This window comes from Miniopterus natalensis, chromosome 15 (genome assembly GCF_054644295.1).
Source record: "Miniopterus natalensis isolate mMinNat1 chromosome 15, mMinNat1.hap1, whole genome shotgun sequence".
In the NCBI taxonomy this organism is placed as follows: domain Eukaryota; kingdom Metazoa; phylum Chordata; class Mammalia; order Chiroptera; family Miniopteridae; genus Miniopterus; species Miniopterus natalensis.
Window position 1 is genome coordinate 36,887,278 of NC_142095.1, and position 60,948 is coordinate 36,948,225.

A 60,948-nucleotide genomic window follows, 5' to 3' on the forward strand; every position below is an offset into this window, starting at 1 on the left:
AACCCCGTGAGGCCACTCCGTCTGGGGAAGGCAAATGCAACTGAGTTTATTTATTTATTTGAATTTTTATAAGAGTTTATTTGAGCCAAACTGAAAACACACACTAGGAAGCAAGTTACCAAATGCTCCACCAAATCCAACTGAGTTTAGAGGGCTGCTGTTGTTTTCACAGGACTGTAAGCTCCTGGCAGTGGCATGTAGCCTGTGTGATGTATTGGACCTTCATGGTCAGTAAGCAAAGGGCAGATCAATGAGAAGAGAATTCTGAGACGAGTTCTGCAGATGGCTTTCAGCAGGACTTACTCAGATTCTGGGGCCCTGGGGCCCATGAGAGGGAGGCAAGGTTGGGGAAAGGGAACCTGGAGATGGGAGATAACTTACCAGCTTCTCAACTTTGCTGGGAGGCAGCTCATCCAGGTACACATGGCTCTCTCCTCCTTCCTTTCTCATGTCTTGCTTTTTTAAAAATCACAGCTTTGTTGAGACATAAGTAACAAACCATTTTAAAGCTTACAATTCATTGATTTTTGGCCTATTCATAGAATTGTGCAGCCATCACCATGATCTAATTTTACCCATTCTTTGTGTTCCCCTCTCCCCAGATCTAGGCCATCTCTAATCTCCTTTCTGTCTCTATGGATTTGCCTATTCTGGAAATGGAATCATATAATATGTGGTCTTTGTGACCGGCTTTTCACTTAGCATAATATTTTCAAGGGTCATCCATGCTGTAGCGTGTATCAGTCCTGTTGACCTTTAACAGCCAGACAGATATTTCTCCAGCACAATGTATTTATTTGGGAAAAACAAAGAATTGCAATTTAGGACATGTGGTCCAACGGTGGCCAGTGCAAAAGTCCAGAGAAACAAAGGAGAGACCTGCTCTTTTATGGAGTCGGGAAGAGCCGTTGTAAAGGAAGAGAAGCCATTGGAGGAAACTGGAAATTTGAAGTGTAGTGACTTTTCATTGGCTGAGCGATTGCTGGCGAAGGGGAGTCTTTTATTCCTCCTGCTGAGTTAGTAATGTATTATCACTTCGTGGAAGTTGCAAGGTACCTCTCTTTTTGTTGGCTCCAGGAGTGTGCGTGAGAATTCTCTCTTCTAGCCTCTAGATCTATTTTTTTTTTCTTGTTTGTGATTTTTTTTTTCCAGATTCTGTTTTATTTATTTATTTACTTTTATTTTTTTAAATCCTCACTCGAGGATATTTTTTTTCCATTGGTTTTCAGAGAGAGGGGAAGAGGGAGAGAAAGAGAAAGAGAAAGAGAAAGAGGGAGAGAAACATCAATGTGACAGAGACACGTGGATTGGTTGCCTCCCACACATGCCCCGACTGGGAGGCAGGATCGGACCATCTGTCTTTCTCATTTTCACCATCATAGTAGGTGTCTCATGGTGGTTTTGTCATTTACTTCTTAGAAAAAACAAACAAACATTGGATAAGTAACACATATTCCTTGTAGAAAATTTGGAAATGCAACAAAAACACTGTGATGGTCTGTCTCATTCAGATAGGCTAAAGTCTCCAGTTATTCAATGAAACACGAACCTAGGTGTTGCTGTGAAGATACCTTGTAGATGTGCTTAAAGCCCGTAATCAAATTTTAAGTGAAGGAGAATATTTTAGATATCCTGGGTGGACTGATTCAGTTGGTTAAAGGGCTGAAGAAGAAAAGTGATTTCAGCCCTGGTCGGATGGCTCATTTGGTTGAAGTGTATGGACACCAAAGCTTGCGTGTTTGAGTCCCAGTCAGGACACATACCTAGGCTGTGGGTTTGTGGGTTCCATCCCTGGTCAGGGCGCGTATGGGAGGCATCCAAGATGGATGTTTCTCTCTCCCTCTTCCCCTTCCTCCTTAAAAATCATTGAAAGCATCCTCAAGTGAGGATTAAAAGACGAGTGATTTAGCAGTGGCAGCTGCTGGCTTATGCCAAGAGCCCAGCCTGCCCTTCCTGACCGCCTGCCCTGCAGGTTTGTGACTTGGCAATTCCTTGCAACAAATCTAATATAGACCTATGAGTTCTGCTTGTCTGGCTGGACCCTGGCTAATACACACGCAAAGAAGAAAACTTTAACCCCCCATAACCCCGCCATTCAGAGAGCACCATGGACGACATTTTGGTATTTCCTTTCAGTCATTTTTCTCCCTTTCTATCCATGAACATAAATATCTTAAATAAGGTCACGGACCCTCTGCATGGCTTGCTTTTTTTACATCGCTGTGCATCTTAAATCCTTTCCCACAGAGCCTATGTGCTTTTCTCCCCGGGGTGATTATTGGTGCAGAGGGAGGTTAATCACTGTTCCCCTTTGGCCGGACATTTGCATTGCTTCTGCATTTATCTTGGAATAAGCAATACTTGTGCTTGCACCCCAGCCAGCACTGTGCTTCCCAGAGAGAGGGCTTTTTTCCAGTCGACACTGTATGCCCTTGGCCAATCCCAGGTCCAGACTTGGTGGTTGACCCTCCAAGTGACCCCAGAAGGCCTGGAGCTGGATAGCTTTGGTATTCCTGAAAGGTGAGCACTAGCACTTAGCCCAGCCCAGCCCTGCCAGGCCTGCTTTCCCTGTGCGTAAAGAAAAGGTGCCTAGTCATTGTAGCTTGCAACTTGAGTCGTGGAGCCTGGGCACCTCCCTGGGCGGGGAGCAGGGTGCCGCCTCAACAGCCCGTCAGCTCCTTCCCAGGGGCGCTGTGCCAGGCTCGGCTGGGGCAGTGCTGTTGACAGTCAGGGCATTTTTAGGGCGGTTGGGCCCCACCTTGCATGGTCTGCAGGATGGAGTGGGGAGAGATCTTCACCCTTGTACCTTTCTCTTGCAGTGCCTGGGTTTCCCTGAGCAAGCCAGGGTGGTGGAAGTGGCTGCTTTGTTCCTGTGGGTAGTGAAGATGCACTTGTTTGTTTTATTGTGGGGAGATGAGGTGGGTTTTCGACGAGCTGAAGGGAATGGTTCCTGAGGGGGACAATCTTGTTAAGATTCTTGGTTCTGAGGAGGTCACAGGTCACAGGCTGGCAAGAGCTGTGTGTCCAAAAGAATTGCCCGCTGAGGCTGCAGATCAGGGAAGGCTCCAAGGAGGAGGTGAAAACGGACAGCAAGTTTTGAAATAACAGGATTCCCTGCAACAAAACTATACCTCACAGCCTGACATGGGTGAGGGGGACTGAGACAGTAAACCCATTTCAAATTTTAAAACACTGAATTGGAAAGCAGCCACCCCTATAGGGAGGGAAAGATTGCTGGGTTTACACCCACCTACTGTCCTGGGCCTCAGTTTCCCTGCTTGGCCAGCGGCCTGGCAGGGTGCCTCTGAGTCTCCCTTACCCTCCTCTGGCCCAGGGCTGAGAAAGCCCTCTGAGAGCCACACCTGCGAGGGGTAATTGGGAATAATGGCGATTGGCGAAGCAATCCCTGAACCAGTCAGTTGCCCTGTCACAGGGAGCAATGCTGCTGTCATTTCAAAACGCTCTTCACAGTTCTCCAGGGACCTAAAAGCTCCCTCCGTGTTCCGCAAGCCCAGAGGGAGGTGGCCTGAACAAGTCCAGTTTGACTCTTGCCTCTGCTGTGCTCTATCCGGGTGAACTTGGACTGCCTTTGGCAAATTACTCAATCGTCAGTTCCCTCATCTGAACGAGGTAACAGTGTGTCTCCCAGCTGGTCGTGACTGAAATTCACTCTATTCCACGAGTAGTGACACTCGCCTCTGCTACGTACCACACTGGGGCTACAAAGGGGCTCAAGCAGTGCCAGATCCCAACGGAGTCAGTCTAATGGGAGGGACCTGTGCGTGCGTAGGCGTGCGTGGGTGTACGTGTGATCAGGTGTGGTGTCAAGCACATTGTCTGGGACAGAACAGCTGCCACCCCCAGCCCCAAGATTCAGATGAATACTAACCAATAGCGACCGCATGTGTCTCCTTCTACCTTCCAGCCTCCTTGCTCTGCCCTCTCCCTGAGGCTGGGTGATCAGAGGGGCTGAGCCTCCAGCCATCGCACGGAGCCATCATTAAGGACTCCAAAGTCCTCGGGAGTATTAATTAATAACCTCGCCGCCTTGGGCTGGAGTGCAAACAGCTCTTCGGTCTCCTTTTGGGAGGGGGCCCAGCTGAGTCAGGGCAATGAGTGCTGAGAGCTGGGGCTGTGGGCCACGGAGGGGTGGGGGAAGCTGACTCCCAGGTGCCTTAAGCCCTGGACAGGCCCTTTGTGGGACAGCAGTCATCTTTTGCGTATGGTAGGGAAAAGTGTCAGTGAAAGGGTTTCTCTACTGGGGCATTTTGAGAATTTCTGTAGTTGTGCCAAGTGTTTATTTAATATGGAGCATTTCATTATAAATTACTTTTAAATTTCTTCTTTATATTACACTTAGGGTGTTATTTTAGAATTGTGTGTGTAGGCATAGGTCTCATTCTCTATGAATTCCAGGTCAGTAAAGGTGGAATTACAAAATATTTGTTTAAAAAGGGGACGAGGTGCCTGCTGGGGTGGAGGCCCCTGGGGCAGACAACATGGTAAAGGGGGACCATTGCCTGCACACCATTGCTAGAGTCTCCTTTCCCATCTGGAGGGCCTGGCTGGGGAAGGGGTGGGGGTCAAACAGAAGTCAGGGAACCTCTCAGTGCCAGCAGGATGGGGAAGGATGTCAGCCAATTCTATTAGCTCTGTTCGGGGGAAAGAACCCTGCCTGGGAGAGGCCTAGGAGGGGCAACATCTGGGGGCAGGGATACATCAGAGATAGAAACAACAAACTGGGGCTTGGGTAGCAAAATGTGCTTTATATTTGCTTCACAAGCCAGGACACCATTGCCAACATTCCGATAGAGTCCATAGAAAATGGGGGGTGGTTTACTGAGGGTGCCTCCAGGAGCTTTGCAGGACTCGGGTAGCACCTGACCCCTTTCTGGAGTAACAGGGACCTGGTAAGAAAATAGTCCCTGTGGACTGTGGCTGCTTTCCTGGCTCCAAATCCTGGGGCTCCTTCCAGACTGATGGACTGACATCAATCTAAACACAGCCAATCTAACCACCCTGTCTTCTCAGGGTGATAGGAGGTTGGTGTTGTGTGTGCTGGGGTCCCTATGTGGTCCTTTCCCTCCCCGTCAGGGGCGTGGAGGGGTTTAATGAGAATGCATACAGAGCGTGCGGCACATGACAAATGTCAGTTACGATTATGACTCACTTCCAACTTAAACTCACCTGAAAGAAATGCTTGTCGAGCATGATATGACTGTCACAATGACTTGTATTACCTCCTTTCAAGCCATTCTACTTCTGCTGCTTAAATCGCATACTAGTCATCCTTACTTTTGGCTAAGCTACCTGGAGCACCTGAAGAGATGTGGGTAAGCTCCCTGGGGGCCGGGAGCCCCGCCCTCCTGCCAGCGTTTGGGCAGCACAGGTTCCCCACGGTTGTGTGCGTGCGACAGCTGTCTTCCCGCCTAACTCCATTTAGCAAACTCCGGAGAGGTTAGAATCTTGACTTGATCTCCGCTCTTTGGAAACCTGTTAGGCCTGTTCACCCTGCACATAGCTGTCTGAAAGGTGGAAATGTAGCTGAGCTTTGGGGGTTGAGTGAGCATTTTTTCCTGCACTTCCCCTCTGGCTTCCAAGGACCTGGCTTCATCTAAAGGTGGGCTTCCCTCAGAGACCACCCAGAGACCGTTTCCAGCTTCTCATTCAATAGGGGAGGTAGGCTGGCTCCTGAGAGTTCTCGAAACCAAACACTTGCCCAGAAGCCTCAATACTCTTACTCAGTCTCCTTACTTAGAGATCAGATTTTTAGCAACATTTAATCTATGAACCAGGATCCATAAAGTGAGTGAAAGCGGCATTAGGAAGTACCCAGAAACCCAAACCCCCATCCTCTACGGCTTATTCTGTATCCGCAGACCTTTGTTGTTCACAAAATTCCAACAAACTAGTTACCTGGTTTTCTAGGCCATGGCAGAAGGAAAGCAGCAGGTGAGCAGACCATTCTAACTTTTAATGAATAGTGGTAATGAGTGGACTAAGAAATTATGAAAAGCACTCTCAAATAATTCATCATGGAGGCAACGGAGTCAAGCAAGGAATTCTATACCAAGCTCTCTGGTCTGCCTGGCTTCAGGTCCTGGCCCCCACTGGCTTAATAAGCAGCCTTTGGCACATTCCTCAGTCACTCTAGCTTCAATTTCTTTCTCCCTAAAATGGGGTATCGTGCAGATCAAGAAAATGAGACAGCAATCCTTACGTGTTGAACGAGCATGCAACACTCATGATGACTGGTGTGTGTGTGCAAAAAAAGTTATAAGGCAAGAGTTAGCATCTGCTCTGCTGTAAGAAAGCAGGCAGGTATAGTAAACATTTTAGGGAGAGTTTTCTTGGAAACATGAAAATGTTAATAATTATTAGGGAGATATATGATTAACCCTTTTTTTAATCCTCACCTGAGGATATGTTTATTGATTTAGAGAGAGAGAAACATTGATGTGAGAAACGTTGATTGGTTGCTCCCTTATGCACCCGGACTGGGGATCAAACCCGCAACCTAGGTATGTGCCCTGACGAAAGTCAAACCCGACATCTTTTGGTGCACAGGGCGGACGCTCCAACCGAGCCACCTTAACCCATTTTTTTCTTTAGACTTTTCTGTTTCCCACAATGATCCTTTCACTTTCCTCACCCCCTTCCCTTCCTTATCTTCTGGAGCACAACGACAGCTCGATCCCTATGAATGGAGTGAATCTGGGAAATGACCCAGGTGGTAATGTCCATTAGAAACTGAGTTTTTGGCTGTGATTAGACCTGTGCCCTCCACCTGGGGAAACTGTAGAGGAAGAGATGAGATTACAGGCAGACAAGGGTTTTGTCAGTTTTTTCCTCTCACCCCATCCCATCTCACCAGTATCAGGCTCTGGCAAAGCGGAACAACTCATTCAAAAGATTCTATTTCTATAAATTAAATAAAAACACAATTAAAATTTATTAGGTGCTAAAACTTGGTTTTGAACTTTTATTAAAAAAATATATTTGCAAACATATAAAATTTAGGATGAAAAATGCTCATTTGAAAACATGTAATAACTTAATATTTGCAAACATACACAGATGGTATAAAATTCATACCATTAACAATGTTAATGATGCAGTATTGCGCTCATGGAACAAAAATCTCACTGTAATTCCAGAGCTCCTCCTCCCCATGCTTCAGGGAGCTGAACCTCTGGGACACTGAAAGTCATGAGAGCCACGTGGCCAAAGCGGTAACAGATCGACAATAAAAAACCATTTAGAACATATTTTAAAAACACGTTTAAGGAGTCACACAGATAAAAGGGAAACACAATTCTGCATCTTCCCCGCTCGAAGTGAACGAACGATATTGCATCTTAGCATTTAATGAAGATACCAAGTCAAATACAAAATGAAGTGAAACATTGCACATGTCTCTCCTGCTGAAAAACAGGCTCCTTGAGGCCCAGCACACTCAGGGACACGTTCTCAAGCATGGCTTGTAGAAGCCCAGTGTTAGTTGCTTTCCTTGGTGCAGATCTTAACATTTTAGACACCCGAAAACACAGGGCACAGGGTACTTTGAATACAAGCAAAGAAAACCAAAGACAGATAAGAGAGAAACACATGCTCAGCAGCAAATGTGCAGTGAGAATGCAGGACACATGTCCCTGTGGTTTCCCATCTTCACTCACACGGACTGGGCCCACTTGTGCCTGTGCCACCTCTCATGTCTCTGTGTCTCTGCATTTGCCCAGAGTTACAGTATGATGGCTGATTTTGTTTTTTTAAGCAGTTAGGCACCTTCAATTTCATGTTGCATTATTAGTAATACAATGGCAGTTATGGCCTCTACTAGCAAAATGAGAAAATTTCAAACTACATTCTTTGGGGAGGAGAGTAATAAAGCTGCATTGTTTAAAAATATTTACCTAGTAAAGGATTTGATGGGGTTTATAATTTTTACACGAAAACATAGGCAGAAAAAGAACAAATTCTTGACATGCAAAATTGGGTCAGACATATCCTATACTAAGCCCGTGTGTCATCTGGCAGAGAGGACCCAGGTCAACTTAGGCTCCTAACAAAACACTACTCTGTGATGGCGACCCAAAAGCCGCAGAGGGAAAGCTTCGGACATTCACACGCAGACAGCACGAAGTGCTTCTCCTGACACTGACAGTCATTTGAAAACTTAGGATTCAAAGTCACACCTTACAAATCTCAGGAGAGATGCACAGTGAGGAGGAGCTTCTGCCTTAAAGGAACAAGGTCATTGGGGAGGTACGGGAGTTCAAAGATATTACAACTACAACAGAAGAAGAGCAGTACCACCCCCCACGTTGGGGGTGGGCGCGCAGACAGACAGGGTGGCCTAAATGCAGATCACCTGGAGTCCTGCAAAACCTACCAAGAAGCATCTGTTTTGGTGTCCTTATGATTCAACTAAGGTTCCAGAAAAGACACGGGAGCAATGTAAACACGCAACCCAAGCTAGCATGAGGTTCTGGACGGGGAGCCTGAAAGGGAAGTAAGGCAACGGCACCGTGACTTCCGGGCCAGGGTCATCCAGCTGCAACTATCCAGGCTTGGCCTGACTTTTCTGGGAACTCATTCTGGCCTAAACTTCCGGGTAATCATGATGGTGAAGTTCTGGCTTCTGAACTTTAAATAAATGCTTTGAATATATAAATCTGGGAGTTGAAACAGGCATAACCTTTTCAAGTCTCCACGACTTGGGCACTTAAAAGTTTACTTTCACATTAAGGAAACCTTATCACAGATTCTCTTTACCATCTATCATATTTATTCCCTTGGATTAAAGGGCGAAAATTAACAGATCTGATTACAGACCCTCTTAGGATATTCTCTCTTAACTCTCCTAGAATATTATATATACTCAAATCACCACATCAATTCAAATGTCTATTATAACAAGAATCCCTTGATTCTTGTTTAGCAAAGTCCACTGAGACTACTCCTGGGTGTGACCAAACCTACTGGTGGAACTGTTTTCTGAGAACAGTCACGTGGCGCCTTGGACACCGTCTCCTAGTGTCAGTAACTCTGTACCTTACTGTAACTTTCCCTGTGATACACGAACAATTCATTTTTGGTTGCTGAATTTACACAATGCCTTTGAAAACAAACTATTCCTAATTGAGTATGAGAACTTATAAGGTTTCCTGACTTCTGCACAATTCACAAATAACTAGGTAGACCCAACAGAAGACACTAAATTGAGAAGCAGAAAAGTTGCCCAGGAAGAAAGTTTAGATTAACAAAGCCAATCAAACAAAGCATTCTTTATGCTAAAAAACTAAGACCAAACTAAGACAAGTATGTAATTCACAGGTAATTTTCTAAAAATCTCAGCTAGGAAAAAAACACCTATGACCTTATGATTGAGTTACCATTAAAGCTTAAACGCCTGTTCCCGAGGAACCAGCACACTTGTTAGCATTATTCACAGCTAACCCTTATGCTAGCTGGTTGAGCCACTTGGGTTTTTACCCAATCATTAAATAGTGCTCAGAAAAGTAAGCAGTGCATCTTAATTGGTTAAATACTACAAAATGACCTGTATCATAGAAACGAGGACACTTTCATTCAAAGAATATCTTAAAATTACTATTGCTGAAATAAATCAAAATCTACATTAAAATATTACTAATCACCATTACATGCCATAAAAGAATAAATATAAATCATGGCAGATTAATAGCAGCATAACAAAGCATCTTTACATATTTTCACACTTTGGGCTGCAGAAGCACTCGCAGCCTAGGAATACATTGGTAAAGTTCTGAATTTCAGTTTGTTTGAACTCCATCTACTACAATAAAGTAAGGGCAATGTGAATAACAGCTCCCTTATCTGCATAGCTTCACGATTATTCTCAGTAGACTCGAGGAATGGAACCAGAATGGCTTTGTCAGATTGGTCCACTGGTCCTTTGTCAAAGTGTTAAGGAAAACAATCAACAATGACTTCTGTGTTTACACAGAAAAGGAAATAAGGCTATGCTTCACACACAAACGCAACATTTCCAAAACCACTGGAGAGTTTAACGTAAAGTGGAGATTTCTGGTAGAATTTGAGCCTCACTCGCCCAGCCTTTGCTTCAGAAGTGTGACCTGCCTGCTCCTACAACACCGCAGGGCCCAACGGCACCCTGGGAGCCTGCTACATGTCAGCACTGAGGACCTTAAAACACAACTTTCAGAACTTTATAAAGGCCCAACGGGGCACTCATATAAAATATACTTCACTTGAACAAATCAGTCCTCACTTGCCAATTTAAACTCTGATCCTTACAACATGAAGCGATGATGCAGAGCTAACGTCTGCTCTGTTCAGAACTGGACTCTCAGCCTAATGCTCAAGTTTCTGGGGGAAAGAGGAGGGAAGGAGTACGGGCTGGGTTAACTCTGACTGCTGCAAGGCTGGTGACACTGCTCCTAAGACCTTGAAAGTGAAAGCAGCTGACAATCAGACTCCTTATTTCACACGTGCTCACAGCTGATGAAAACACCCACACAACTTACACAATGGTCACTTTTTTTTTTTTTTGTCAAAACAAAGGTCTGCTGGTGATGCTTCACAGTGAAACCTCCATTATCACTGAGAACGTCACTTGGAAAACATTCTTAAGGAGTGAGTCTCTTTCTCATAGGCTCAATTTCAGGATTCTCAAAACTCAATGTTCTGTTCAGAAGTTCCCATGATGAGGCCTATTTGTTTCTGAGGTTGACATTCTGTCTTCAGGCTGGTTTCTGCTCCAGTCATAGGTTGTGGTTGTCTTTGTTCTTGGTCAGAACCTGCAAGTAGACTTCATGAAGTGTAGTGAGGAAGCTGGAGTCATTCTGGAAGAGATGTAATGTCACAGTTAACTCATCAGAACTCACGTCCTATTTTTTTTAAGGATGTTTTTATTGATTTTTAGAGAAAGAGGAAGGGAGAGGGAGAGAAACATGGATGTGAGAGAGGAAAAAATCGTCTGCCTCCTGCACGCCCCCTCCTAGGGATCGAGCTGGCAACCTGGGCATGTGCCCTGACCGGGAATTGCATCGGCAACCTCGTGGTGTGTGTGGTATGAGGTTCAGCCAACTGAGCAACAACAGCCAGGGCAGAACTCACATCCTTGATAACAGCTTAGAAAAAAGCTATATAAATGATTTTTGTAATTAGCCAAAGAATCGCACCACCCAGAAAACCACCATGAATTTACTTTATGACCTAATTTCTAATAACTTGTAATTTTTTTAAAATTAAAGAATGAAAATTCAAAGACTACAACTGATGCCCTACATACCTTTATTAGGTGTATTAATGTCTCCTGGAGCTGAGACTTGCTGAGAATAATGGAAAGCTTTCTCTGACTTTCTGATGTTCCGACAGTTAGAGGAGAAGGGGAGCTTGCCTTCCTCTCCAGGTCTGCTGCCCTTGTCACTGTCTGCTGGAAAACACTCGGGGACAGCAGCACCGAAGACACTGCAGTGGTTGTTGTAGTAACCAGTGGGGGGCCTGCAACCTGCAGGGAACAATGGTCATTTTGTATCAAAGCACAGAAGCCAGCAGCCAGGCCCAAAGTAGGAAACACCTGATAACCTGATATGCAGAAGGAGGCTGGAGCAGAGTCCAGCGCTATCTGGAGTTCAGATAAGCATTTGGCAGAAGCGTTCGAGCATTTACGTCTGGTTAGGAAGCCTGTCAGCTATGGGATGAAGAGCCACTTACGGGGTAAGAATTTGTAGAGTTGCTATGGGAAGCAGAGTGTGGTCACCACAGAAGGGGAACATGATGACCAACCAGCACAGCATGCACAGTGAGAACCACCCTATGATAAATTAAAATGTACTGTTTTCATGTGGGGGGCAGGGCAATGACTGAAGAGGGCAGGAGGGAGTGCTCTTGGGTGATGGAAATGTTAAATATTGTTGACTGGGTGGGGTTATTCAAGGGAGATACGTTTAGCAAAACTCATAAAAATCTGCATTTTAGTACATGTAAATTTTACTTCAATAAGAGAATAAAAAAGTCCAGTTATACAAGCATTTGTTTCTTTTGCAGTGTTCAATATATTTACTATACAACTGCTGGTATCAAAGATAGAATTTTGTAAAAATAAAACTAACATCTACCTCCTTCCCCCATTTAGATGTGCTTCTAGGCTAGTAATGGCTAACCATTTGACCACACTAAACCAGGAATAGTCAGTGTTTTTAATAATTCTCACATGTGATACAAGTAACAAGAGATCTACATTCCTCTTTCTCCTGTCACCCTCCTCATGTACAAAAATTTTGAGGGTATGGTTTTGGTGTCTGAGCCCTTTAGCTTGTTTTTTTTTTTTTTTTGGTGCAACACCCAGCTGAGAGCTCCCACCGATCACCATGTAGTAGGATGAGCCACAGAAAAGACCAGCTGACAAGACCAGTCAGAAGCTGGCTTCAGTTTAAAGTCTGAGACTTGAGAAGAGGTGCAAAGGCTGAAAGGCAAACAGAAATGTAAAAGGAGGCTAGGACAGCACTGTGGCAGGTAGTGACACTGCCCTCTGCTAACTGGGACATCACAGCTCTTCCAGGGCAAAGAGTATCTCCTACTCAGAGAACCAGGCTGACGCACTCCCAGCAGTCCCCCATTCGCAGACTGCATGTCCACCGGTGGCCAACCCTGCCCTCATACACACAGGCAAGACATCCATACAGGGATGACCCGAGGTCTACAGAGGTCATGGCAATGAACTGCCTCAGGGAGCAGGGCCTAGGAGGGGGCATCTACAACGGGTCTAGGCTTGAAAACTATAACTTTGCACTCAATTACAGTGTTCTATTTCACACCCAGCAGAACTTAAAAAATAATATGTTCTTTAGAAAATGGGAGTCCTTACTGGGATGGCACTGGATAACACCTTTGGCTGGGCAAAGACTTCAGGATCCTGGTTTTGCTGCATAGACTGCAATGTTTAAAAAAGAAAGAGGAACAGATGTAGCACGTTTCAATTACGATTTCCTAGTTACTGGGGAAAATGCAGGTTAGCAACAGGAAACATCAGCAATAGTTCAGACATTAACTAGCTCCTAGATTCCTGAGGGAAGAGGCTGACAGGAACTTGTGACAATACAACTGATGATGCAAGAGGATGAGAGCTTCGGGACAGACCCTGACCCCCTCCAGTTCCCCTGGGAGGTGTGTGAAAGCCCTTAATGTGTCTGAGGAAAAAGCTGAAATCTGAGACTCTTGTAAGAGCCCAAGCCCATTGTTGCTATCGAGTCTGCAGAGATGCAAGGTCCTGGCAGTAGACCCCTTGATAAGGTGATTTAAACTCTGGACAGGTGGCCTAAACAGCCTTCACCCAGAGTCACACTTACACCTGCTAAACTGTCCTCATTCACTGCGACAGGAAGAACCTGCTATAGAGCAAATTCACTGGAACCCAACGAAGCCCCAGGTCCTGTCATGTAATTCAATACTGCCATGTAAATGAAACTGTACACATACATTGGCTGCCCTTGAAAGGAGGTGTTCAGGTTGATGGGTGCATCTCCAGAGCACCAGGAAGGGTGGCAGTAGATGCATTCTAGGGCATAAGACCTAACTGTTAAATAGGACACTCTCTCTCCTTTGTACTGCAGAGAACCTCAACAGAACTGGCCCAAAGTCACACTTTAATAATGTAACCAAGATACTAAATTTCCTTTCAAAAGAATGAAACAAAATTTCCCATTAACTAAGAAATAATACACAATTATTATGATGGGCTCTTCTACACAATATTATTTAGTAAAATAAGATTGGGAGTTATTATTAAAGGGCATGAGACTAAAATCTTGAAAAGTAACCAATACACATTACAGTAGAAGGTTCTACCCTTTTTCATTTCTGTAATCTTACAACTCACCAACCTCATAAAAGTTATTTAGTTTCCAACTCCCCCAGTACTCACTGGGTGCCTTGTCTTGTGCCAGGCACACTAGGGTGCCATAAGAGCATCCCAGATTTGGAGGTGTGAGGTGATATAAAGCTTCCTAGTGAAACTGATCTTCAGCTGAGAGCTGAACACCCCTCCCCCACCACCATGAAGTCCCACTAATCATACTTTTAAACAAATCCACTTGTCCACATTCCTACATTCAGGCCCCCACCGGCTCAAACCTGGGTGACCGTCACAGCCTCCTCCCTGATGAGTCACCCTACCTGTCTTCTCCTTTCCCAGCATGCCTTCTTCCTCAAAGCCCTTGAAACATTCTGCAGGGCTCTGAGGACAAGCCTCTAACTCCGTAACACAATCGACAGCCTTGCTCACTAACCAATACCCACGCCCCCAAGTTTTTTTCTACAGTAGATCCAGTCACACTACAACTGAGGTCAGCAAATACCTTCACATCTCCAGGCCTGTGCACAGGCTAGTCTCCTTGCCTCAAACACTTTTCACACCTCTCAGAAAAGTTTGGCTAATTTTTACTGAGCCTTCAGATCTCAGCTGAACATGTTTCAATAGGAAGTTTTGACCTCATACTTCCAAACCCGGGATGCTCTTATGCACCCTAGTGTGCACGGTACAAGGTAGACACTGAGACTGAGGGAACTGGGAATTGAACAGAGCTTGGGATAAGTTGGATCTGAGTGGTCCCCAAGTCTGGAACTATCATGCAAAACAAAAACCCCTAAAATGCATACCGGTACGAAAAATGCAAATACTGTTTCTTAGCTTTTATCAGTTGAAATAATTTTGAGAAGCAGAACAAGTTAAAACACCATTCACCAATTACTTGGTCGTTCATCACAGGGCTTCTGACCCCCTCCCCCCTTCCTTTCTTCTAGCCCCTGACATCCTCAACAGTTGTCTCTTTAAATGACTGTCTCATGTCAGTCAAAATCACGGTCTTTCCAGTTTCATTCCACTCAGTCATGGCACCCACTCTTCTGCCAGTACCTGAAGGGGAGCAAGCACCATGTTGCTCAGGGAGGTGGAGGCTCTCACTGCTGCTGTCTTAGGGGGAGGCTCTATGAAGCTCTCAGGTGTGGCCAGCTGGCCAGCTGCTGGAGAAAAGCTCGGTGCCACTGCACCCTTCCCAAGTGACTGTGTCTGTATTTGGTCATGCTGTGGGGTCAACCTGAGTTTCTGGAGAAGATCAACGCTTGGGAGGGTTGTACAGGCGGTATTTGTCACGCTCAGTGGGGCCCTGAAGGGGCTCTGGCTGGCAGTTAGACTGGCATGGCTCAGCTCAGGGACTGGCTGACTCAGGAGTGGAGACCTCTGTCTAGGCGTGGTCTTCACCGCCTGCATTATGGTGGTGTTTCGGGGTAAGGCAGGGGGAATCTGTGCAGTAGGAGCTTCTGCTGGTAGAGTGGGACTGAGCCCAGGGCACAATGGGATCGTGTAGTTTGGGACCTGCTTTTCATTGGACTGTGAGATGGAGGCAGGAGTGATTAGCACCGGGGTGGTGACTTCAGGTTGGACTGAGTGGTGGGCAGCAGGATGGACACCCGGGTTTTCTGACTGAGGGGCCCCTCCCGGCTGCTCAAAGGAAAATGGTAGGAATGAGCTGAGTTCTCTCTGAGCAGCATCTCCTGACAGCTTCTCCACTTCTTCTGAATCCAGGCCCACAACTGTTGGCTGTTCCTTTGGCAGAGAGGTTCCAAATAATTCTTCTACCGTCAGGTGTTTGTGTCCAGATGGCGCAGGCTGAAAAACAAATCAAACCACCCAATGAAAGACACCTCCTACAAACCGGTGCAACTAAACTTCATCAACCAAAACCAGTTTGCAGAGGCAAGGGTGGGCGGGCTCTGAAAATAAGAAAATGGACCAAGCTGAAGATGTACTAGCGATTGAGGCCAAAATGCGTCTTGGGCAGAAATCTACATTAGTGGCTCTGGCTGGGTAGCTCAGCTGGTTAGAGTGTCATCCCGATATGCCAAGGTTGCAGGTTTGATCCTGGGTCAGGGCAACAAATCGATGTCTCTCAAAAAAAAAAAATTAAAATTAAAATTTTAGAGACTCCAGATAACTGTCAGAATTCACTTTTTCTGGGCAAATGACTGATATCAGGGGAATGGACAATTACCTTATCACAAAGTTAATCATGCCTATTGCCCCATGTCAGTAACACATGTAGGGAAATAACACTCAGGAGGACAGAGGGACCAAATGCTGATCATGTAATCCTACCTTTATTTTCACTGTTCTTGATACAAAGCTAGGCATTGCACCTTGAGGACTGGGTCTCAAATACCAGAAAATAAATGTAACCATTTAAACAAAATAGCAGGCCATTTCTCATCCTACTCCCAAATCACAGAATCTTTAAGAAAAGCCAAAGCCTTCAAGCCTGAAAAATGTTAAATTTACATATGTATGACTGACCTGGCTTACTGACACCGCCGCATGGATTTAAAGAATTATTCATGCTTTCCACTACTGAGCATCTTGCACCTCCACACAGTGTTGCCTATTCTTTTAACCTTTATTTTCTGAGTACTCACAGGGTACCAGGTCCTGCTCTGACCTGGGCCCAAGGGACACAGCAAGGAGTAACAAAAAGTCCTGCTCTGACAGAGCTTATGTTCTAGTGGGAGACAAACCTAAGTACTTTGAAAACACAAAGCAGCCTCAACCTATGGTTTTATTTCTGAAGTGTGTGGACTACTTAGTTGTTTAGCCATGTTTATATGCAAAAATAATTAGCTGAAACACGATTTTCAGGGCCTCAGTAAGTCTATAAAGGCCCTTAGGTACATTGCATGTGAAATATAATCATGATAGGTCTATGATATGATCATATTTCTACAAAAAAAAATGAACTCAGTTTCTCCCAGGCAAATGTTTGTTTCATCCATTTGACAAATAATGACTGAGTTGGCCAGGTGCCAGGGGCACTGCAGTGATGGGTGGGTGCGGGAAGAGAGGGGGGAGGGAGCTTACTGGCTGCAGGCTCTAAGGGGAGAGGGTTGGGGTCCCCTCTGTCACGGAGAGACAAGAGGAGGAGGAGGCGGCCAGTGCTGAGGGCAGTTTACACGAGGGACAGCAAGTGAAGGGAGTGGTGGCGAGGACAGCATCGGCTGCTGGGTGAGGGGCAGAGCGGGTCTGGGGATGACGGCAGTGAAGCAACTGTTGTTGAGGAAGGGCTGAAGCCTCCCCCAGTGGTAAGACCATCATTTCATACCAAACAATCTCACCTTAGCAAATGTTCAATAAAGAGTATTCTATTAATATTTAAAAGCTAACATATCAGTCATTGCAACATATTAATGTGACAAGAGGTTTAAGTGAAGGAATCCTCCAATGGCAAGTTTAGGCCCCACTACTAACGTGCAGTGAGGCCAGTAAGACTAGCTTATCGCCGCGCTTCCTAGTACCTTAAGGAATCCTCCCGATTCAGATTCCACTTCAAATGTGAGGCAGCACTGACATCTACTTGTAACCTGGATGTGAAAACATGCACAAGATTTTATATGGTTTAATTTCCTCACATTTTTACTTCTGAAAAAACTGTAGAACTTATGGTCTGGAATCAAAGATATCTAGGTTTAATTCCCAGCTTTTAAGTAGGAAAATTATATCATCTTTCTATTTAGTTCCCTCACCTGAAAAATGGGGGCGACTGTAATAAACACCTCATAGAGCCATTGTAAAAATTAAGTTCTCAGTATAATGTCTGGGGCCCAACAAGCATCCAGTAAATGGAGTTGGCTATCATCATCATGTGAATATCATGCAGTCTTAATATCAATCATTAGTCTGTGTTGGGATATGTTTTAAGGAACATCAAATAATATGTTGGGATATTAAAAATTCATCAAATCCTCTGGAATATCATACCCCCATAATGCAAAATAACAACAATACCACCTGAAGGATATCAAGACTGTGCTATTATTATGAGACACCCTGTCATTCCCGATGCAAGGAGTAAAGACACAGCTGTTTGTCTAAAACTCACTGGTAACGTTTCAAATTCATTTAATTTAACTCACAATAAATAACTCTCACATGGGGCAGAGGTTCCATCTCCCAAGTTGACCACTGTGATTGATTCCCTTTGGGATCCCTGGCATCATAAATGTCTATTGATGAGCAGAGATAATCTCTCCCACTCCAGTTTCTAAGAATTATGATAAAATATACATAACAAAAGTTACCATTTTAACCACATTTAAGTGAAGATTCAGTGGCGTTCAGTACATTCACAATGTTGTATGACTACTACCATCTATTTCTAGAACCTTTTCATCTACCCAAACAGAAACTCTGTACCCATTAAATAATAACTCCCAATTTTTCTCCTCCCCCCACCACCCCGCCTACAGCCCTTAATAACCTCAACTCTACTGTTTCTATGAATTTGCGCACTCTAGGTACCTCATACAGTATGTCCTTTTATGACTAGCTTATTTCACTTAGCATGGTTTCAAGGTTCATCCATGTTGTAGTACGGGTCAGGATTTCATTTCTTTTTAAGGTTGAATAATATTCCTCTGTCTGCATACACCACATCTCGTTGACTGACACTTGAGTTATTTCTACCTTTGGCTACAGTGAAAAATGCTGCTATGAACATTAGTGTAAAAGTACCAGTTTTACCTTGTTTTCAATTCTTTTGAGTATATGCCCAGCAACAGAATTGCTGGATCATTCTACACATAACTTTTTGAATAAATGCCAAATGGTTTTCCATAGCTGCTGTACAATGCAAGAGGGTTTGAACTTCTCCATATTCTTGCCAATACTTGTTGGCCATTGTATATCTTATTAGGAGAAATGTTTATTCAAGTCCTTTGCTCATTTTTGAGTTGGGTTAATTCCTTTTTATACACACTATGTTTAAAACAAAATGATCAAGATGCTTGGCAAAAAAAGTGCTGGTAAACTACACTGATTTTTATTCATTAATGAAAATTATGTAGGTCTTCACCACTACATTCTGTTATATGTATATACAAATTTATATATATAATGGAGAGAAACCAACATTTAGATATAACTACTTTGAAAAACACAGACTATATTGGGGCTATTTTGCAGAAACTTAAGTCTTTCCCAGTGAAGAATACTATTTTTATGTTATAAAAGGAACAAATAGGACATGGAGAAGCCTCACCATGAAATATACCTTAGGCTTCAAGAATGTCAAGATCCAGGAAGCAATTTTTACCTGCCTAGTAGAATACCAATCAACTTTTGAACAACTAAAATAACCTGCACTTACATTTGGAATATTTCTACACTTACACTTAAAAATAGGTATTTCTAATGGTTTAAAATCTACTTTGTATTAAAAAATGAAATTATATGGTAGAACCTTGAACCTGGACTGCAAAATAAAGTTTCCAGATTTCTCAGTGCTGCCTCACTACAACTTCTGCCAGGCCAAACGCAGATTCTAACACTTTCTCTGGAGCAGGGTGTGTGGTAAAGCATTAGGGTTTCAGAGGTACCTCCCATAAGCAGCACTAAATGAAGTTGTGATGGCAAAAGAGTTATCATAGGCAGCAAACTCACTCTATGGGAGGCCCTGGGCTGCACACTGCAGGTGCATCACTCTGTTACAGTGAGGGCAGCACTAATATTATTGCCATTTTATAGATGATGCCCAAGGACAACAACACAACCAGACCAGTCTAGTTCTAACATAGTCCACATTCTTAACATTACACTACCACATAATTAAGCAGACTATAGGATACCCAATCAACTGAATGTGGCATTAACCTCTGGAAAACAGAGGTGCAGCTAAAGCTTGAATAACTAAGAGGTGGATAGAGGTCATAATGCACCAACTTTTGGAAATCTGTAACTGGCGAGGCAGTCACAGAGGCTGAACTGAGTGAGCAGAGCGCACGTCTCCACACGAGCTCCCACCAGCTCTACAGTGCCTGCGCCAGAGAGGACTGTGTGACAAAAAACTCAGCTACATCCCTCTAGCAGCTGAGCTTATTCATTCATGGAGTCATCTTCCATCATCCATAGAAAGGTGAAATTCTACTCTTCCCTCATGTCTGACTACGCCTCAGGTCTGGATTCTGAGTTTTATAATGCCTCACTAAAATCGAGTGTTAGTTAGTCTGAACATTCCCCTGGGGAGATGGAATTCAGTGAACAACAGTGTATATGGTGCGTAACAAAATTCTAACATACTGTATGACGCTTTACACTGTTCCTTCCTCACTCCACAGCTCTGACGGTTTAGAGAATTCCCTATTTGTCTGGCTCTGTTGTATCCATGTTGGATTCTTACCTGGTGAGTAAACTGAGGACACAAGAATGATGCATTATTCTTAATTATAAAAATAAAACAAAACCAACTAGGGAAACAGTCCCAAGGGAATTCATAATAAATGAATTATGAGCAAATGGAATTTAATACTATAAAGGCTTGAGAGCGTTATCTGCTCCTAAGCACTAGATGGCAGTGTTACTAAAGAAATGTATTATCTCTGCAGGGGCTGATTATAGACGTTAGCTAATTTTAGTGAATCACATGGTTTCTGACAATATTCAGAACTCAGTATTTTACAAAATGTTGTCACTTTGGCCTATAAAATGGAATTTTAAATGAATGTGAGAAAAGGTGGAATAGCAGCATCAGCACTGTTCGCATTAGAGGGTACAATTCTTGAGAGCCCACCCCTGAATTCCGCATGTCCACAGATCCGTCACTGGTGCCTCTGTTATAGGGCTGAGCACCTATGGCTTGTCACACTCATCTTTCGATGAACAGTGCTTTATGGACCTTTAGGAATTTTTGGGGTTCCAGTTCTTCATTTGGGTCTCACAGTAACTGGTAGACAATGCAAGAATCCTTAACCCAAGATTCAGAAAGGAAAGGGAAGCAACTGGCCCAATGAACACTCATGGCTGATAAACCAGACCAAAAGAATAATGGACCCTGCTCCTTCTTTCCCTCCCTCTCTCAACATATGTTTTCAAAAAATTAAATTTTACATAGCACCACTTTTAATATATATTTTTGACCTTCAGGATCCTAAATACAAATACAGTAAAAAGGGAGCATAGAAATGTAATATACAAAATCTAGTTTAAATGATCATTTAAATACCTAAAAACAATATGGAGACATTGCTGATGGGAATGTAATATGGTAGAGACTCTCTGGCAAACCACATGGCAGTTAATTAAACTAAAGCATGCCATTACCAAGTGACCCAATATCTGCACTCCTGGGCATTTTCCTCAAAGAAACAGAAAGACGAAATCCTGCCATTTTTGACAACATGGATGGGCCTTGAGAATATTATGCTAAGTGAAATAAGTCAGTCAGAAAAAGCTAAGAATCGTATGATTTCACTCATATGTGGGATATAAAACTGAAACTCACCGATACAGACAACAGTATGGCGGCTACCAGAGGGAAGAGGTAAAGGGTAAAGGAGGGCCAAATACATGTTGATGGAAGAGCATCTAACTTTAGGTGGTGGGCACGCAATGTAAGATACAGATCATGTATCATAAAAATGCACATTTGAAACCTATATGACCTCATTAACCAATTTAGCCCCAATAAATTTTAAAAAAATTTATGTACAAAAACCTACACATAAATACTCATAGAAACTTTATTCATAACAGCCCCAAACGTCCTTTAATGGGTAAACTGTATGATACCATTTATATAACATTCCTAAAATGACAACATTATAGGACTGGAGACAGATTAGTGGCTGTTAGGGATAAGAGGAGGGGGGAAGGCAGAAAGGGTATGACAGGGAAGTTAGTGTGATAATAAAAGGGCAACACAAAGGATGCTTCTGGTGATGGATACACAAAGCTATACCAGAGATAAAATTAGAACTAAATACGTACACGCTACACACATAAATGAATGCAATTCAAACTGAGGAAATATGAACTGGACGGTAGATTGTGTCAATGACTTAGTTATGACATTGTGCTATACTCTGCAAGCTGTTATCAATGGGGACATGGGTAAAGGCTACATGGAATCTTTCTGTATTCTTATGACTGCATGTGAATCTAAAATTACCTCAAAATAAAAAGTTTAATTAAAAAACTATGGGTTTTATTTGGTATCTGCTGATTTATCAAGCCATCAGTTAAAAAGAAGGCTCAGTCAGCAAATATTTACAATGTTAGATGCTAAATAAGAACAGATGCTGAACAAGGCAGAATAAACCGCCTGCCCCATGGAGCTTAGGTTTTGGTGGGGAGGAGACACAATGAATAAATACGAAAACCACAACCATGTTAGTGCGGTATTCTTAGGGGGAAAATAAATAGCACAGCAGGACAAGGGTAGGGAAGAACTGTTATTTAAAATAGAGAGGTCAGAGAAGGCCTCACCTATACAGAGGACACTTGAGACCTGAAGGAAGAAAGGGGGCAAGCCATACACAGGAGGAAAGTATCCCAGGCCAAGGGAACAAGGACAAAGGCCTGTCCCGAGACAGGAGCAAGTCTGGCACATTTGCGGAAAGGCAGGAGAGCCAGCGAGGCTGGGGCCAAGTGAGCAAGGCAGAGAGATGAGACCAGGGTACCGGGCCAGATCAAGTAGGGCCCTGTGGGCCACCGCCACAACCTTGGCTTTTGAGTGAGATGGGATACCGCTGGAGAGTTTTAAGCAGAGGAATGACATGATCTAACTTGTTTTGTCAGGATTGCTCTGGCAGCTGGGTTAAGAATAGGTAAGGGAGTGACAAGGGCAAAAGCTGGAAACCAGACAGAGGCTACTACAAAATCCAGATGAAAGACAGTTACATGAACCAGGGGAAATGACATGAGTGGATACCACTACGTTACCCCCATACGTACCTTGACAGATAACTTGTACTGCATTAAAACCCTGACAAAATGTTACTCTGTGTTTTGTTATCTTGGACAAAGCTAGGGCTTTAGCTATACAAACCTTATCTTGTGGCCCGGATGGCGTCTCTTCTAGAGTCTCGGTGCTTCCCAGATTGGAGAGCTGAGTACTTGGCTGTAGCCCAGGGCTAGAGATATTTGAGTCACCCATTTGATTCTTAAATTAAAAGGAAAAGTATATCAAGTGAAAAAGTTTGCTATTATTTGGCTCATACAATAGCAATTGAGATGATCAGAATTGCTATTTTAAAAAACAAGCAAAAAAAAAATCTAAATGTTTTGCTTTGGATCCTCATATAACTTATACAATAAAATTTCTAGCAAGTTGAGCACTTCATTTTAGACCATAATGTTAGTAATGATTGTTATTTTTATAACCCTTTTAAGAAAAACCAATGGTACTGCTTTATTACATATTCTTTTCCATTAAAAAATTTCCCGCCAATTTTATTGAGAACTGACATACATCCTGTGTAAGTTTAAGGCGTACAGCATGATGGCCTGATTTACATGTACTGTGAAATGACTACCACAACAGGCTCAGCTAACATCCATCTTCTCATATAGGTACAATAAAAAGAAAAGAAGAAAAAGGTCTTTTTTTGTTTTATTTTTAATATATGGTAAAATTAAGCTTCTTGGGGTATACAGTTCTATCTGTGTATCTATCACCATAATCAGGATACAAAATAGCTCTATCACCCCAAAAACTCCCTTGTGCTGTCCCACTGTAGTCATGCCCTTCCTGCACTCTTAGAAACCAGTGATGTTCTCTGTCACTCTAGTTTTGTCTTTCTGAGAATGTTGTGAAAAACGGAATGCTGGCTTTTCTCTTAGTAGAACGCCCCTGAAGATTCGTGCAGGCTGCTGTGCGGTGGTAATGCTCACTCCTTTCGCTGCTGAGCTGTATTCCACTGTGTGACAGCACTGCAGTCTGCTTACCCAGTTTTGGGTGATTATGAATGCAGTTTCTACGAACATTCACAGGTTTTTTGTGTAGACAAAAACTTCATTTCTCTAGAGTAAACACATAGGAGTGGTACCTGGATCACACAGTAAATATATCTTTCCTCTAAATTTTTATACTTTTATGTTATATATTTAGATCTACAATCCATTTTGAGTTGATTTTTGTTAGAGGTGTTACATTTAGGTTAGAGGTCTTTTTTTTTTTTTTTTTTTTTTTAGGTTTCCACACATCACAATTACAGATGACAAAAGTCGTAAAATGTTATAAAATTCCTGTTAACTTGTATATAACACTAAAAGTGAAATATTTTTGTTCTTAAAGAGAAGCCTAAAAGAAGAGATGGAGATGAAATTACAAATCTTTAGAAACTTAAGTTCTATTTGGGTTATCTGATCCTGCATCTGGTGAGCATTATCTAGGTCAAAACGAACACCAAAAACACAGTTCAGAACACTCACAATAGAAAAAAGCCTTAAACTTCACAGTCCAGAGACAGATTAATTTTTCCTGATACCATACTATATGTACTTAGCACAGGCGTAGATACTCGAATGTTAAATGAATGAGTGATATGCATTTTTCTATTCAAATGCCTTTACCCTTACATTATTTCAGAACACCATTTATGCAGTGTTACCCATTTATTTATTTTTAAATTTTTATATTTTAATTTTATAGTTAACATAAATATTATATTAATTCAGTGTTACCCATTTAAACAGAGGTGAAGTAGTCTGAAAGCCTATGAAATATCTTCTAACACATTTCTTTGTGCAACATCACCTTCAACCTGTATCAATACACTATGCAAAATGTGTGGAATTGAACTACATTGGAGAAAACATAAACTCAAAACACTGTTCATAACAAGTTCTTAAAACAGTGGTATAAAATATTCTGGAACATTTTTGGAACTGGAAGTTTTTACATAAAAATCCTAGCCTGTCATTTTCAGAGAGAAGCTGGATAATTTGGCAGCAACTGCCTGGAGGTGAGCTCCAACTGACTCTGTGACATAATGACAGGCTCCTGATGTCAGATCCACCCCAGTCCATGCAGGCACTATTGGTGGCCTACTTGGTTTTGAGGACATTTGAGTCTGCATTACTAGAAACTCAACATGAGCTAGGAGATGGGCTGAATTTAAAAAGGTCTCCAGAACTTCAAATATTTTCTTGTAGGTGTGCATGGCCATTCTTAGAAGGTTTATTCTGAGTCTTTTGTTAATAACAGTTTCCAGTGTTTGTAAGGACTGGGGGAAATGGATAATCACAAACTTTCTGGAGGGAAATTTCACAAAATTTGATAAAAATCTTTAAAATGTCAAAATCCTTTGATCTACCAATTCCATCTCAAGTAACTTATCTTGAAATAAAATGCTGTACATGAATACTTAGCTACAAGGATATATTCTGAATTCTTAATAATCAGAAAAATCTAGGGTGTTGCTCATAAGGCAGAGAGAGAGAGAGAGAGAGGTCTACTGGTTGCTACTGGCTGCCTCCCAAACGTGCCCCAATGGGGGGGGGGTGGCGGCACTGGGAGTGAACATGCAAGCCAGGTACATGCCCTTCACCAGAATGGAACTGAGACCCTTCACTGTGCTGGCCGAAGCTCTAACTACTGAGCCACACCAGTCATGGCCACACAATGTTTTTTTAAAAACATGTCTTTAGTGATTTCAGAGAGAGGAGATAGAAACATCAATGATGAGAGTCATTGATTGGTTCCCTCCTCCATGCCCCCTACTCTGGATCGAGTCCACAATCAGGGCATATGTCCTGACTGGAAATCCAACAGAGATCTCTTGAACATAGGTCAATGCTCAATCACTGAGCCATGCTGGCTGGGCCACAACTCTTTTTTTAAAAAAAGTTTTCATTCTACCAAGTGAAATCTCACAGGGACTCCCTATGTAGTTACTGTCATAAAAATATATTGTTCTTTAGGGGGGGGAAAAACAGGTTACAAAAGTTAATAAGCTAGTGTACACAAATAAACCACACACATTGGGACATATTTATATATATTTCTGGAAGGATACATATCGGCATTGGCCCTGATTATTTCTAGGTGGTGGAATTATAATTTTTTCTTTTATTACAATTTTTAAATATCACAGTTTCTATAATCCATATGTACGGTTTACATAAAAAGAAAAATAATGGTGCTCCTATTTTTTTAAGAACAAAAAAGTCTGGGTTTAAAAGAAAATTTGCAGTTAAATTAAAACAAAATAAACAAATAAACAACCTCTGCCAAAAACCAGGATTACAAATCCAGGCTAGGAGCAACTCAGAATGGACCACTGTAAAGGACCATGGTTTCAGCTATCTTTCTTTACATTAAAAATAGAAAACTTGGGAAGAAAATGTTTATTATAAAGAGTTCTTATGTTCAAACATTCTCTATTATAAATACCTCACTAAAAGTCTGGAATTTCATTCACTGTGTTATATACACTGGACAGAGGAGATTTAGAACTGGGATTAAATCCCATCACTGAGGCCTGGCTTGCTCCCCTGCCCTTGACTCTGTCAAACTCCCAAATCTCTCCCTAAAGATAAAGAAAGGGGCCATCTGGAATCATATGGCAGCTGGGGAAAACCTATCCTAGCCCTAAAAGACATGAATTCATGGGTCACTGCTAACATTAACTCCATTTGATTAGATGACAGGCCAAGTGCAGACAAGAAACAAAACTGTCATTTATGGAAGCTCTATTTGCGGAGAGTTTTCAAAAATAGAACATATTATAAAGTAAATATCAAAGGTTTAACAAAATTCCCAAAGATTTAGTTTTAATCTAACTATAGGCAACATTTTATTTCCTCCATACAGTGGAAGAATTTTCTTACAATAGTAATTACTGTTCTCCCACATTCTCATTTTTGCAATGTGCACTAACTAGAAATCATGTCTGATTTTTGTTTTCTCCACTTGACCTGGAGTTCCTTTACAGCTTTGTGCACAAAAACAAGGTTTGGTTCTTTCTTTCATTTTGTGGCTCTTCACTCCTCAGCTTGAGGAGTAGCCTGGCCACCTCCTGGAGTGCCTGCTCTCGTGTGCAGCACCTTCGCTCTCTGTCCACGTGGCACCCTGATCTAGTCACCACCAGGAACCGGTGACAAAGCCTGGACTTATTAATTACCTGTATCAGAACACAAAAAGCCCTTTATAAAAACAGAACAAGGCATCTAGGCATCTATGTAGATAACCCAGACCTTACTGAGGATATGAAAGGAAATGTGGGGAATATAAGGTAACTTAAAAGTTCAGAAAATGGCTCTTGAAATTTATTCTCGTCCGGTTTCCTAAGAATCAACAAATTCATTACAGAGAAGTCTGCTTCTCCTATATTAATTTTCACAGATCCATAGGCTCCTCCTAATTCCCTATGAGACACTGAGGAATGTGGTACAACTTGAAACTTCTCACGGGCTAACGTATATTTCTCTACCCAGGAAGTGGGACTTCCTTTGGTGCTTGAATGTAGGAGGTTTTTGTAGTTTAGGGTGGAAACTACCTTCTAGAGCACTGTTCAAAAGTTTGTTCCACGAACTCTAGATTCTTAAAGGGGAGTATGTGAAAAATGGTCCTACAGTCACATCAATCTGGGAACTGGTGTCACTGTTTTGTTTACTGCAGGGACCTCTCAGGGTATTGAGCACTTATAGCCCTAAGAGGATGGGGGAAGAGGAGCCATGCTAACAATGTTTTTTAACTCCCTGGACAAACTGGAACCTTTTCTCAAGGAGCGCCTGTTAACACCCAGAGGCAGTGTGAGATAGAACTGTTTGGGAAACATGGTTTTTAGTGTGCTTCTGACACCTTGTTCCCTGATCTTTTGGTGAGGACTGAACAAGAAATGAGAGAAAGTGCTTAACTCAATGCTAGTACAGAGTACGGTGACACTTACGTCCACTGCTTGGCATACCACAGACAGCTCATAGATATGTGCTGAATAATCATTGAGTGCCCACGGCCTCTACTTCATTCAACTTTGGGGAGAAAATGTTATCAGTTAACTTTTAAACTAAAATACAAAACAGAAAGAAAATGAATTCCAGAAAAGCATTTGGGTAAGATTCCAAATGATGCTTAATGAAGGTTGTACACTTACTATCAATAACAGACTGTAAATATAAGTAAGTTCCTAAGACCTAGCAGAGGCTGCGGGGGAGGACGAGGCATGGAGCTTTCCAGAACTACCAGTCGCAGGCTAACTTCTGTATTCCAAATCCACTTTCTCACAGAGTAATTTTACAGGAATAGAAAAAAAAATTCTCAATTTTCATGCCAAGTCAAAGACTCTAAGGTAAACAAATTTCTTATCTTTTAGGCTTGAAACTTAAAAGACACGGTTTCTTTTTGAATTAATTATTTCTGCTGGCCTTGGAGGTGACGTCCCGAGTCCAGGAGCCCCTGCAGGCCGCCTCCCCGTCGGTCCTCCCCATAGGCATGCAGAGTCTCACCCGCTCATACTCATCCTTGGCTCGGCTCAGCATCTCTAGGATGTCGATGGGCCTGTGGTCACTGCAACCGTTGGCCTGGCTGGGACTCTGCTTATCCCGAGCAGCTAGCTGGGAGCGCCGTGTCTCCTCTTCTACCACCCTAGAAGACGAGAACCAGGTTTTAGAAACACCTGCTTAGACACAATCTGAGCCAAGAACTCTTCTGGTGTTCATCTTCCAAGCATACAGTAAAAACATCACGATATCAATGTCCTCACAATACAAAACACAGAGGCTTGGTTACCTCACCCCAGAATACCTGATGACCAATTCACCATTTTATCACAGCATTGCCAACTAATGTATTTCACTGTGAGGGAAAAAATACAGAATTCCATTCTAGAGTTGTTAGAAATAGGTTCATTAAAACTCTATGGGGAGCACTTGAGATCTTGCTCCCTGACATATATTGTCAGTCTGGTTCAAATAAACTCTTATAGAAATTCTTCACAGGTTTGGACGTTTCTTACATCAACTCAGATTAACAGGGGAAATGAGATTTAATGCATATGCATAAAGAATTCACATAAGCATGAAAAATTCTAAAGGTAGTAGGCAAAATGGGCATATATGTTATTCTGGGCTAAGAACAAGGTAAGGGTCTGAGACTCCAAGGGGAAGTGAGGCAATTCATCAGGAGATGACAGAATTAATGTTTAGTAAACGAGTAATTGTTGGGCTCTCTAGAGACAATGGGTCACAAAGACTTTAAACAAAGGGGACTTGGTAGGTTTCCTCCTTGTCTGCCACAGCCAGTTCATATTATACTGAAACTTTCTACCCTCAAGGTTCTTTGGCTCTAATAATCAAATAGACATGAGACAGAGTAACAACAGAAAATCATCAAATTTAATTACATACATATATGTGGGAACTCTGCACACATGAGAAAGTCAGAGGCCCTACGTACATGAGAGGGTCAAGGATAAAAAGTAAAAATTCGGTATACGTAGCATTCAGAGCTAAGGATGAGGTAAGGTACCTTGGGGCTTCAAAGGGTCATTGCAGGACTATAAGAGCAAGTGTTTAGTAATTAGAAGTTTACCCTGCTCTATGGAAGAAAATTATCTCTCTTTTTTGAAGAATCTCAAAATCAGTCAAACTAAATGGTAAAGTAATCTGAAAATGGACAATGCCACCAAGATGAAGGAAATCTGTAGGGCTGAACAACTCACTGTGGAAAATGAAAAGGGACCTTGTTTCTTTCCCTTCCTCTCAAATCCTCAACTATGCCCCTAAGACTATCTGTAAGATCAGGAATAAAGCTGACTTCCATGAGTTTTCCAAATTTTATAGTCAATGTAGGCAAACACTGAAACAAGTTTCACTGTTAAAGTTTCTGGCAGATTGGATTTCCTCTTTAGAAGGGTCAACATTTTTCAAGTTTAGTGGATTTTCAACTTTGCCACTGACCAAAGAGAATTTCCAAATTTAGATACAGTACAGGTCTAGGAATTTGCTTGCTCTCCCTAAACAGCTTCTCAATTTTTATAAATATCTTTTGGAATAAATCAATTTTTTACTTGGAGAATTTTTATTATATTCCAGCTGTCAAAACAGTGATGGGAAGATCTAAATTTAATAGAATAGGCACTGAAAGGCATATTTATTTAGACACATAATATGCCAAAAAGAATTTTACTTGTATTTCTGGTTAGCAGACGTGACATTTTGAATTATGTAGCAAATAGAGGCTGTATACAGGCAAAGTTAGAAGAAAGAAAGATAAAATAGTCTTTTTTATCTTTGGTGTCCAGAATGCCATTTATCTTCAGCCATAAGCAGGCCAGGCACTTGAAAACTCACTATCAACAGTTCCAATACCTCTCCGCTTCAAGTAAAACAAGCTGAAAGCTTAAGCAAATCTCTTTTTGGGGGCATTCTGTGAAAGAGCCCTGACTGCTCTTTTCCCTCTCTGCTTCCTGTTTCTACTTCCTTGTTTTATTATTAGGTTCAATACAATTATTTTCAGATAGGCCTTTAGTCTTCAGCTTCATTTACCTTCTGAAGTTTTACTTTAGGGGTACTACTTGCCCTGATAGAGGGGAAAAAGCTCAAAAAGGTTTTCTGTGAATAGCTGTTAGAGCTAAAAAAGGCAGATTCTCTCATTCAGGTCCCAAAAGCTCTCAATGTACAGGAGAAAATGTACATACAGTTAACCCTTCACCAACGTGAGGGTAAGGGGGCACGGATTCCCTGCACGGCTGAAATCTATTAGCTTTGACTTCCCCCCAAACTTAACTACCAATAATAGCCTACTGTGGACTGGAAGCCTTACAGATAACATAAATAAGTTGATTAGCATATAAAAGAAAATGTTATTTTAAAAAAATTGTAAGGAAAATACACTTTTAATATTGTATTTATTGAAAATAATTCACGTATAAGTGGACTCATGGAGTTCAACTCTGTGTTGTTTAAGGGTCAACTGTATTACTATATTCCAAAGTTTAGATATTAAAAAAATATTCTGGATTTCAGGATAACTAAGAATCAACAAATCTGCATCTTCTAAGTAAGCTGCCTTTGCTGTTACTTTCAAAACTACAAAAAAGTAGTCATCAAATAAGTGGCTTTGTATTATCTTTTTTAGGGAAAAGATTCTCTAGAGAAAGTGTGGCTAGTTTGAGAAAGAACAATGAACCACCCTTTAGAAGATTAACTCAATGAAAACTGTTTTCCAAATTCCAAGATTCTGACTTACAAAAACATCTCTTGGAACACAATTCATTGATTGGCAACCTAGAAATTCAGAATCTGTGTCAAAAATAAGTTTACTTAAAAAGGTAAACATAGCCCTGGCCGGTTTGGCTCAGTGTTTAGTGTCGGCTGAGGACCAACGGGTCACGGGTTCAATTCCCGGTGAAGGCCACCAAAAAATAAAAAATATATATATATGGATGTGTGCAGGAGTTCTCTACTGGCTATTGAACACAGGAGCACTTGTTATAGTGGAAACCTGGATAGAGCCTAAATTGGATATGGTGATTCGGCTGTGCACTGCATGTACATGATATCTTCTGAAGCCAAGCAGTTTGACAGCATTAATCACATGTTTAACAGAAAGGCTCTGGTTAAATTATAATCTATCTGCAGGACTGGATACAATGCAGTCATTAGAACACCACAGAGGGCTATTTAATGCTCTGGAAAAATGCTGTTGACATGAAAAGTAGGATGTACACACGGTATGATGCTATTTTTGTAAGAAACAACTACATCAACCTCATTCACATAAAGAAAAAGACCTAAAGGAAACAGACTAACAGGCTAATACATACTAGGCATAGTAGCAATAGTAGGATTATAAATGATTATAGATTTCTTTAGGCTTTTCTGCCTTTTCCAATTTTTTGACAATAAACAGGAAATCAGGAGGAAAAGACATGAGTTAGTACACTCCAGTAACAAAGAGATGTAGGAAGAAAAGTAACTTTTCACCTCATATGTCAATAAATAAGGATATAGAGTTATATACTTACTCGGACATGAGTTTGGCTATGCGGTGACAGTCATTCTTGTCATAAAACCAAATACTATATATTGACACTGAAAAACAAAGAAAAAATGATAAGGGGAAATGAGGTTTCAACATATATGTAAGTAATACAGTATTACCATGACACGCCACAGATTTTATCATCAGACCCTCAAATTGCTAAAGGTTCCTCTAAAGGAAAAAATGCCTTTCCCCCAAAATGTTTAATACAAATATTAATAGAATTAGAATAGGTAAAATATTCAGATGAAAACTGCAAAACTTGCCAGGCAGCTCAATTGGTTACAGTATAGTTCTGATACACCAAGGTTTCGAGTTTGATCCCTGGTCAGAGCACATATAAGACTCAACCAATGAATACATAAATAAGTGGAACTACAAATCGATGTTTCTCTTTCTCTTTCTTTCCCCCTTCCTCTTTCTCTAAAACCAATTAAAATAGTTGGTTTTAAATATTAAAATGCCATTAAGTATAAAATGAACCATTATTTTATGTATTATCAAGAAAAAAAATGTTATCAATTAAACTAAGAATCGACATTGACTGTAAGATGCATTCCAAATTGAGAAAAGGGTCTTAATTATTGAAAACCAAGTTTACCAGCTAATTAAACACTAGAACCTTTGTCTTTGAAATTTAAAATATAGATTATGTCAGAGCAAAAACAAAGCTTTAAAAACAAATACCAGGTCCAGATCCATCCTATGATCAACTGTCCATCACACTTCTTTTCCCATCTTTTTTATCCCCAATATGATCAGCACTAAAAAGCCAACAAAAAATATTTGGTGAATAAATAAATAAAATTTATTAAGATAACAATACATAAAAATTATTGTATAAACTTTTTTTGGACAAGGCAGAACAGAAGTGCTGAATACATACATCAAAATTAACATATGGGTAGATGTAACTTATGGCTACCATGTGTATTGCTACCAGGTGCACCCACTATGACACAGCTTGTCCCAGGTTGTGCTGCCTTTCACGCTTCCAACTACTCCCTGGCACAGGAAGGGCAGGTATCATTATGCTTTCTTTAAAAAACTGAACTTTTAATTTTGAAATAATTGCAGCTTCACATGCATTGTAAAAAATAAACAGAGATCCTGTGTGCCCTTTGTTTCCTCCAATTTTAACATTTTGTAAAACTATAATATAATATCACAGTCAGGCTGATATTGATATAGTCAAGATACAGAACATTTCCGTGGACACAAGTATCCCTCATGCCCTTTTATAGCCTCACCCACCTCCCGTGGTCCCCCTAGCCCATCTCTAACTACTGGCAAACACTAATCTGTTCTCTATTCCTACAATGTTGTCATTTCAAGAAAGCTATATAAAAGGAATCATATAGTATACAATTTTTAGATATTGACTTTTCTGACTCAACATAATTCCCTTGCTATTCATCCAAGTTGTTGCTTACATCAATAGTTCATTCCCTTTTTGTTTTGCTGAGTAGTATTTCATGGTACAGATGTACCAGGTTGTTTAACCATTTATCTGTTGAAGGACATCTGGAATGCTTCCAGTTTTGGGCTATCATGAAAAAAGCTGTTAGGAATGTTCCTGAAGAGGTTTTTGTGTGAACCTAAGTATTCATTTCTTTGGGTTAAATGCCCAAAAGTACAGATATTGAGTGACAGCAGTTGCATGTTTAGTTTAGTAAGAAATTATTAAACTGTTTTCTAGAGTGGTTGTGCTATTTTATACTCCTACTGGCAATGTAAGAGCAATCTAGTTTGTCTGCATTCCTTTGTTTAAATCCTCACCTGAGGATCTATTTTTATTTAATTAATTAATTTATTAATTAAATTTATCTTTATTGATTTCAGAGAGAGGAAGGGAGAGGGGGAGAGAGAGAGAGAGAAACATCAATGATGAGAGCATCGTCAATGATCAGCTGCCTACTACACACCACCGACTGGGGGAGAGCCCGCAACCTGGGCATGTGCCCTGACCGGGAATCGAACCTTGATCTCTTGGATCCTAGGTAGATGCTCAACTGCTGAGTTACATTGGCTGGGCATACACTGAAAGGTTGTGGGTTCAATTTCCAGTCAAGGTGCATACAGGAGGCAATCAATTGAGGTTTCTCTCTCTAAATCGATAAAAACATATCCTCAGGTGAGGATTAAAAAAAACCCAACTATATACATACACTAGTCCTTTGTTGGATATGTGATTTCAAAGTATTTTCTCCCTGTCTGTAGCTTGTCTTTTTCATCTAATTAATAAGGTCTTTCCCCAAAGCAAAAAATTTTAATGTTGAAATGGTCCAATTTATCAAATTTTCCTTTTATGGGTCATGCTTTAGGTGTCAAGACTAAGAAATTTGCTGACCCCTAGTTCCAAAATCTTCTCCTGTGTTTTTTTCCTAAAAGGTTTATAGTTTTACATTTAAGTTGGTGATCCATTTTGTTAATTTTTTTATAGAAAGGCTTAGGTAAAGGTGCTTGGGGAGGGGTGTTGGTCTAATTATTCCAATATTATTTGTTGAAAATACTCTCCTCTCTTTATTGAGGAATCTTTTGTACCCTTGTCAAATATCAGCTGGGCATATTTGTGTGGATCTATTTCTGGATTATTCTGTGCCATTTATTTATTTGTTTATCTCTCCACCAATACCCCATTGTCTTGATTATCATAGTTATATTATAGTAGGCCTTCAGATTGGATCGAATAATTCCTTCCACTTTATGCTTCTTTTTCAAGATTATTTTAGCTTCTAGGGCCTGTGCCTTTCTATACAAATTTTAGAATAAGTTTGTCTATGCCTACAAAAATCTTTGCTAAGGTTTTGATAGGAAGTGCTTTAAACCTACAGACCAATTTGGGATCGGTTGACACCTTTACTAGGCTGAGTCCTTCAATGCATGAAGATGGTATACCTCTCCATTTATTGAGGTCTTCTTTGATTTCTTTTATCAGTATTTTATTATTTTTAGCACACGGATCCTGGACATGTTTTGTTAAGTTTATATGTAAGTATTTAATTTTCTTTGCAGAGATTATAAATGATATAGTTTTTAATTTGGGTTTCCACAAGTTCATTGTTAGTATGTAGAAATGTGACTGATTTCTTGTGAGTTATCTTCTATCCTCAGACCTTACTAAACTTACTTATTAGTTCCAGAACTTAGTGCAAAGCCAATCATGTCATCTGTGAATAGGGACACTTTATTTCTTCTTCCTCAATCTGTAAGCCTTCTATTTTTCCTTCTTGCCTTACTGTAGTGGCTAGAACTTCCAGGGCTATGTTCAATAGCAGGGATGACAGTGGACATCCTTGCTTTGTTCTCAATCTTAGAGGAAAAACTGTCAGCCTTTTACTATAAAAATGCCAGCTCTACATTTGTTGTAGATGTTCTTTAAGATGGGATAGTCTACTTCTATTCCTAACTTAAAAGTTTTATTCATGAATGAACACTGGATTTTGTCAAATTATTTTTTTGCGTGTCAAAAAATACAATATGGCCCTGACTGAGTAGCTCAGTTGGTTGGAATGTCATCTGGTACGTGGAAGGTTGTGGGTTTGATTCTGCTGGATGCATAGGGGAGGCAACTGATCAATGTTTCTCTCTAAAATCAATAAAAAAAACATATCCTTAGGTGAGGATAAAAAAAAAAAAAGTGAATTATTTAAAAAAACAACAATATGATCACATATTTCTTCTTCTCTTCTTTAGCCTTTAATACGATGGATTACATTGATTGATTTTCAATATTGAACCAGCTTTGCATATCTGGAATAAAGCCTAGCTAGGCATTTTAAAATATCTTTTCTATTTACTGTTGGATTTGCTAATATTTGGTTGAGGAATTTTTTCATCTAAGTTCATGAAAGATAACGGTATGTTGTTTTTGTTTCCTGTCTTTTGTCTTGTTTGGTTATCAAGGTAATACTGGCCTTATAAAAATCAGTTGAGAAGTGTTCCCTTCTTTTCTGTTTCCTGGAAGAAACTGGCAAATTACTGTTAATTCTTCTTTGAATTCTCCATTAAAACCATCTAGACCTGGAGATTTATTTTTCACGAGCTTTTAAATTATGAATTCAATTTCTTTAATGGCTATAGGCTATTCATGTTACCTATTTTATCTTGGTTGAGTTTTGTAGTTTGTGGTTTTTCCAAGGAATTAGTCCGTTTCTTCCAAGTTGTCAAGTTTATGAGTGTAAGCTGTTCATAGCATTCTCTTATTATTCTTTTAAAGTCTGGAGGATCTAGTAATATCCGCTATTTCAATCCTGATACTGGCTATTGTCTTTTTTTGGTTAGTCTTGCTAAAGGTTTATTAACTTTATTCAAAGGATCAGCTTTTTGTTTCAATGATTTGATTTTTCTTTATTTTCAATTTCATTGATTTCTGCTGTCATCTTTATACTTCCTTATTTTTTTATGCTTTGAGTTTATTTTGCTCTTCTTTTTCTAATTTCTTGAAGTAGGAATTTAGTAGGTTCTCAGCCAGTGTTACTTGAAGAGGTGGAAAGAGTTTCCCATGGTTAGGCCACCTGGTGTGCTGCCTCTGGGGGCGAGAGCCTCTGACCTTTACAGATGAAGACTGCTTCCCAGGCCAGGCTGGTTGTGACATGACTCCTCCCCTGCACACACCTTCCCTTCATGGAAGGCAGAAAAAGCACTCTCCTGGTGACCACTTATTATCAGGGCTTCCAATCTTTTCTGACAGTTTTGCTGGGTTCACCTGCTATTTTTGGCAGGACTTCCATTGGATTCAGGGAAAGAACAAGCCTACGTGGGCCACATTCTGTTGCTAGGTTAGATGGTGGGCAAGAAACACTAAGCCTGAGTCCCCTTATTCTGTTGGGTGGGAAGGTTGTAAGAAACATTGCTGCTGTGTTCTGTCAGTTTTGGGTCCCACACCAGATCGTCTTCCCCTTTCCACCTTTCAGAGTTCTCCTGATTGTCTCCTGTGTTATTTCTGAATTTTAGACTTTACAGGGAGGAGCAAAGGGAAACAAGTCTATGCCATTTTCTTTGTATCATAAGTCTCATTATATATTTTATGGATGGAAAACTGAGGCTCATGGAAAGACTAAGTGACTTATTAATAAATCAGATAAAAATAGAGTCAGAACTACAACTCAGGTTTTCTCAGTCCTAGACCAGTAGTCTTGCAGCTATACATCTATTACCTCATTAGTTTAAGTAACATTATAGAAACAAAACATTAACGAGCTTCAATTATGCTTGATGATTAAAGCAACACATAAAAGTATAAGTAATTGAGTAAGTTAAAAATTATACACCAAAAGGATGACACAATATAAAGAAATATAAATGCTAGTATAAGAAATTTTAAATTAAAAATCCATTTTTAATAGCTATTATTTGAACTCTTTAAAAATACTATCAAGATAGTGTAATTTAGAAAGCCACCATTAATAAAAGCTTTTTTAATGGTGAATTTTTTGTTTTACCCTGAATTACGGTAATTATACTTCTCTATAACACTTCATAGCCTATCACAACTTTATAAGTTCCCCTTTCAATGACAATAAAAATTTAATTGGATTTTTCTATTGTCACTGTAGAGTGAATTAAAACATTATTGACATACAGAGTGAGTGAATGGCATCATTTTAATGAATCAAGAGCACGAACAGGAATTTTTTTCCTACCCTGTTCACAAGCAGGCTTCTCTAGCAGGGAAACCCCGCAATTACATTAAAACTGTCCTAAACTGTCACACTCCATGTCTGGCCATGTATCCTGCACATGACTGCACAAACTACAATGAGGCAGCTGAGGTTGGCTTTTGTTTTTGAGTCTTTGAACTGCTGTGAATAGTTTCCCATGTTTGGAACCACTTTCATAGTCCCTCTTCTGTTCACAGAACTTTAAAACACTACTGCTTCAAACAGAATTAACGTTCAATGAGTAATAAGTAATTTTGAAATATTTTACATGATATAAGTCAACAGATTAAATTTAGCTTTGAAAGCCCAATAGAAGAACACAGAAGCAGACTTGTTACAGAGGAGATTATTATTATCTACTGCAGGGTCTTAGCTATGTTCTTGGCAGCTAAAGAGTGCTCCAACATAGAGTAAATCAGATTGGGCTTTGAAAAGACTCCATATATGGCAATCACACACACACCTTTCTTTAAATATGTCTCTTCTGACCTTGGCTAAAGAACATCCAAAATACAAATGATTCCAGCTTTTCTCTAATGCACACACCCATACCATTTACAGTGATGAGAAAAAGTTAATGATATGCAATACATCAGGCTCAGAGAGGAACACTTTTTATTTTTTTGGCTAAACACAAGCATTTAATTATCTTTTCATAGGGAATTGTAAATCAAAATCTTAGAAAAGAATTCCATATCAATAATCGAAATAAATCCATCAGAGCTGTCAACTTATTACAAATCTTCACTTAGGTCCCCCCTTTTCCATTGAAGAAATACACTGTATTTTAGAAATAAGACACATGCTTTCCGCTCTTGTACATTATCAAGTAAACTGGCAAAAAGAGCCAAACACTTTCAAAGGCATGTCTGCATAAGAAATAAAGATAAGGAAGCCATAATGATAGCTTAATGGGTAAAGGATAAGAGTCACACTCGATTCTGCCAAAAGCAGACCTGTAGAGGTTCAGACACGCATCCAAGAATCAGTGCTGTCTGCCAACATATCAAATGCTCAGTGCATGCAACTGGCAAGAAGGCCCAAAGACCTGCCACTAAGCCTGTCACTGTCACTAGTGAGGAAAGACAGACAAGTTCACCAGATAGCTAAAACTGAGGAGGACCTTGTCTCCAACCAAAGCTGAGTGAGAATTCTTCCCTCAACAAAACTTACACTTTAAGGCCCAATACGTTCTGTCAACAATTCACTTGCTGCAACAACCTGAAATAATTTCCTTTGATTGACTATACCACAGAGGATTTAGGGATTTGGCAATACAGTACTACTTTGCTATGGCAAATAATGATGGTATCCTGTATTATACATGGCTTTTCTCAAGATAAGAGCAAACTAATTATTGAACACCCACCATATATTGTGGCTGTTAAGAGCTGTTCCAGGTAAGTCATGCTGCACAGGCAAGTCACTAAAGAGTCAAGAAGTGTGACAGGACATTTAATTACCTTTAGCTTGTACTTCCATTAAAAATAGCAAGATGCAGAAAAGAATATCCAAAATTAAATGTTTCCTTTTGTTTTCAAATGACAGCCCTTTTCTTTTGAAAGTGAGAAAAATAAAACTGAGAAAGATTAAAGATATCTGGGTTATTTAATATTGAGAAATTTAAAAAAGCTGAGGGGCAAGAGTTTTGATTTTCCTGGAGAGCCTGTTTAAAGATCCAGCAGCCCAGCATGATTTGATGTGATACTTCAGTCTGCTTCTCATCTGGAGTAGTATATGGCATACACAAGGTAAAAAATAAAAAAACCCATGTTAATCTGGAGCCTTTATAAAATCCCTTGAGACTTGTAGAGATCCTGTGAAATGTTACAGAAACATAGCAGAGAATCACTCTCATGAACATGTTGTCTTTTTGATTCATTTACTATTTAGATTTGACCTACTTTCTAAAAGGATTTGAGGAAGCTGGAGATTTTCTCAGTATGGTGCCAAGCAGAAAAGGGGGTTTGATTAAAGTTTTTTGGCAAAGGAGTTCAGGGTAACAAAATTTCTAAAGATGATACTGGCAAAGATCCTCTACAAAGAAACAGCAAGAAAATGGGCTCTGAACATAGCCAAAAACATTTACTCTCAACATAAGGAAGACCATTCTGATTTTAAACACAGTATAAGACTGGGACAGATTACATAAACACAAGCCTGCCCTGGAAGGTGAAAAGGCAAATGCCATTGCCTCAACAGATTATTTAAGACCAGAATAAGCCTGGTGGCTCCACATCAACATCAAAAGACTGGAAAAGAGAAAGGCTCTGAGATGGGGGTAAGAACACAGGAGACTGTGGCAGGTGGCAAGCAGGAACGTGAGGAAATGCCGTGGTATTTATAAGAAAGGCAGGTAGGTATGCTTCAATGACCTTAGCACCTTACTCCTTTTGGCCAAAAGAACAAACATCTTAAAAAACCACTGAACAATAACATGGTAGAGACAGAGCCTATTTAAAAAAATTTAAATTGTAAATACCTATTTATTGAACATTGATTAAAGACTTAGGTCAGGTAATTAAAAAATGTTATTCTGCAAGCTCTTTGATTTATTATTTTAAAATTTGGTACCCCTATCTAGATTAAATCAAGTTTGAAAAGATTTACCAGCAATATTGCTTCTACAGTCCCTGTTAACATAATAATCTCAGTATAGGATCCAGACACATGAAATGACCACTGAACTTTTTTAGGGATTAAGATAATAAACCTAAGAATATCACAACTGATCATTCCTATTTATATTTATAAATTTCTTTTTCTTTTCTTTTTTTTTTTTAAAATATATCTTTATTGATTGCAGAAAAACGGACAGGGAGAGAGAGAAGCATCAATGATGAGTCATTGACTGGCTGCCTCCTGCACACCCCCTGCTGGAGATGGAGCCTGCAACCCGGGCATGTGCCCCGTCCGGGAATAGAACCAAGATCTCCTGGATCACAGGTCGATGCTCAACCACTGAGCCATGCCTGGCCGGGCAAAACTTCTATTCTTAATTGATAGGCAAGCTCAAATAAAACAGTGACTCACATCAGGGTTTTATCTCTGCTGTTAGGATTTACTGCCAGTATTGCCACACAGTACTCACCACTCCCTAAGTCAGGAGAGTTTCCCCTAAATGTACGTTGCAAGCAAAAACGGGTGTGCCCAAGTGTTTGAGCCATCCAACCCCCACTGGTGGTCTATTCACCCCAGTGTCCCCCTCAAACATTATCATTTTTATGTATCATAAGGGACAACAAAGGTGGGAAGTAGGGCCCTTGGCCTCCACAGAGTTGAGTTCCTGTTTCCTGGGCTCCCAAAAATCTACACTTAGGGCTTTGGAAAATAGGTCAGACAGTAGTGTAAGAAAAGGGGGAACTTCTCTCCTACATATTTTTCTTTCAGTTTACTAAGAGATCATCCAAACTAGGGTTGTAAAGCATATAAGAAACCTTAGGGGCCGGGCTCCGTGAGGCTGCGGTGGGCAGCCTTTCCCAGAGCTCTGGCTATTAGTGTTCACAGGAATGCAAGTGCTGTGTGACCATACATGCCATTTTGTCACAAGAGAAGGTAGAAACTGAGGTGTAAGGGTGTGTGTGTGTGTAAAATAGCCAAACTTTTAAATATGGGTAGCAAATGCTTATCCTATGTCTTCCTTATAATAATAATAAGCTGAGCATGCCTGGAAACAATGACCTTGTAAGTAGCTCCGATCTGCCTGGACCCTCCAGGGTACTGAACCTCAACTTCAAGTACTCAGTCTGGAGGCTTATTCTGCCAGCTCCAGAGCGGCTTCAGATCTTCTTGGACTAGTGTTACTGCTTTAATTTTTACCTCCACAATGAAATTCACTATGTAAACACAGGTGAAAACCTATACACACACATATTAAGAACACATTTCTGCCATTTAGCAATAAGTAATTGTTGCTTTCCTTTGTGAGTTCTCAAAAGAGAAAATATTAGAGATAAATAACTTTTAAAACTCTTTACAATTAAGATAACACATGCACAAAGATAAAATTGCTTTTTACCTGACAATACTACCTTAGGGGGAAAAAAGCCAGTAATGAAAAGAATCTGCTTGGGAAATTCTAAAATGCTCACGGAGCCTGGCTGGGTGTGGCTCAGCGGTTGGGCATTGACCTATGATCCAGCAGATGGAGGTTTGATTCCTGGTCAGGGCACGCGAGGGCTCGATCCCTGGTGGGGGTGTGCAGCCGATCAGTGACTTTCTCATTGATGTTTCTCTCCCTCTCCTTTTCCCTCTCCCTCTCTCTGAAATCAATAAAGATCTATTTTAAAAAAACAAAAAAACTTAAAAAAAGCTTTGAAAAAAATAAAATAAAATGCTCATGGACTCACAAAGTTAACAAAAGGCACCTGGTGGAGACTCTACTACAATACTAAACAGCAGTCCACAGCAGATATAAAGCAACACAGATTTCTGAAATGCATGACCTAACAGTGTCACCAGGTCAGCCTTGGAGTTTAAGTCACTCTATGTTTTCATGGTGTTTTTACCTCTTCAATCTATAAACGTGGCAACAGCAAGGCTCTTTCCTTATCTTGGTCCAGAAGACCAGACTAATGCAGTTACCACAGGTCCTTTCTCCTTCACTGATTACGGAATTACCCCATCACAAGCAGGGCTGCTGCTGATGGTGGAAGACTGCCTGCCTTTCCTCAGGCTTAGGAAGAAGCACTGTGCTGAACTCAGATCACAAAGAACAAACTGGGGAACTTTTAAAATTGTTTATAAATTCCTCTTTCAGTTTGGAGGTAGAATTCACATTTTTTGACTTTACAAATTATAAACTACTCTTGCAAGGAACTTTCCTGCACTGTGCTTTAAAAGTCTGAAGATTTGCGCCAAATGCCAACAGCCACCTACCATCTCGACTGTTGAGTCTTGCCCTTGAACTGAGAAAGGACAAACCGGGAAAAAAAAGGCACACACTACAGTATTTCTTCTACTAAAACTTTCCATTTGGCGGCTGCATTTTCAACACTATGGAAATGAATCTCTCTGCTTTTTCTAGTGATCTAATTTTAATTAAAAATGCTCTGTATCAACAGACTGATGCCCGATATAAAGGAAAAGTTGTAAGTGAAGCGGAAACGAAGGGGTATTTCTCACAGGCTTTTGGAGGTAAGTTCTTAAAAATATTGAAAAGCATTAATATTTTTATTTTCAATTGTTCTTGTTATGGTGATTTTCTGTTGCTGTTAAGCAGGTTATGGAGCAGCATATTTTGTTCATTTTCCCAAAAGTCCTTTTGGATTATAAAAAAACATTTTAAAATACAAAAAGTAGCCCTCAGTGGGTGATCCATGCTTTAGGTGTTGGGTGGAAGAAACATGAAGAGCTGTCCTTGTCTCTCTGGTGGATCAGAATTTCATTATTACTAGCCTAATCATTTAAATTTACACTGAAAATTCTCAAATCACAGATCGTAATTTTTACCATTAATTAGCAGTGTTGTTTTAGGAATAAGCATTGCATGGGGATTAATACAGTAGCATATTTCATTAAGAATCCTGACCCTTACCAGAAAGGGAGAGTTCTGACAATAAAAGTTTTATAACTTCTGCTTATCATTTTCTAGGAATACAATAGAAGCTAAGGACAAATTAAATTCTTTAAGGCTGGTCTGAGTGCAGTGGTGTCTACAATTAATTGATCATAGCCAGTTATAGATTTCTTCCCTGGCCGGGTAGCTCAGTTGGTTAGAGCATTGTCCTGATAAACTAAGGTTGTGGGTTCGATCCTCACTCAGGGCACATAAAAGAATCAACCAAAGAATGAATAAATAAGTGGATCAACAAACTGATGTTCCTCTCTCTTAAAAAAAATTCTTTAGAATTACACAATAGTTTTAATTGAAATGGCATACAGCACTTGATACCACAAACCTTTATCTTCATATTTTCAATTAACCAGGTTATGTTGTAAACTATTTAGCTGTGATAGAAAAACCAGTTTTGCTTGATTTTCCTTTTTTGTTAACACCAAATTTTGGATTTAAAAAGAATTGCTCAGATCCCACCTTTCAAAATATTCTTGGGGCTCTTCATAATGAAGCCTTAAGTATATACTATATACACACAGATTCCAGGTTACCACTTTCATTCTGAGAGGTGCCCACAGAAGGGAAATCAAAGGACCCCTGACACTGGTCTTGGGGGAGGCACCTTCCCAGAGAAACATACTAGTGAGGTATGTTGCGTATAGCAGGTGCTTGCCAAATGCTGAAGGAACAGTGGAAAATAGAGGTGTCATTTCTTCACTGCAGAAAAGTGGTCTGTGCAGATAAGTATCCTATGATGCGGTCAGAAATGTACAGATCCTGTATCTGCTTTTTCAGAGGCTGGTCTCTCTATGGAGAACTAACTGTCCCAGTACGACTTACTGAACAGAACATTCCTCTCAGCATTTTCTCTGGATGTGATGAGAGATTTTAAACTATTGACCCAATTACTTTATTGTTCATGAATCCACTCAGATCTATTTATTCCTAAGTTTTATTATGCTGGTTTTCCCAGGAAACTGTTAGTGTAACCTAAGTTTTACACTTTCAGAAGAAAAGTTCTTCATAGTGGTTTCTGGTTTTAAAAAAATGTGTGTTCTCTTCCTTTAGTTGCAATATACATACTATTTTATATATATTGATTTGTTGTTCCACTTATTTATGCCTTTATTGGTTGATGCTTGTATGTACCCTGACCAGGGATCAAATTCACAACCTTGGCATATTGGGATGATGCTCTAACCAACTGAACTACCTGGCCAGGGCCAGGAGGAGTTTTTTATTTTGTGGATTCTTTCTATTGTTCTGTTGTAATTTCTACATTCTCCAATTAATTTCTACTCATCTGTATTTTCCTTCAACTTAACTCAGATTTCTCTTTTTCCTTTCTAACTTCTTGGGCTGGGTGACCTATATCTGGTAATTTTTTAAAAATTCTAATATGTACTTGGAATAAAATGCAAATTCTCGAACTCCTGGAAGCAGGGTTCTTTACATGTCCACTAGTCAAGCTTAACTGTACTGTTTAAATACACCATAACCTTACTGAGTTGTCTACTTATCTATCACTTAGAAAGGTGGCCTGTTAAAGTCTTCCACTATAATTGCAGATTTTTAACATTCCATATGTATTTCTGACATAGACTAGGTACATACCAGTTTGGAACTATTTTATCTTCTAGGTAATTTACTCCTCTTATCATTACGTGGTAAATTTTATCCCTGATGTTTTTACCTGAAAATCTATCTCATGTCTGATTAACACAGCTACATCAGCCTTGTCTGGTTGGTTAACAGTTGCCTGATACATTTCATTCTATCCCTTAACTTTCAACCTTTCCAGGTTTTTGAGTTTTAAGATTTTTAAAAGTTAAGACCAGTTTAAAAGTTAAGACATCCTATTTTTATTATGCAGTGGTCACCCTGAATCTTTTGAACACACATAGCTTGATTTAAAAGTCAATGATTAGCCCTGGTGGGTTTTGCTCAGTGGTTGGAGCGTTAGCCCAAGGACTGAAGGGTTGGGGGTTCAATTCCCGTCAAGGGCACGTACCTTGGTTGCAGGCTCAAGTCCCGGCTCTGGTCAGGGCAGGTGCGAGAGGCAACCAATTGATGTGTCTCTTTCACATTCATATCTCTCTCTCTACCCCCTCCTTGCTAGGAAAAAATATCCTTGGGTGAGGGTAAGAAAATAAATAAGTCTATGATTAATCAACTTATATCACACCTCAGTCTTGGGGTGCTTTATGTTTGCACAACTTTTATGTTATTGCTGTCTAGTATTCTTGCTTCACCTTTATAATACCTCTACTCAAACTAGTCATTTTATTGTTTTATATAGTCACTGTTTATTTTTACCTCCTTTTTGCTCATTATTGCTTCTTAAATTTCATTTCCTATTTCTGTGCTCAACTTTACTTTTAAATTACAGCCTTCAGAACTGCACCATTAAAATTAAATTAAATACAATTAAAAATTCAGTTCTACTAGGCACATTTCAGGTGCTCAACAGCAACAAATGACTAGTGGCTACCGTAGCAGCCTTAGAAGTGCCTTCCAAAAGGGTCTGCTGGAGATAGGAGTTCTGTTTTTGCTGAAAAAAGTGTTTATTTTGTTCTTTCTCTTTTTAAAAAAAAATTTTATTGATGAGAGAAACACCGATTTGTTGTTCCACTTATTTATGCATTCATTGGTTGATGCGTGTATGTGTTCTGATCGGGGACCGAACCCGTAACCTTGGTATATCAGGACGATGCTCTAACCAACTGAACTACCTGGCCAGGGCCATTTTCTTCTCTTGAATTACTGAATTGTTGGTTGCTGTTTTCCTCAGAACTTGAAAATATCATTCCTGTCTTCCAAACTCAGTAGCTGCAACTAAATATGCTGCCTAGTTGTTGCTCTTTGTAAATAAGCAATCTCAGGCAGCCTTTGGTTGCTGCTGTCTCTTTGCCTTTGATGATTTACTATGTGTTCAGGTTTGTACATATTTCTATTTACTATGCTCAGTGACTTATTCTACTGCCTACATCTAAGATTTATGTTTTTCATAAATTCTGAAAAATTCTCAAACTCTTCAAATACTACCTCTCTCTAGAATTTATCATTCTGAAATTCTTCTCTATCATCTAGTAGACTTTCCAATTCTATTTTCTGTCATATTTTCAATTTCTTTTCCATTCTGGGGTGCATTCCGGATACTTTCCTCAGTTGTCTCCAGTTTCCCAAAATTCTTTCCAATTGCTGAGTCCAGGTAGAGAATTTATTTCCATAATTAAACATTTAATTTCTAGAAGTTCTACTTGGTTATTTTTTATATCTACCTGTCATTTTATTTTATAATCTACACCTAACATTAAAGTCTCTATCTGATCATTTCACTGATTTTGGAGGCAGGGGGGGAGAGAAAGAGGAACATTGATGTGAGACAGAAATATTGATCAGTTGCCTCCTGTACTCACTCCAACTGGGGATCAAACTTGCAACTTTTTGGTGTGTGGGACGATGTTCCAACCGAGCCACACTGGCCAAGACCAATCATTTCATTAAAGTTTTTGCAAGGTTTGGCTAATCCGGCTGTTTGTTGTATCCTACCTCTTATTGACCGCGAATTATTTCCTTGTACATTTAGTAGTAATTCTGGACCATGAAGCTTATGAGAACCCTGGGAAATCTGGGTTAAGAATGTGTCCCTCCAGAAGGGTTTTGCATTTGCTTTGGCCAGGTCTTTTAGAATACTCTCCAGTTGAGGATTAATTTTTATGTTAATTTTTTTGGCCTGAGTACAAAATACACCAAATAATGGTATAACTGAAACTCCAAAGCTGAATGAGAGAAGTCCCATGGTTCCTTTTTTTTTTTAAGTATCTTTATTGATTTCAGAGAGAAGAAGGGGGAGAGAGAGAGAGAATCATCAATCATGAAAGAGTCATTGATTGGCTGCCTCCTGCATGCCCCTACTGGGGATCAAGCCTGTAACCTGGGCATGAGGCCTGACTGGGAATCAAACCTCGATCTCCCGGATCATAAGTCAATGCTCAACTGCTGAGCCACACTGGCCGGGCTCATGGTTATTACTTTTAGGGAAGAAATTTGCCCTCTAACTCACAGCCCCGACTGAGACAGATAAGCCTGCCTGTTATCTCCCTAGACTGGTGGGCAAATATCTTTCTAGTTTATTATTATGTAGCTTATTAGGGGACCTGGCTGTATGCTGGCATGCATGTCTCAGCTCCAACTCTGCACCTCATTAGGACTCAAGCAAGATCTTATCTCCTGATCCCATATAATTACAATGGAGTCCTTATATTAATGAGAGCTCCCCATCCCCAAAAGCCCCTAACAGCTGGCAGCCAGTGTCAGCTCACAGGCTTCCCAGTTTAGCTTTTAGTCTTTGCTTTGATACTGGCCCATTGCAATGTCTGCTATTTCCCTTTTGGCTAAGCTATGCATTTAATATTTTATACAGCATTTCTAAATGTTTGTAGGAAGACGGTTTTTCTGTCATGCTATTGCTGGACAGAATTGAAGGATATTTTCCTTGACGTGCTTATGCCTCAGAACTCCTAGAGGTTTAGAGTCTACAAAAAAAATGATTTTATAATCCAGTTAGTAAAATGGACTGTTTACAAATGAAAACAGAAGATCAGCAGATTGGTAGTAATGCATATGTTTACACAGCAAAGGAACCGTTTCTTTCAACTATTCATAGATAAAATAAAAACCCTCATCAATGTTTTTTTAGGGAAATTAAACATTTATTACATAAAAATAAAGTTTTAGTCAGGAGGGTGCTGTGTTCCAGTATTCTGACAAAAATGAATGCCATGCAGATGGGTACTAGACTTATCAGGGTGATCACTTCCTAAGTTACATAAATGTCTAATCACTATGCTGTATACCTAAAACTAATATAATATTGTATGTCAACTGTAATTGAAATGCTTCTGCTGAGTTTAAAAAAATGTGTCCTAAGATTTCCCATTTAACATATTTATATTTTCAAATTGTCATAGCTCAGGCTGTCTAGTAATGGCCCCTACAACATCTGAAAATATCTGTAAAGATAAGCAGAGTCCCAGCCTGTCATGGCCCTAGTCAGAAGGGATGGGAAGACGCACACTGTGAGCTTGGGTGATAAAAGAACCTGGATAACATCCAAGTCCTTATGACTCTTTCACTAATAAGATCATTTGGCTTGAGTCCAAGATGGAGACAGCTATAATATTTTATATCTTTAAGTGCTTGACAAAGTATCTTCACATATATGATGCCCTTTTAAGACAAGCAGGAGAGAACAGTGGTTTAAGTGATTTATCCAAGGTTACAGTTGGTAAAATGCAAAGCCTAGAATAGAATTCTTGTCTACAAACTAAATTCCATGCCAAGAGTGTTGCCATGGCAAAAAGCCACCCTCAGGAATATCTTCTGCAGCCTTTGTATCTAGAAATCATTTATAAACTTTAAAAAGGAATGACTAAATGGAAGGCATAAAAATCTAATTCAAACTGTCCCCAGTGCTTGTTCAATTCAGGTATGGCACAATAAAAGGGTGTGGCTGAACATGGATTCATGCTTTAGATATCCATTGTCCAATATGGCAGTCACTGGCCTCATATGACTATTTAAATATGAATTGACCAAATTAAATTAAGGAAAAGAAAAAAATTTCCTTTGTTGCACTAGCCACACTTCAAATGCTCAACAGTCACATGTGGCTGGTGCCTGCTATATGGGAATGGTATTGATATAGAACACTTCCAACATCAGAGATCTCCTAGATGGCTATGCTCTGGAACGTGGATTGATACAGCAATTTCATTGTTGCAGGGGGACAGAAAGAACTTTGGCTTTGAAGCTCAACAGACCTAGAATCGGAAATAAGGTGCTTGGAATATCATTTTTACTCAGTAACTACAGAATCTGCAGTCTCCCCAACCCTCACTGAAGCCCCACTGGGGTCCTCTGGTTCCCAAAAGGCCCTTGCACAGTATTTAAAAATATACTGCTTCTAGCCCGGCTGATGAGGCTCAGTGGTTGAGCATCGATCTATGATCCATGAGATCGTGGTTTGATTCCCAGTCTGATTTCCGGTCAGGGCACGTGCCTGGGTTGCAGGCTCGATCCCCAGGAGGAGTGGTGGAGGAGGCAGCAGACGGATGACTCTCATAACTGATGTTTCTCTCTCTCTCTCCCTTCCTCTTTCTGAAGTCAATTAAAAAATACTTAAAATAGGTATGTAAATATATATAATATATACATATTATATAAAATATAAATATAGATTTTTAAATATATATATATGTGTGTGTGTGTGTGTGTGTGTGTGTGTATATGTGCTGCTTCTGAAAGATTCAAGAGAATCACCAAACCTAAGCCCTTGACTAGGGTTAGCATTTTCTCTGTGAGATTTTACCTTTTCCTGGGGGGTGTGATGGTGGTGAGCATTTTGTATAAATAAAATAAATAAAACAATTTAGAACTAGAAAAAAGTTATAGTTCAATTTTCTATTACATTAACTCTAAAAATTGATTTCAGTGAAAGAAGTTGGATCTGAAGGTGGAACTTGAGTAGAATGGGTCAGGTGTCTTGGTTATTTCCCATAGGAAAATGACAGAAGAGCAGCTACAGAATCAGGCATAATTACCTGTATACACAATCAGACACTAATTAACTTTTTATTTAAAGAACAAATCCCTGAACAACTCAACGGCTTGCTAACCTGACAAGACTTTCTACTTTTAAGATGAGACAGACAAGACATACACTAGTCAAGAGAGGCCCTAACACTCCCAGATCACTTTATGCTGTCTTGTCACTTCTCCTTGATACATCTATTCCTTTAAATATTCCCCCAAGCTCCTTTCCTAGACTGTTTCTAATATAACCACAGTGTTGTACTTGACCTTTTCAGGCCTTTCTCTAGCCTGAAAACAAGCTGATGTGTTCCTGAATTTCTAATTAGCAGTATCAGAAACTGTAAGGCCTTTAGGAGATAATTCAGAGCTCTCTTAACTGGGAAATGAAATGACCTGGTTAAGTGAGTTTTCTGTTCAATTAAAGAAACCTTTGTTTCAACCTCTTGTTGAAAATCTCTAAAACAAAATGCATTAGTGCACTTTTCTGCTCAACAATAATCTAAGATAATAAACACTCCTGATGATTTAACATCTTAACATTACAACAAATTAACCATGACATTGATACTATTCTGGGGTTAAAAGTTAGAGAATATTGAGATTTTCATACTGACCCCAGGTAACACTTAAAGTTATTTGCTAGATTTTCACAAAATAAAATCTAACATTAGCTTGCTTTCTTATAGTTTGCCTTCATTTCTTCCACACAGACATAGAAATATTTCCAGATAACTGAAACTCTGATTAGTTACTTCTGGTTAATCAAGGTTTCATTATATTTGTGTTATGTTGCACTTTCAACTTTAAAGGAACTTTAGGCTTATACTAAATGGTAGTGGAGTCCATTGGCCTCTGATAATTCTCCCTACTGACTATTTTAATGATCAAATTTTTCTTAGAAGCAATAGCTACATTAAGTTTTCAGGTAGTAAGGAGCAGAATTAAGACGATTTCCCTTTTTTTAAAAAAACGGATGTGTTCCTTTGCAGAATTTTCCTTTAATAGACTGTTCAGCACAAAAAAAACCCCAGCCATCTAAAATAATTCTACTGTTAATATTAGTTTCAAGAAATCCATCAGAACTAATAGGTATTAAAAGGCATTTCCAGTACGCCCACAGAAATTAAACTCTCAGAGGTAATTCAATTACCTGGACAAATAGTTTATTGAAAATAGATTCCATTTCACTTAGATGCAAGGGAGTTAGGGAAAAGAATCTGGGGCTTCCAGCTTCAAAATAGACCTCACCATTTCTCATTCAGGGAATTAAAAGATGCATAATTTCTAATAGCTTTTTATATTTTATACTGAAGACATTCCCCCAATTCCAGTTACCTCCCAGTCAAGTGAAATTCAAGCATAGTAACTTTTACTTTTTAAGTCAGAGGCAACATTTCTCTCCAGCAATTTCCTTAGATGATAGCTACAGCAATATGGGTAATATTGAAATACAGAAACCAAGCACTGGATACTTTTCAGTACATTACATCTTGAATGGACCACTCTAGCTTTGCTGGCTATATCCAACCACTATTAAGAGCCTATAAAATGCCTGAAAGAACCCTGGACTATGAAGCAAAAAAAAAGTTATTATCCTCACTCTCCAACTGAGCAGCTGCCACTCACCTCTGAGTCTCAGCTGACTTAACTGCCTGCCTACTCCACACAGGTTATTATTATAACTTTTTAAAATCCTCACAGAGGATATTTTTTCCATTGCTTTTTAGAGAGAGTGGAAGGGGGGGGAGAGAGAGAAACAATGATGTGAGAGAGACACATAGATTGGTTGCCTCCAGCATGCACCCCAACCAGGGCCGAGAATAGAGCGTGCAACCAAGGTACATGCCCCTGGCTGGAACTGAACCCGGGGCCCTTTAGTTCGAGGGCTGACGCTCTAACCACTGAGCCCGACTGACTGGGGCCCCACACAGGTTATTGTATCATCAACATTAAAGTACAGTACCTCTTGGCCCAGCACTTGTACCCAGCAGACACTCAACTAAACAAATAGACTGAAAAATACCACTATCAGGGCAAAGATAGTACTTCCTTTGGGGACAGATGTATCAGTGTCTGTCCCCATCTTGTGTCTCTCAAATTAAGTTCTACTGCTCATGGGCATGAGCAGCCAATATTTCAGTGTCACATAAAAAACAAAGGGTGGAACTTACCTTCATAAAGCAAACGATAGAAATATAATGTAATGCTAGTATATGAAATAGTATAGTTAAGTAAAATAACATAAGTTATTGTATACAAAAGTGTTTCAATTTTAGAAGCCCAATTTAAAAGATTTGATTTTACTGAGACTGATTTATAACTATAAAAGAGCATACACCAAATTTTTTGTAACTTAAAACTCCAAAAATAATGTGCTGATAGAAACTAAAGTCACCCAACTTGAACTGTAAATATATGAACTGTAATAAAACAGATATACTCACAGCTTGCATTTCTATACAGAAGAAATGGTTCATGGAGCTGAAATTCCAAATCTTTATTCACTGGTTCAACAAGATTGTGCATATTCAATCGATTCACAATGGTAAAACCATGGTAAGGTGAAGCTGACCTTAGATTTAAAAGAAGAAGAAAAAATCTGTAGTAACTGTTAGTTTGCAGAAATGTTATCTACTTCTTTATTTCCATTTCTAAGAATGAAATACATTATTGCATCACATAATATTATTAGCATTTAAAATTGTAAACAAAAAAATTTAAGTCAGATCATAACCCTCTTCCTCTCGGAAGCTTCCAAGGACTCGGTCCCTCAGAGTTAAGGCCAAAATCCTTATTAAGGCCATAAGGCCTTAGCTGATATGTGCCCCCCACCCCATTCCCTTCATTTCCTATGCCTCTTCCCTTGCTCTTCCTGCTCCAGCCACACCGAGCATCTTGACGCTCTGTCTAAATACCTCTCTCTGTCTGGACCACTTGTCCAGAATCTACAGTTACCTCATCTCCCACAACCTTTGCTCAAATGTCACTTTCTTAATGAGGCCTACCTGAGAACTACCCTTTTCAGTGCTCCCAAGCTCAATACCTCTAACCCTCCTCTCTCTTTTTCCATACCACTTATTATTTTTTATACTTGTCCTTCTCCATTAGAATGTATGTTCCATGCAAATAGGGTATATGTCTTATTTTTTCCCCACATGTATCCTAAGATAGACACACAGTAGATGTTCAATAAACATTGCTCAATAAAAAAAATCATTTATTTTAAATATGGTGACTGTCTGACAATACAATAATGATTTTTCTTATATCAAACAGGTCTTTCCATAGTTCTCCTGAATTAGACAGAAAAAGCCTCAAATCCTACAATAAGAAGCATCCTTGGTTCCCATACCAGGGTGATTCCGCATATGACCCTTTAAAAAATTTTTTTTCTTAAATATTTCTATTCCTATGAGTCAGACTATCCATATGTATATATTTTTAAAAATATGTCTTTATTGATTTCAGAGAAAGGAAGGGAGAGAGAGAGAGAGAAACATCAATGATGAGAGTCACTGACTGGCTGCCTCCTTGCACCCCCCGCCACTGGGGATAGAGCCTGCAAGCTGGGCATGTGCCCTGACGGGGACTCGAATCATGATCTCCTGGTTCATAGGTTGATGCTCAACCACTTAGCCAAGCTGGCCGGGCAGTACATGATCCTTTAGACACTCCCCACATGTATATAACACTTTATAGTTTCTCATTCCTTTCTCTGTGCTACATAGGAGAGATTTTAGAATCCTGTTTTACAGATTAGGAAACAAGCTCAGAATGATTAAGGCCTATGCCAAAGTCATACAAATAATGTAACCAGAATTCAGCTTTAGGTTTTCTGACTCCAAATCCAGGCTTCTTCTATGAGAAGGTCTCTGCTAAGTGATATTCTGACATCCAGATATAGCTGTGTGTGAGGTATATAAAGTGTTCTCATATTTTCCAAATAGAGTTTCTTTGGTCTCCTTTTATTAGAATCAATACCACATAAGCTTCCATGTATTTTTTTAAGTCAAGTTACTCTCAAGTTACTCACTATACTAAATTTCACATTTTCTATAATCAGTGAATCTGTATACTGTAACAATAACGCAAGAAAAGCACTTTCCAAGTATTATAGATACTAAAGTTCTAACAACAGTTAAAAGTTTCTAGAGATTTATACTGGTAATGAGGAATAGTAAAGGAGGTGAAGGGTAAAGGCCTTTCTCCCCCAAAATATTTAGAGAATATTCGACAAATTCTCGTTAATTATCATCAATGAAGAAAGGCAATCCTTAAAAGATAACTCATAGTACAAAAAAGAGGAAAAGAACTAGATGTCAGTAATCACTCCTGCTAAGTCCCTAAGCTTTAGAATCCAAAGGAAGGAACCAGAGAAAGACCTAACAGGGCTCCAGGGAAACAAGAAACTCCATGACTATCGTATCCTGTCAGTTACTTTTACACCACAAAACTTGCAATTTGCAAACCAATCAAATTTTATAATTGTCAAAAAAGTTGAAAATAAAAATGTGCAATTCTGAATAATCCAGACTTTCTAAAGGACTATCAAATTAAAAATACACATTACAAAAGACACTGTACACAATAATCCAGAACTTTTAGGGAGAGAGTGGGAAAGGGGACAGAACCAGAGTCACAGAAGATAACCTTCTATTTAGTAACCACAGAACAGCAGGACTGACCTTCCATAGAGCTAGGATATGTATTATATTTTTCTCAACTGTTTTTCCCCCCTAAATAAGTTCTAGCTCTATTTGCTCTGCATCACAGGAAGGCTCTAAGAGGAGACAATAACTTGGGTTAGGATCTCACAGCCACAGATGAATGAAAACTTGAAGGGTCAAGCAGGAAGGTTCCAAAGACAAATGTACAACAGTATTGAACCACTTCATATGACATTGTTCACCATCAGATTAAAAAAAAATTTTTTTTTAAAGCTTACCTTCGATATACAAATAAGGTCCCTTCTATATCAGTCTTCTCCTACAACAGAGAATGAAACAATTAGTTTCCCCCCCATAATGCAAACCCAAATATTCCAAAGGAAAATAAATACTTCATGTTTAAGATCAACCTATTTATTTTAAAATTAAACACTTTTGAACAGGTCAAGTTAAGAGTCTCTCTTACTCCACAAACTACTGTTACCAATTTCTTTTGTATCCTTTCTATGCTATGGATGCATATTAATGTAATGCAATGTTCAACCCAGCAACATGCCTATATCTGCAGCATTTTTCTTATTCTTTTTAAAAATCTAAAGGAGAAAATCCTAGAATTAGCTTTCACTTTTTTTTTTTTTAATCCTCACCCGAGGATATTTTTCCCATTGCTTTTCAGAGATTGGACGGGGGAGATAGAGATCACTGTGAGACACATCGATTGGTTGCCTCTTGCAGGTGCCCTGCATGGGGTTGGGGATCGAGCCTGCCACAGAGGTATGTGCCCTTGGCCAGAACCAAACCTGGGACTCTTCTGTCCACTGGCCAACGCTCTAACCACTGAATCAAACTGGGTAGGGCAGCTTTCACTTTTTAAGGTAAAGTGTTTTAGCCAGATTTCTTACTTTTAAAGGCAAGGTCCTGTATACAGCAATTTCTTCACTTTTAAAGTTTATCAAAGTTAGTAGGGAAAAAAGTGGAAATTTTACCTTATAGCATACTTTGTTTCATCATTGGGGGGCTTTGATATATTTCATGAGTAGCAAATGTGGCTAGTTAAAAATTACTGTCAAACACAGTTTGTTAGTTTTAGAACTTTGTTGAAGAATCATGAAAACTGAAAAATATACTCTGCCTTAATGTAATTATTGTAGGTCTTACAATTAAAAAAATTTTTTTTTAGTTTGAACTGAAATGTTTTGATTAAGAAAGTACAACTCATACCATTTTTCATTTGCTGTGCCAACAGTGTATTTAGGTCTTAAACGTTGCAACGTTAAAAACACACACCAAAAAACCTTGTTAGTCAGCAGTTCACAGCCTAGATAAGACCTAAATATTTTAATGTAATCAACAAACTGTTAGAAAACCTTAAATGTCATATCAAATTTAATTTGTTGGAATAAAAATATTTTTGAAAATATTTATCATCCTGATTGCCTAGCTTAAATATCATCATGGAACGTTTCCTTCTTGACTTTCAAATGTTATTAGTATAAGAAATTGGTAATCAACTAACTGTCTCACAGTGAAAGAAAAATTTGCCCCTAAAAACACTGTGCAAAGTCACAACTTACAGTAAAATAAAGAGAAAAGATTCTGGTTATACTCTGTGTGCCATAATCCAAATGAACAAACAATGGCAGGCTATTTTTCAACTCAGGTTATTATAGCTTGTATCTCATATTTAAAGCAGAATGCCACAATTAAAATCCCAAAATATTGAAAGTTTGTGAAAAATCAGAAACAAAAGTTTGTTAGTAAGTAAGTCCCTGCCCCAAGTATTTAACATTTGTCTGCAATTTATATTTCACAAATTTATATGTAGACCAAGGAAAAAATTATAACAATTCAAACTAAGCCAATGTTTTCTAAAAACAGTTACACTTAAAAAAAAGACAATCTATAGTTTGTGGCTTCCCATATCTCCTCCTCTTCCAGGAGGTGAAGGAAAGATCTAAAGCAAGATAATTTTGACAACTGTCTTCATCTGAATCAACTTTATAAATGCCAAATGATTTTCACAAAATTATTGGTTAAATGTAACTTATATCTGTATTATATTGTAAAGACTGTGCTATGTTTCATTGTTTTGCTAGTATGATATTTCTTACTGAAATGTGAATGTCAGTGATTTATAAATTCAATTCATCAAACATTTACGGATTATTTTCTAAGTGTAAATAAAACCTATAGCTGAATGAGTTAAAGAAGGATCAATTACTAGGAAACAGGAAATTATATTATTAAAGCAATGAAGGAAGCTTCAAACAAGGGTCAACAAGTCAAGGAACAGACCGAATGTAACTTTTTAGGACCCCCTCCCGTGCAGAAAAGCCAAAAAGTATTTAGTCGGATGGGAGCATTCAGGGATGACATCACCAGCTGGGCCGAGACGCACTTACTGGGTCTCTTTTCCAAAGGTTTCAAGGGAATCCAATGAACATGGAAGCCCTTTTAAGTGCCTTGAAATCTTTTCCAGAACTCTGGAAACACAGTGTAGTTCGATAAAAGCCGGGCTTATCCCTACCACCTCTCTTCCAAGCACTGAAACTAACTGGATTTCAGTCTTTAAATCCAAATGACCTCTGCGAAGGGGGCTCTTATTTATGAATCTGTTGCAGGGGGGAGGAGGAGCGTTTACTTTATGGGTTATGTATTTGTAATTTATCTAATAACCCTCAATCTTTCTGGCACCTTTCTGACCTCACCAGTCTCATATCCCTAACACATCAGCAAGGCAGGCAGATCACCCACGTCCCCGGACCAGCCCCCAAGGGACTGCTTCTCCTCCAATCCTCCCCAAGGGACTGCTTCTCCTCCCGTCTGTCGGCTTTTCCCTGGGATGTCTTGGGCCTACTTCTCTACCCCCTCTTCACCAATCCCCGGGCCCCCGACACCCCTCAGGCGCCGGCCAGGTCCTCCAGCCCCTGGCCTCCTCACGGTCGGCCCAGCCTCCGGCATCACCCCCCACCCAGGCGGTCTGCGCGGCCCCTTTAAGAGGCGGTGGCAGGACGGTAGACCTCAGTGGCCCGGCGGCACTCACCCACTGGTTGGCTTTAGGGCAGAAGGTGTACAGAGCAACCTGGCCCGTGAGGTCTGCGATGCTGGTGATGTAGGGATCGTGCTGCTTCAGGGCCGCTAAGCTCATCTCCTGTCCAGCTCGACTCAGGGACTCCATCTTGAATTCTCCAGCCGAGCCCCTCTGGAGGGGGCGGAGTCGCGAGCAGGAAGGTGCCACCCAGGCAATGTTCCCCCAGCAGAGTCAAGCGCCCTCAACTTCCGCCTGTCCCCCGGGCCTCGCAGCTGGGCGGTACGGTAGCTATCATGCTCCGCTGCACCCACGCCCCTGGTACCGGGTTCCGGCGTCCGTAGGTCCCAGGGCCCCCAAGATCCGGGGTGGCGGCCAGGGCTGCGCGGCGGAGCCGGCTCGGGGGGGCCTGGCCTGCTTGCTCCCTGCAGCCCGCGCCGCCCCGACGCCGAGCTCCTGCCGGAGGAGGCCGGACACGGACGCGGGGCCTGCTGCGGCCGGCGGCCGGGGCAGGCCGGGGCCGTAGGACGGAAGCCTCGCCGTGGCAGTCCCTCCAGGCCGTTTAGAAGGCACACTTAGCAATTTGGTCTTGTTTCTAAGGGAAGTTTTTGAAAAAGCCCAACTGATGTCTTTTGCTGTCAATTTTTGCTCATTTTCCTCGTCTGAGTCCCAGGTAAATCTTTATATCCAATCTTGGAAACTGCCCGCATAGCTTGAGTTTGTCGTGCATCGTTTAAAGCTTTAAAGATTGCCGTTTTAATTTTTTAGCACACATCTGTGGAGCATTTTAAAGAGCCAGGTACTCGCTAAAGTCCTGGAGACTATGCCCCCTCCCCCGTCGAAACACATGTTCTCATATTAAAAAGATACCTCAATATCAATGTAAGAAGCGTTCCAACTTATAGAGAATTTTTGCGAGTGTATTTGAGCCAAACTGTCCACAATTGCCCGGAAGCAAAATCTCAGGGCATTGCGATAAAGCTCCGGAGAATGTCGGTTTTGCGCCTTATTTTAAACGTTACAATCAAGAGAGGTACGTGGGCTATGTGAAATCCATTGGTGATAGATTAAGAAGGTGGGAGAAAGCAAATGGGGGGGGGAACCTCTGGGATTGGATAGAAAGTAAAATGATAGACATTATTTCTTTTACAAAGGTGGGTACAGGATAGGTAGCAGTCAATGATTAACCTAACAGTAACAATGAGAGGACTTATGGTCTCCACCCAGGTGCCCTGGTCGTGCCCTTTCGGGGGCATCTGGAAAAAGGGGAGCTACCCTGACACTCCAAAGGAATGTTATATGGATGCAAAAGACAATACACAGGCTTAGTTAGGTAAAGATTGACCTTTGTCAAGGAAGATTCTAGCCTAGGACATGACTGCCTGCCATAAACTGCTTTAAGTTAAAAAGTTTTAATTTCAGACCATCCTTTGTGGTTACTTTAGGTCTGAGTTTGCAAGGCTGCCATGCAGGCCTTATCTGAGCTTGTCAAGTTTGGTGTGTGACCGCCCCTTTCGTCCACGTGTCCCCCTTTTGGTCATGTATCAGTCCAAAGATGTGCTGATGACCAACCTTTGGGTTGGATAAAGGGGTCCCACGGTGCTAGGAAAGCTCATTCGTAGGGCGTCTGTGTCAGCATTTGTCTTGCTGAACAGGGTGGGCCACTGGCGATGGGGCAAGACTGTAACCTTAGATGGCATTCAAGATCAAATTATTATTATTAAAAATAAAAAGACAGGCGAATGGGAGACAGTCAGATCCTATATGTCCTTGTTAAAAAATATTCTGGATCGTTTCTGATTTTTGAGCTAACATGATCCCAGTCCTTTTTGCTGCTTGTCTTAAGTTTTGTCATTCTGCATCTAGTATAACATGCACATACCAGGAACAAAAGCAATAGTATTAAACCAGTAGCATGGATTAAGAACAGACCATGTTTAATACTAGAGAAGGAAGGGTCTGAGGGGAATAAGCATCCCAGCCAACCAAAAACCCCTTTCCATGTTTTATCATAATTTTTATTAAGCCTATTATGGTCTCCTTTTTTGTCTGCCGTCACTTGTACCTTATGATATGCTTAACCTATATTAAATTAAGTATTTAACCTCCTTAGGGCCAATAAAACATCAACCCTTAGGATTGTCATCCAGAGGCAGAAAACACACCACATATAATACACAGACAAACACATAAAGACCATACATATGACCCGAATTGTTACTTTTTGTAGAGAAGATGCAAGATTTTTCTCATTTGCTTTTGGTGACTTTTAAGAAGACTAGACAAGGTAAGGAAAGTTCCTAAATACCAAGCAGGAAGCCCTGTTGAGACTCAAAACTTCAAGGGCTGTGAATGAATGGTGGAACCAAAGAAAGTCTTGGCTCTAATCTAAGGAATTAAGCAACAGGAGAGAGCTGGGCTAACTTTCACAAACTTTTATAGTCTTCAAAACCTTTTACAAACCTTTCTACAGTTTCCACAGACTTTCTTATCCATTTAGAAATAACCATTATTAGAATAAATCAATAACAATCTTGTCCTGCAAAAATGTATCTCTATACCTTCTGCCTTCTATTACCAAAATCATATAATTTCTTTCCAACATAATTTGAACTTTTAACTCTTAGAAGCCTCGATTTCCAATGAAGACCAAAAAAGTAAACAACGAGCATTCCTTAGATTGATGTTTATGAACCTCATTTTCAAGAAAGACACCTTCAACAAAGCACAAGACATTCATCAACAGCTCCAAATCCACTCTACCGACTTCCTGCAATAAAAAGCCAAGAAGCAGGCAAACTTAAGATTTGTTTAGCAATCAGTGTTTCAGCATTTCATGTTATTTCAAAATATCTAGATATCCAATAACTTTAATTATTAAAATTTACTAATTTAGAAAGGAATAGTTGAAATAAATTAAAGTGATTTGCTTAGGTGGCTAAGGTGTTTTTCTCCTTTTGTTAAGAATCAGCTTCCAGAAATTTGTATTTTAAAAAATGGCCCAGACAAGAGTTTTTGGTGGAGACCAGATATTTGTATTTCAAAGATCTTGGGACTTTGGTTTCATAAAGCCAATTATCTATAAGCCTCTGGAGATGAATAGGAGAGGTCTGGGGAAGGTAAAAGGACTTAGTGGGCTTTAGCTGTTCTGGAACCACACCTTTGGCCCTGTAAAGACTGCATTTGTTAAAAAAAGGACAGTACTTTAATACCTCAACAAGGGACTGACAAATCCATTTACCCATTTTTTGGAACGTTTCTTCCCATTTGGGCAAGTTTTTCTAATTTGTAGATAGCATATAGCTTAGGGTAGCCTCTGAGAGCCATAAAGACTTTTAGATATATGGAACCTCTGTCCATTTTCCTTGGGAATGGTTAAACAGGTCCTATCTGCAAGATAGTATTAAAATTAATGGTCAAACCTCTCCATTGCTCACTTTAGATTGGGACCAGGCGGTGTTGCAAAAGATTAGCCTTTTTCTCAGGGTCAAATTTCTCCCAGCTGGTGAGTATGTACCCCAAAAGGGGACTCTCAAGGCACTGTGGACTGATTGCCCATCTGTAGAGAGACACGTAGCAATACGAGAGTTAGAGGCATCTCTGCAAGTCTCTGGACTGTTTTGGG

General features: G+C 40.1%; 1 protein-coding gene across 5 annotated transcripts; it reads right to left on the reverse strand.

Annotated features, from left to right (window-relative positions):
- Window positions 1-9,277: 9,277 nt before the first annotated feature.
- DCP1A (decapping mRNA 1A) lies at window positions 9,278-57,505 on the reverse strand. Of its 5 annotated transcripts, XM_016210209.2 has the most exons (11): window positions 57,339-57,493; window positions 54,574-54,614; window positions 52,073-52,200; window positions 31,795-31,861; window positions 28,274-28,412; window positions 22,872-22,985; window positions 17,347-17,412; window positions 14,921-15,673; window positions 12,875-12,940; window positions 11,297-11,515; window positions 9,278-10,847 (listed from the first exon to the last, which is right to left on the reverse strand). In XM_016210209.2, the coding sequence occupies exons 1-11, from the start codon at window positions 57,471-57,473 to the stop codon at window positions 10,767-10,769; spliced, it is 1,809 nt and encodes a 602-aa protein (XP_016065695.2). In that variant the 5' UTR covers window positions 57,474-57,493; the 3' UTR covers window positions 9,278-10,766. The 5 variants fall into 5 exon arrangements, with proteins under 5 accessions (XP_016065695.2, XP_016065697.2, XP_016065698.2 ...); XM_016210211.2 differs by lacking the exon at window positions 17,347-17,412 and having other exon boundaries at window positions 57,339-57,505; XM_016210212.2 differs by lacking the exon at window positions 12,875-12,940.
- Between the last annotated feature and the right edge of the window lie 3,443 nt (window positions 57,506-60,948).

Excerpts from the sequence above, each read along its gene's own strand:
- DCP1A (XM_016210209.2), bottom strand. The coding sequence starts at position 57,473 with ATGGAGTCCCTGAGTCGAGCTGGACAGGAGATGAGCTTAGCGGCCCTG. Across the intron at positions 11,516-12,874 it reads TGTTATCCAGTGCCATCCCA|GTTGCAGGCCCCCCACTGGT; the intron begins GTAAGGACTCCC and ends TGTTCCCTGCAG. Across the intron at positions 10,848-11,296 it reads CATTAATACACCTAATAAAG|AATGACTCCAGCTTCCTCAC; the intron begins GTATGTAGGGCA and ends CATCTCTTCCAG.